Genomic DNA, 72,089 nt, shown 5'->3' on the forward strand with positions numbered 1-72,089 from the left:
TAAGGTTTCCCACCATGGTTTTTCCCCTTACAGGGTTTCCACGTACAAATATTGGTGTTATGTGTTGTGGATGACTTTATGTTTATGTTTCATGCATTAATCCTTACCGGTATAGCAATTTATTGTTAACGCTATCTACTGGCATACTTAATTGGTTTACCCATATTATGCATTAAGTTGGTTAATTAGTTTTTGGTTTGAATTTATTAGACAATTGATTCACCCCCCCTCTCAGTTGTCTCCAGGACTTAACAATTGGTATCAAAGCTTAGTCCTCTTTTGCAAAAGTTTAACAACTTGAGGAGATCCAATGTCTACTAATTATTTTAGGAAGGATAGTCCTAAACTTGATGGAACCATCTATGGGATATGGAAGATCAGAATGGAGACACATCTGAATTGCATTGGTAAAGACATCTGAGAAGTTACTAAGAATGGTTATACTACTGCTATAGCTAGTCAGACTGCTCCAACTACCTTAGCTAAAGATGAAGAGAATGATTGTAAAGCAAGAGAAACACTTTTGAGTGCATTATCAAATCAACAAATCATGGGATTATAAGATAGGTCTACTGCTAAAGCTATTTGGGATCACTTGGAAACACTGAATGAAGGAGATTCCACAGTCAAAATTGCAAAACTTGAAAGCTTCCGAGTCAGGTATGAACATCTTAAAATGGAAGAAGATGAAATGATTTCTGCTTTTATGGAAAGAGTAAATGAAATTGTTTTGGGTATTAAATGTTGCGGAGGAACTTTGAGTGAGGATGAAATTGTTTCAAATATCTTAAGAGGTTTGCCACCGGCATATAAAATGAAGGTTACTACTATAAATGAGTTGAGAACAATGCCTAATACATCAGTAACTAGGGATACATTGATTGGAAAACTTTCAGCCTTTGAAATTGAGGAATTTGGTCTTGTTGCTACTATAAAAACTGATTTGGCCTTTAAAGCATCAACATCATCTACTCCATCATTTGACAAATCAGACTGGAGAGCCTTTTATGCAAGAGAACTTGAAGAATCCAGAAAAGAGAATGAAGAGCTTGAAGAACTTGAAGCACTATTTGCAAGGAAAATGCCAAAAGGTCCAATTGGAAGTAAGTATGAAGGTAAAGCACCCTTTAAATGTTTTAACTGCAATAAGATTGGTCATATGGCTTCAAGATACCCTGATAGACATGCTAGAATAAGAGAAGAAGTTAGAAGAACATACAAGCCTAATCCTGCATATCAGAGATATAGATTTAAAAAGAACAAAGATAAATCTTGTTACATTGCTGATGAAGGTGTGACTGATGATTATGATGAGGATCCAGCAGACAACGGATGGGTTTTTGTTGGTATAATAGAAGATCAACCGGCACCTACTGCTCAATTGGTAGAACAAGCCCTAGTAGCTAAAGTTGAAGCAAAGGATGAATGGATCATTGACTCAGGATGCTCACATCATATGACTAGAGACAAAGGTAAATTCTTGAACGTTCAAGCATACAATGGAGGTTTAGTAAGATTTGGAGATGACAAAGCCTGTTCAATCAAAGGTAAGGGTTCAATATCTCTTGATGGTAAGCATAACACTGACAATGTCTACTATGTTGAAGGATTAAAGCATAATCTTTTAAGTGTTGGTCAATTAGTTGAGAAGGGATTTTAGTTACAATTTAAAAATGGAAAATGTAAAATCATGAATAGAACTGGTTTGGAAATTGCAACCTGTAATTAGACTAGAGGCAATATGTTTCATTTGAATAATAGTGAAAAGACATGCTTAATTGCACATATAGATGAAAGCTGGTTATGGAATAACAGATTATGTCATGTAAACTTTGATTCCATGGTAAAAATCAGTACTTCTAAGGCAGTTAGAGATCTACCTAAAATTGTGAAACCTCAGAATACAATTTGTAAGGAATGTCAATTTCGAAAATGTAATGTCCCAAAAATCTGCAATCTATAAAAACATAAAAAAATGCAATTCAACATTTGTTTGTGATATGAATGATTGATCTAGAGTATAGTTTAGCCAATTCTTTAGGGTTATTTGGTGATCAACCAGTCAATTTCATATTTAGTTCCTAATGAGATCAAGAGGGCTAGATGCAATAGGATGCCCGTAGTGCTTGTCAGGCCCAAGAGCGGTACAATCCCCCTTGGCCCAACTAACGGCAGACCTCAAGTCATCTGCAATGGGTGGCCTACCTGACAGAGGCCTAGTTCCTCCTATCCCTGTTGCTCTATTCCTCATCTATCTCACTAGGTTTGGATATGCAATTGCCTTATTCATCATCTTGGTAATGTCTCTACTAGTCCTTAATTTGAACAATGCCATTTATTCTGAATTTCTTGTAGTTGTAATTCATTGATTAGCTAATTGCGTATGTGGAGGTTCATTCATACACTTTGTATACCCTTATGTTTATATATATATGTATATATATATATATATATGTATATATATATATACATATATATATATATATGTATGTATATATATATATACATATATATTGGTATTAACGTAATCATATTAATTTCCATTGTATTGATCTCAATTTATATACAATTGTATTTTAACCACATCTATATATGCAAACGTATTAAATTAACATCTATATGTTCATGTACCCATGCATTGATTTAATGTCTAACTATATGTATCTCTACGCATAAGTTTCCCTTGATTTACGTAAACCCTACTATAGAATAAACAATAGTGGGTAAGTGTTCTTACTTGCATCCTTTGCTGCTTTTTCCTTGATGCTCCCTTCGTACCCTCCGTGTGTCTCTTCCCTCCTCACGGCTTGCACTTTAATACCGGCAAGGGGAGTGTTGGAGCGGATACATCTAGGGGATGTGGCCACTGCGGGAGAAGGTGAGCGGTGGTGACTGTTGGAGTCACCGCTCCTTGTTCCAGCCACACTACCTCTTGGCACCTTAGTTAATAGTCACCACATTTCATAGAATGTGTCTAGTGAAAGTAATATGCCCTTTAAGGTATGTGTTAATCATAATATTTGTTAGTATAAATACTTTATATTGTATGTGATAGATTTCATATTAGTTCTAATAATATCGTATGGTGATAGGGTATTATTCCATAGTAATAATTATAAAGTATTTTTTTGATGATTTATATATCAATATTATATTTTATGTTTATTGAATAATACATTATATGATAAATATAATATTATATTATGTATCAATATAATAATTTATATTGTATATCAATATTATATTTTATGTTTATTGAATAATGCATTATATCATAAATATAATATTATATTATATTATGTATCAATATATTATGATAAATCTCATTTAACAGTTAACATTAATAATTAAAATATGATAATTATATTAAAATAAAACAAGGAGTCATCTCCAATTAGGTTACAATAATAATGGAGAGTGGAAATGTTTTATTACAAAAACGTGGGATTATGACAGTCCTCCCCACTCAAAATTGCTTGTCCTCAAGCAATCTGGGATTAAGATGATTAATGGTCTCATCCCCCTCCCATGTGGCATCTTCCATAGGAAGGTTCTTCCACTTGACTAAGTACTCCGTTATAGTTCTCCTTCTTAATTCTCTTTCTCACTTCTCAAGGATAAGCTCATGTTCCAAAATCAACTTTCCTTCATTATCCATTGGAGGTAGCTTGGTATAAGGGGAAGTGTGCAAGCCCAAAACTTTTTTTAGCCGGGATACATGAAATACATTGTGTATTTTACTGTGATAGATCCAATTCATAGGCCACTTCACCTATCATTCTCAAAATTTTATAAGGACCATAGAATCGTGGTTTCAATTTCTCAGCCCCACTGATTTTAATGGATGATTGCTTATAAGGTTGAAGTCTTAAAAATACCAAGTCTCCTACTTCAAAAGATCTTTCAATTCTTTTTTTGTCTGCATATAGTTTCTGCTGATTCTGTGCTTGGTGAAGATTATCTTTAAGGGCATTCATGATATCCGTGTTTTGCTAGAGGAAATCTTTTGCACCGGGTACATGACTTTCTGAGCGGATGAGATCCCCAAAGGATGTTGCTTCATACCCATAGAGAGCTTTGAAGGGACTCATCCTAATTGACATATGATGGCTTGTGTTGTAACAATACTCTCCAAGATGAAGCCATTTTATCCAAGCATTCTGTTGTCCAGAAAGATAATTTCTTAGATAACCTTCTATCCATTTATTGACAATTTTAGTTTGCCCGTCGGTCTATGGATGATAACTGGTACTTGGTGTTAATTTTGTCCCTGCTAATTTGAATAGTTCTCGCCAAAATACGCTAAGAAATCATCTATCTCTATCACTCACAATATTCTTGGGTAAGCCATGTAGCTTGAAGACTTCCTTAAAGAAGATGTCAGCTACTTGCGAGGCTCCAAAACTTGAAGGAATGGCCATGAAATGCACATATTTCATTAATTTGTCCACTACTACAAAAATGCAGTCTTTATTCTATACCTTTGGAAGTCCTGTTATGAAGTCCATCGATATACTCTCCCATTTTTTATTTGGGATGGGTAGTGGTTGGAGTAATCCTGAAGGAAAAGTGTGTTCTTCTTTATTTCTCTGACACACCATGCACTCTTGAGTGTGTCTCAGTACATCTTCCTTCAACCCCTTCCATGAGAATCTTTCTGTGATCTTCTTGTAGGTCTTATAATTTCCTTGATGACATGCTAAAGGAAGGTCATGATAAGTCTTCATAATGTCTACTTTCATGTTTGATTCGGATGGGATATAGATTCTATTTTTGTAGAGGATGAGGTTATCAATTACTCGGTAATTTTCATCTATTTCTTTCCCATCTATAATGTTGCTAGAGAATTTGTCTTTGGCATATTTGGTACTTAGAGTTGCCTTCCAATCTATAGATAGGGCTGATAAAGACCCCAAGTAGGGCCTTCTTGAGAGGGCATCTGCTACAACATTATACTTTCCTTTCATATATTCTATGTCGAAGTTGTATGCATGAAGTTTACTCACCCATTTCTGTTGTCTATCATTCAAATCTTTTTGATTGAGAAAGAACTACAAGCTGTTATGATCAGTCTTAACAGTAAACTTCCCACAAATCAAGTATTGTCTGAATTTCTCTAATACATGCATAATCACTAGCATTTCCTTGTCGTAAAATAAATAGGTCCTTTCTATTTCTCTAAGTTTCCTGCTTTCAAAAGATATGGGATGCTTCCTTTGCATTAAGATAGCCCCAATGCCTTCTCCTGAGGCATCACAATAAAGCTCAAAAGGTGCTGAAAAGTCTAGTATTGCTAAGATGGGGCAAGAACTCATCACCTCTTTAAGTTTTTCAAATGCTGATTGGGCTTCATCTAACCATGAAAATGCTCCTTTCTTAGTTAAATTAGTTAAGGGAGAAGTTAACTTCAAAAATCCTTTAACAAATCTTCTATAATAACTGCATAGACCTAGGAAACCTCTAAGATGAGTGAGGGTTCAGGGTTTTGGCCAGTTTTTGATGGCTTCAATCTTCTCTTCATCTACCTTAACTCCATGGGTACTGATCTTATGACCGAGGTACAAAATTTCTTCCATCCCAAATTCACATTTTGATATTTTGGCAAAAAGAGAGTGTTGTTCAAGTAGGCCCAATATTTCATCTATATGATTCAAGTGTGCTTCCCAAGTCTTGCTGTAAATCAATATATCATCAAAAAATACCAACAGGAACTTCCTTAACTGTCCCCTGAAAATGTGGTTCATGCATCAATGGAAAGTGGCAGGGGCATTTGTAAGGCCAAATGGAAGGACCAAGAACTCAAAGTGGTCATAATGGCATCGGAAAGCTGTTTTGGGAACATCTTCCTTCCTCAATCTTATTTGATGGTACCCTGACCTTAAATCTATTTTCCAGAAGTATACTGCTCCATGTAATTCATCTATAAGTTCATCCACCCTAGGGATGGGCTTTCAGTTTTTTATAGTCTTCTTATTGAGTGCTCTATAATCAATGCACATCCTCATGGTTTCGTCTTTCTTTCTTACCAATACAACGGAGGAGGTGAAAGGGCTAGAGCTAGGTTGAATGTGCCCCATTTCTAGAAGCTCTTTGTTAGCTTTCTCAATTTCTTCCTTATAGCCCCTTGGATGGTGGTACGGGGTGGAAATTACTGGTTTTGCACCTTCTTCGAGTTCAATAGTGTGTTCAAAACCTCTTTTGGGTGGCAGTCCCTTTGGAATGTCTTCAAACACCTTTTTATGCTTTCTAATAATGGGCTTAATATCAATATGAATGGCTTTCCCTTGGGTTGAATTCTTGTCTTGTACCATGCATTGGGCAGCCCACTCTCCTTGACTACATCTGAAAATCCTTTCCATTCTTTTGGATGTTACCATTCTGGTTGTGCCATCATGCAACCCTTTGATTAGTACTTCCTACCCATTTTGAGTGAAACATAATTCCAATTTGGGATGATCAAGGTAGAATCTTCCCAAGGAATGTATCCAAGGGATTCCTAGGATTACATCTAAATCCCCTAAATCGACCACATAGAAATCTTCTTTGGTGGGATGTTTCCCTAATGTTATGTTTAATTGAAGTATTTTTTTGTTACACGAGGAAGTGGATCCATCGGCAAGGGCCACTTGGAACCCTTTAAACTCTTGTGTTGCCAATTTCAATCTCTTAACCAGGCTTTTTATCAATAAAGTTGTGGGTAGCTCCGCTATCTAGTAGTGCAATTACTCTCTGCCCTTTGATCACACTTTTGATTCTAAAGGGATGGTGTTTTGAGGCAACGGAAATTGTTGCTAATGATACTTGCACGTCTTCGGCAAGTTCTTTTTTTTTGCTTGGGGGCTCATTGGGTTCTTCTTCTTCATCGCTAGATAAGGCTTCCAAGTTGTGTGCTTGGCTCTTCCTCCCACATATGTGACCCGGTTGCCACTTTTCTTTGCATTTAAAACATAGATTTTTTTTTCTAAGCATATCTCTTTCATTACCCTCTTTGCAAATGTGGCCATGTTCCCACTTCTCATGACAATGGTAACATAAGTTCTTTCTCTTAAGTTCTTCTTTTTCTTTTGAGGTGTTTCCCTTTCTAGGCCATTCTTTTGTATGTGTATTTTTAGTGAATGTTTTGGATGGTTTCTCCCAAGTTGAAGTGTCTTCTAAGCCCAAAGCTTTATCTATAGCATCATCCAAGGTAGGGGGTTTCAATGCTCTCATCAATCATTTAATGGAGTCTTTGAGTCCCTTCACAAAAAGATAGGTGAGACTATCCTCATCCACTCCTGAGACTCTTACAGAATTTTTTTGAAATTCAGTAATGTAGTCTTCCACTGTCCCCCTTTGTCTTAAAAGAGTTAATTCTTTGAAATCTTTCTGTGGATGTTTCCTCTCAAATCTCTTAATGAACTTCTGAGTGAACTCATCATATGTTGTTATACCATCATGACCTTGTGTGAGGGTGCCATGATATCACCATTCATGGGCTAAACCTTATAGGTGTAAAATGGCAAATTGGACTGCATCGTCTTCTGTCATGGGGCTAAGATTTAAATATGTATTAAGTTTTTGGATCCATGCTTGAGCTGATATTTTCCCTGAGCCATCAAAGTTAGGTAGTGATAGTTTATTAACTTTATGTTTTAGATCCCTGCTAGTTGGTTTCCTCTTAGGGGTTTCATTTCTCTTTGCTTCACAAAATTACGTAAAAGATACAACCTCTCTTACTACTAGCTCTAATCTAGCGTAGGCTACGACCATTTCTTCTATGTTATTCATGGAAGTGATTGTTTCTTCCCTATCGTTTCCCTCTCTAGGTAGGAAATTGGGTTTTTGGATCCTCAAGCTAGAAGATGTATTATGAGTGTTTTCAGAATGATTTGAGTTTTCTTCTCTGCCATTGGAATGATTCCTAAGATTATTCATGGTGGTATTCATATCTTGTAAGGCTTGCAGCAAAGCCTGGCTTGTTTTTTCATTTTTCTCTATCAAAGCTTGAGTTTTTCTATCATTGTTTTCCATAAATGTTCTAAGTTCATTTTCCAATGGCTCACCCATGTGGTTACTATTTCCCCTAGTTCTCCTTTGATAAGTTTGCATTAACAACCCTTAACAGGATGGCAGAATCAGGCTCTGATACCAATTGTAATGTCCCAAAAATCAGTAATCTATAAAAACATAAAAAAATGCAATTCAACATTTGTTTGTGATATGAATGATTGATCTAGAGTATAGTTTAGCCAATTCTTTAGGGTTATTTGGTGATCAACCAGTCAATTTCATATTTAGTTCCTAATGAGATCAAGAGGGCTAGATGCAATAGGATGCCCGTAGTGCTTGTCAGGCCCAAGAGCGGTACAATCCCCCTTGGCCCAACTAACGGCAGACCTCAAGTCATCTGCAATGGGTGGCCTACCTGACAGAGGCCTAGTTCCTCCTATCCCTATTGCTCTATTCCTCATCTATCTCACTAGGTTTGGATATGCAATTGCCTTATTCATCATCTTGGTAATGTATCTACTAGTCCTTAATTTGAACAATGCCATTTATTCTAAATTTCTTGTAGTTGTAATTCACTGATTACCTAATTGCATATGTGGAGGTTCATTCATACACTTTGTATACCCTTATGTTATATATATATATATATATATATATATATATATATATATATATATATATATATATATATATATATATATATATATATATATATATATATATATATATATATATATATATATATATATATATATATATATATATATATATATATATATATATATATACATATATATTGGTATTAATGTAATCATATTAATTTCCATTGTATTGATCTTAATTTATATACAATTGTATTTTAACCACATCTATATATGCAAACGTATTGAATTAACATCTATATGTTTATGTACCCATGCATTGATTTAATGTCTAACTATATGTATCTCTACGCATAAGTTTCCCTTGATTTACATAAACCCTACTGTAGAATAAACAACAATGGGTAAGTGTTCTTACCTGCATCCTTTGCTGCTTTTTCCTTGATGCTCGCTTCGTACCCTCCGTGTGTCTCTTCCCTCCTCACGGCTTGCACTTTAATACCGGCAGGGGGAGTGTTGGAGCAGATACATCTAGGGGACGTGGCCGCTATGGGAGAAGGTGAGCGGTGGTGATTGTTAGAGTCACCGCTCCTTGTTCCATCCTCACTACCTCTTGGCGCCTTAGTTAATAGTCACCGCATTTCATACAATGCGTCTACTGAAAGTAATACGCCCTTTAAGGTATGTGTTAATCATAATATTTGTTAGTATAAATACTTTATATTGTATGTGATAGATTTCATATTAGTTCTAATAATATCGTGTGGTGATAGGGTATTATTCCATAGTAATAATTATAAAGTCTTTTTTTGGTGATTTATATATCAATATTATATTTTACGTTTATTGAATAATACATTATATGATAAATATAATATTATATTATGTATCAATATAATAATTTATATTGTATATCAATATTATATTTTATGTTTATTGAATAATGCATTATATCATAAATATAATATTATATTATATTATATTATATTATGTATCAATATATTATGATAAAGCTCATTTAATAGTTAACATTAATAATTAAAATATGATCATTATACTGAAATAAAACAAGGAGTCATCTCTGATTACGTTACAATAATAATGGAGGGTGGAAAAGTTTTATTACAAAAACGTGGGATTATGACAGAAAACAAGTTAGAGCTAGTTTCAAAAGTATTCCAGAAAAATCCAATAATGCTCTTGATTTAATTCACACTAATTTATGTGGTCTAGGTAGAACCAGAAGCTTACAAGGTGATAGATATTTCATGCTAATTATTGATGATTATTCTAGAATGTGTTGGTTTACTTTTCTCAGAGAAAAATCAGAAGCACTTGGAAAGTTCAAACTATTCAAAGCAATGGTTGAAAATGAAACCGGTAAGAAAATCAAATGTTTAAGATCAGATCAAGTAGGAGAATTCACATCTAAAGACTTTAATACATTCTGTGAAGTGAATGGAATCAGAAGACAGTTATCAACACCTCGGACACCACAGTAGAATGGAGTTGTTGAAAGGAAAAACAAAACTATCTTGGATGCAGCTAGAAGTATGTTATCAGAAGAAAATCTACCACACGTATATTGGAGAGAGGTAGTTAGCACTGCTATCTATACATTCAACAAAGTTCACATCAAAGGTGAAACCAGTAAGACCCCTCATGAACTATGGTTTGGTAATACTCCTACTCTTAAATATTTCAGAATTTTTGGAAGTAAATGCTATATTAGAAGAGATGAGTATATTGGCAAATTTGATCCTAGAAGTGATGAAAGAATATTTCTTGGTTATTCATCTAAGAGCAAGGCATATAGATGTTTTAATAAAAGATTGCAGAAAATTGTTGAGAGTACAAATGTAAAGATTGATGAACAATTTAGAGGAACTTCAAGATATATAGACTCTGAACCGGCAACAGAAATTGTGACAAATGAACCTATACTAAATCCACTAGTATAGAATGAAGATCCAGTTACCCCGGTATCATCAGAAGATTCCACAATAATAGAAGAACAACAACAAACTAAGACACCCCGGTATGTAAGATTGAATCATTCTGAAGATCAAATAATTGGAAACAAATTTAAAGCAGTTATGTCTTATTTCTCAAATTGAACCATCATCTATCAATGAGGCATGTGAGGATAAATTTTGGATTAAAGCTATGGAAGAAGAATTACGACAAATTGAGAAAAACAATACTTGGACATTAGTTCCCTGGCCTAAAGATAAAAATGTAATTGGAACTAAATAGGTATTTAGAAGCAAACTTAATGAAGATGGTAAGGTTGTTAGAAATAAAGCAAGACTAGTGTGTAAGGGATATTCTCAGAAAGAAGGAGTTGATTACAATGAAACCTTTGCACCGGTAGCCAGAATTGAGGCAGTTAGATTATTCTTGGCCTTTGCAGCTCACAAGGACTACAAAGTTTATCAAATGGATATTAAATGTGCATTTTTTAATGGAGATCTTGAAGAAGAAGTATATATTGAACAACCTAATGGATTTTCTTTGACAGATGACAATGATATGGTTTGCACGTTAAGAAAAGCTCTGTATGGATTGAAACAAGCCCCAAGAGCCTGGTATGCAAGATTGGATAAGTATCTTTTGAAGATTGGTTTTACTAAAGGAAATGCAGATAGCAATTTATATTACAAAATAACTAATGATGACATCTTGATTATTGAAGTATTTGTTGATGATATAATCTTTGGAGGAGAAGATGGATTATGTAAGAAATTTTCTCTTGAAATGCAGCAAGAATTTGAAATGTCTATGATTGGAGAAATAAAATTCTTTTTAGGTTTGCAGATTTCTTAGACTAATAAAGGTATATTTTTCAGTCAATCCAAGTACTTGAAAGAATTACTAAAGAAATTTGGGATGGAGAACTCTAAACGCGTAAGCACACCTATGACTATAAATGACAAATTATCTCAAAGGGATGAATCTACACCTGTTAATCCAACTAGATACAAATCTATGATAGGAGGTTTACTGTATTTGACACAAACCAAGCCTGATATTATGAATGCAGTATGTATTGTTTCTAGATTTCAGAGTAATCCTAGGGAAAATCATGAATCAACAGTAAAAAGGATTTTCTGGTATTTGCAAGGCACAACAAATCTTGGATTATGGTATCCTAAAGATGAAAATTTTGATCTATGTGCATACACAGATGCAAATTGGGCAGGAGATGTAGATGATAGAAAAAGCACCATTGGAGGAGCATTCTTTCTTGGAAAGAGATTAGTCTCTTGGTTGAGTAAGAAACAGAGTTGTACATCTTTATCAATAGCAGAATTAGAATATGTTGTAGAAGCAACCAACTGTACACAGGTATTATGGCTTAAGCAAATGTTGAAAGACATAAAGGTAAAATGCAAGGAACCCATTACTATATACTATGATAACACTGCAGCAATTGATATATCTAAGAATCTGGTATTACATTCTAAAACAAAACATGTTTCTATCAAACTAAATTTTCTAAGGGAAAAAGTTGAAGAAAAGGAGATAAAACTGGTTTATGTGAATACTAAAGAACTTGCAGATATTTTCACAAAACCTTTACCTAAGGAGACTTTTGAATATCTCAGAGATCAGCTTGGAGTCATACCACCACCGGTAGAGAATTAGACAGTTAATGATTGTCATCAACCAGCATAATTAAAAAGACAAATCTTTTATTCCGGTATTTGATGAGGAAGCTACTTCTCTGGGGGAGTAGTTGGTATTTTGTATGAACTTGACTTTTGTGACTTTAGCATTTGATGTCAAAGGGGGAGAGATATCTATGGAAAAACACATTATCTTTTTGAGGAGAGATTTTGAAAAACATATTTAAGGAGAAATTGGTATGAGAGATTGGTATTGAAAATAAATCTTTGGATAAACACATGTTACTCCCAGGGGGAGAAATGGAGATTGTTGGTTTTTGTATTTGGCATTTCTGTTTTGGCAATTTGATCGTTTTTCCATCTTGTGTTGCCATCAATACCAAAGGGGGAGATTGTTGGTATTTTGGTATGGTTTTGCCATTGATGTCAACACCTACTTTGAAGATCCAACAACATTCACCGGCAAGCAAGTAAGCTATGCAACAGTTACTGGTATATGGTTCACCGGCAGGATATATTATTCACCAGTACCTAGAATGATATGGAAGACACTTGGTAATGTCAAAGACATCATGTGGACACTTTGTTTTGAAGAATTATTCATTGGTATATTCATATTTGCATATTTGTTTTTACCAGCAAATAGGTCCAGGTTATCTAGGGTTACATCGGTAGGTTTATCTTTTCCAGATCAGCATGGCATGCTATGGAGATGATTTATTATTATTGTAAATGCATTAAGCTGACATGTTCAATTGGTTATTGCATCAGATATTATATTGTATAGAAAATGTTTTATTGTAATATGTTGTAGAGCTGACCTACTAAAATTGGTCTTAGGGTATGGTATAAATGTAAGATCTTATTTGTAAGATCGGGTGTGGAAGGCAAAAAAATAATTAGGTGAAGATATATGAGAGATCAAGAAGGGATATACACAAAGACATCATTTGAAGGTGGAGTTAGGTTTTTGTAGAAGCATATCAGCATTACACCGGTACTAAATCTAGCATATGAAGATGCTATTTTGTGCAGTACATTCTTATTGGATTTAACCATCCAACTGTAGTCAGTGTGACTCCCATTTTTGTGATTGAGCAGTGAACTCTAGGCTGTTGGCCTTTTTGCATGTGCAAACCCCATTTATGTACACTTACTATCTATAGTAGTATCATCTGATTGTGGGTAAGTTTTCCCATTGTGGTTTTTCCCCTTACAGGGTTTCCACATACAAATATTGGTGTTATGTGTTGTGGATGAATTTATGTTTATGTTTCATGCATTAATCCTTACCAGTATAGCAATTTACTATTAACACTGTCTATCGGCATACTTAACTGGTTTACCAGTATTAAGCATTAAGTTGGTTAATGAGTTTTTGGTTTGAATTTATTAGACAACTGATTCACCCCCCCCCTCTCAGTTGTCTCCAGGACTTAACATGGTTATGTTGAATCGACACATTGTTTTCACTAGCAAGTTCATTGACTTATGCACAGTCACTAGTATATTGTCCATCGGCAAGTTATATTGTTCATCGGCACTGAGAATGACTTGTTATCATCTGGAGATCACTTGATTATGTTGAAGAGATGGTTTGGATACTTGGTTTTGGTATTTTGGTTAATGGTCTAATCGAATTGACATATTTGTTGTTACCGGCAGATTGGTCTAGGTTATGGACCGGTATGCATTATCTATTCCAGATCAGCATGACACATTATGAAGATGATTTATTGATTGGATATTGTTATAAATGTATTGATCCAACATGATGCATCACATCTAGACTTGTTTGTAATTGATTTTATTGTAATATACTTAGTGAGCCAATCTACACATTTGGTCTTAGGTTTTGTATATATGTAAGGTCTCAACTAATGAGATACAAGATATGGCATATGGTATATAAGGTTATGGTATTGTAACATGGTATGTGCAAATATTCAAGATCATATGAGTAGACCATAGGGAAGGTTCAAGGAAGGTTTGAAGCTGATTATCAGAGCTTAACCGGTACTGAATCCAGCATTGGAGATGCTACTTTGAGAAGTACATTATTCTAGGATTTAACCATCCTACTATAGTCATTGTGACTCCCATTTGAGTAGTGTGCTCTAGGTAGTTGACCTTTCTGCATGTGAAGACCCCATTTGTATACATATATTATCTGCAGTAATATCATCTGATTGTGGGTAAGTTTCCTAATCGTGGTTTTTCCCCTTGTAGGGTTTCCATGTACAAATATCTATGTTATGTGTTATGGATGTTGTTTCTCCTTCTATTTCATGCATTAGGTTTCACCGGTATTGATATTAACTGTAAATCTATTTACCGATATTAAGTTTGGTTTATTGGTATTATGTATCAAGTTTGATTAAGTTATAATTAGGTTGAAATTCATTGACAATTGATTCCCCCCCTCTTAGTTGCCTTTTGGGTCCTAACATAGAGAATAAATACCATCCACATGACACCAAGATTTGTACGTGGAAAACCCAGTAAAGGGAAAAACCATGGTGGGAAGCCTACCCATAGTCAGATAATACTTCTGCAGTAAGTATGTGATTACAATTGAGGGGCCTACACTTGGACGAAGACCAATAGCCTAGAGCACTCTGCTCATCACGAAAGGAGTCTCACTGACTACATATAAATCCAGATTACAATCCAGAGGAAAGAATGAACTGCAATGATAGCATCTCCCATGCTTGAGTATAGTTTTGGTTAAGCTCAATACCAGAGGACTAAATCCTCTTAAATAAACCCAACTCATTCAACAATGATCGACCAAATCCTCTGCCTCAATGATTATTACATTATTCACTCCTATTACATTCCATATTACATTCCTATATCATTGCGACATTTGATCTACAATGAGATCTTACATCATATATATACAAACCCTTTATCATAAACAATAAGGTTGGCCACTAGACAATAAAACAATTACATAATTACAAAACATGTCAGCCTGAGACCAAACAAATAAATCCAACCCATAAGACATCCTGGAAACACATCAAGAGGTCCAATCCACATGTTACATTAAGTCGATCAACAACCTAGATAATACTGAGACCCAATATAAGTCCACACATGCTAAAGCAATGATCCCAATCAACCAAGTCTCGAACATGATCACCATCAGCATCCTAAATCTCTACTAGAAGCTGCACCAACACCACTTATGCATATCATCAAAGATCTTCATCAAAGCTCTGTCAGTGAAACCCTCACCAGAATAATAAACCAAGCTTGTTAGTACACAGGATAGTTTCTGATCACCAAATCAAAACCAACAGACTGAACATGAATTTGAGTAGCATGAATAAGACAATTCCATAACCCAAACATACCATAGCATACCGGATCATACCAGATCATAATGATCCAATCCAACTAGAAACCAAACATCCTAATGGGAGGTGAAAGATACCGGTAAAACATCCAATTTATAGCTAGTGTTGACATCAATGATAAAACATCAATGCAACACATAATAAATTCCTCCAAATGGCCAACAAGTTCTAAACCACCACTTATGCTTACACTTAAGGTGGTAAGCTCTTGCTGTCATGAACCCCATTTGCCCTAGACTTAAGTGTCTAGGGTGCATTCCCAATAACCTTGCCCACACATCTCTTTGATGGTATCAAAGGTTTCATAGTTCATCCCCAAAGGTTAGAGAAAGATCCTTCTCTCCTCTTGTACAAGATATTATTACATTTCAATAGAATACAACCATCAACCATTAGTTATTGTACAAGCATATCCTTCCAAAAGTTCTCACTTCCATAAAGAGTGATTTGAACACATTTCCCATTAACTTATGGGACTAGCTCATACCCATCACACACATGATGACTGGCCCTAACTTACATCACATATGCAAAGTGACTAACTCTAACATACATCTCATATTCATAGGGACTAGCTTCAATATACATTTCCCATATATAGTGACTAGTTTTGATAGGCATCACATACCTAGTGACTAGCATTTACATAATGTAGAACTGACATATCCATAACAACTAGCTACCACTTGCCCATAGAGTATCTCAGATAAAAGAAATGATAGTGCACTGCATAGTACACCATGGGACACATTATTTTATATAATCTTTTGTACCAACAAGCAAATGGGAACAAGGTTTGATGTATCTCATAATACACCTGGTTGTTAGGTCCCAGAGACAACTGAGAGGGGGGGGTGAATCAGTTGTCAAATAAATTCAAACCAAAAACAACTTAACCAATTTAATGCTTAATACTGGTAAACTAGTTCAATATGCCGATAGACAGTTTTAATAGTTAATTGCTATACCGGTAAGGATTAGTGCATGAAACATAAAGACAAAGTCATCCACAACACATAACACCAATATTTGTATGTGGAAACCCTGTAAGGGGAAAAACCATGGTGGGAAACCTTACCCACAATCAGATGATACTACTACAGATAGTAAGTGTACATAAATAGGGTCTGCACATGCAGAAAGGCCAAGCACCTAGAGCTCACTGCTCAATCAAAAAGTGGGAGTCACACTAACTACTGTTGGATGGTTAAATTCAATAAGAATGTACTACTAAAATTAGCATCTTCATATGCTGGATTCAGTACTAGTTTAGTTTTGATTGTCTTCACAAAAACCCTCCTTCAATCTTCAAATAATGTCTACGTGTATAGCTCTGCTTATTCTTGCGTATACCTTCACACAATCCTTTTTCACATTCCACATTTGATCTTACAGATAAGATCTTACATTTATACCATAACCTAAGACCAATTTTAGTAGGTCGGCTCTACATGATATTACAATAAAAACATTTTACAAACAATATAATATCCGATGCAATAACTGATTGAACATGTTAGCTTAATGCATTTACAACAATAATTAATCATCTCCATAGCATGTCGTGTTGATCTGGAAAAGATAAACCTATTGGTGTAACCCTCGACCTATTTGTCGGTAACAACAAATATGCAAATATGTATATACCAATAAACAAAACTCCAGGACAAGATGTCCAAATGATGTCTTCGACATTACCAAGTGTTTTCCATATCATTCCAAGTGCCGATGTTCATTATATCTTGCCGGTGTACCAGATGCTGGTGACTATGCATGAGTCACATTCTTGCCGGTGAATGTTGCTGATTCTTGATAAGTGTTTAGTTGGTGTTGACATCAATGACAAAACCATACCAAAATACCAACAATCTCCCCCTTTGGCATTGATGGCAACACAAGATGGAAAAACCATCAAAGTGCCAAAACAGAAATGCCAAATACCAAAAACCAACAATCTCCAAAAAGAGATCATAACCAGAAATCAAAATACATATAGAGAGTAAGAATCTCTCCCAAACAACAATCTCTCCGCCTGGGAGAAACATGTGTTTTCCTTGTGTTTTTCAAAGTTTTTCCATACCAATCTCTCCCCCTTTGACATCAAATGCCAAATTTACAACAAAACCAAGTTCATATACAAAATACCAATCAATTTAGTATGCCAACTACTCCCCCTAAGAAGTAGCTTCCCATCAAAGCCGGAATAAAAGATTTCTCTGTTAATTCTGTCGGTTGATGAAAATCATAAACTTCCTAAGTCTCTACTGGTGGGGGTATGACCCCAAGCTGATCTCTGAGATATTCAAAAGTCTCCTTAGGTAGAGGTTTAGTAAAGATATCTGCAATTTGCTCTTTAGTATTCACATAGACCAGTTTTATCTCCTTTGCTTCAACATTTTCCTTTAGAAAATTCAGTTTGATAGAAACATTTTTGGTTAGAATGTAATACTGGATTCTTAGATATATCAATTGCTGCAGTGTTATCACAATAGATAGTAATAGGTTCCTTGTATTTTACCTTTATGTCTTTCAACATTTTCTTAAGCCATAGTACCTATGTACTATTAGTTGCTGCTGCAACATATTCTGATTCTGCTGTTGATAAAGATGTACAACTTTGTTTCTTACTCAACCAAGAAACTAGTATGTTTCCAAGAAAGAATGCTCCGCTGGTGGTGCTTTTTCTATCATCCGCATCTCCTGCCCAATTTGCATCTATGTATGCACATAATTCAAAGTTTCCATCTCTAGGATACCATCATCCAAGATTTATAGTGCCTCGTAAGTACCAAAAAATCCTTTTTAGCTGATTCATGATTTTCTCTAGGATTACTTTGAAATCTTGAAACAATACATATTGCATTCATAATATCAGGTCTAGTTTGTGTCAAATACAGTAAACCTCCTATCATAGATTTGTATCTAGTTGGATTAACAGGTGTAGATTCATCCCTTTGTGATAATTTGTCATTTGTTGTCATAAGTGTGCTTACTGGTTTAGAGTTTTCCATCCCAAATTTCTTAAGTAACTCTTTTAAGTACTTGGATTGACTCAAGAATATACCTTTATCAGTCTGCGAAATTTGCAATCCTAAAAATAATTTTGTTTCTCCAATCATAGACATTTCAAATTCTTGCTGCATTTTAATAGAAAATTCTTTACATAATCCATCTTCTCCTCCAAAGATTATATCATCAACAAATAATTCTATAATCAAGATGTCATCATTAGTTATTTTATAATATAAATTGTTTTCTGCATTCCCTTTAGTAAAACCAATCTTTAAAAGATACTTATCCAATCTTGCATACCAAGCTCTTGGAGCTTGCTTCAATCCATACAAAGCTTTTCTTAACCTGCAAACCATATCTTTGTTATCCGTTAAAGAAAATCCATCAAGTTGTTCGATATAAACTTCCTCTTCAAGATATCCATTCAAAAATGCATATTTAAAATCCATTTGATAAAATTTGTAGTTCTTGTATGCTGCAAAAGCCAAAAATAATCTGACTGCCTCAATTCTAGCTACCGGTGCAAAGGTTTCATTGTAATCAACTCCTTATTTCTGACAACCTTACCATCTTCATTAAGGTTGTTTCTGAATACCCATTTGGTTCCAATTACATTTTTATCTTTAGGCCAGGGAACTAATGTCCAAGTGTTATTTTTCTAAATTTGTTCTAATTATTCTTCCATAGCTTTAACCCAGAATTTATCTTCACATGCCTCATTAATAGATGATGGTTCAATTTGAGAAATAAGACATGCCTCTTCATTTTCCAATCTTCCTCTTGTCATAACTCCTTTAAACTTGTTTCCAATTATTTGATCTTCAAAATGATTCAGTCTTACATAATGGGGTGTCCTTGTTTGATGTTGTTCCTCAGTTACTGTGGAATCCTCAGATGATACCGAGGTAACTGGATCTTCATTCTGTACTAGTGGATTCAGTGTAGGTTCATTGCTCAAAATTTTTGTTGCCAGTTCAGAGTCTATATACCTTGAAGTTCCTCTAAATTGTTCATCAATCTTTACATTTGTACTTTCAACAATTTTCTGCAATCTTTTGTTAAAACATCTATATGCTTTGCTTTTAGATGAATAACCAAGAAATATTCCTTCATCACTTCTAGGATCAAATTTGCCAATATACTCATCTCTTCTGATATAACATTTACTTCCAAAAATTCTAAAATATTTAAGAGTAGGAGTAATACCAAACCATAGTTCATGAGGGGTCTTATCGGTTTCACCTTTGATGTAAACTTTGTTGAATGTATAGACCGCTATACTGACTGCCTCTCTCCAATATACATGTGGTAGGTTTTCTTCTGATAACATACTTCTTGCTGCATCCAAGATAGTTCTACTTTTCCTTTCAACAACTCCATTCTGTTGCGGTGTCTGAGATGCTGATAACTGTCTTTTGATTCCATTTACTTCATAGAATGTATTAAATTCCTTAGATGTAAATTCTCCTCCTTAATCTGATCTTAGACATTTGATTTTCTTACTGGTTTTATTTTCTACCATTGCTTTGAACAGTTTGAACTTTCCCAGTGCTTCTGATTTTTCTCTTAGAAAAGTAACCCAACACATTCTAGAATAGTCATCAATGATTAGCATGAAATAACTATCACCTTGTAAGCTTTTAGTTCTAGCTGGACCACATAAATAAGTGTGAATTAAATCAAGAGAATTATTGGATTTTCTAGAATACTTTTGAAACTACCTCTAACTTGTTTTCCAAATTGACATTCCTTACATACTGTATTGTGAGGTTTGAGAATTTTAGGTAAATCTCTAACTGCCTTAATAGTACTGATTTTAACCATGCAATCAAAGTTTACATGACAAAGTCTCTTGTGCCATAACCAACTTTCATCAACATGTGCAATCAAGCATGTCTTTTCAGTATTATTTAAATGAAAGATATTACCTCTAGTCTGATTACTGGTTGCAATTTCCAAACCAGTTCTATTCATGATTTTGCATTTTCCATTTTTGAATTGTAATTGAAATCCTTTCTCAACTAATTGACCAACACTCAAAAGATTATGCTTTAATCCTTCAACATAGTAAACATTTTCAGTTTTATGCTTACCATCAAGAGATATTGTACCCTTACCTTTGATCGAATAAGCTTTGTCATCTCCAAATCTCACTAAGCCTCCATTGTATTCTTGAAAGTTCAAGAATTTACCTTTGTCTCCTATCATATGATGTGAGCATCCCGAATCAATGATCCATTCATCCTTTACTTCAACTTTAGCTGCTAAGGCATGTTCTATTGGTTAAGTAGTAGATGCTGGTTGATCTTCTATTATAGCAAAAAAAACCCATCCATTGTCTGTCAGATCCTCATCAGAATCATCAGTCACACCTTCATCAGCAATGTAACAAGATTTGTCTTTATTCTTCTTAAATATGTATCTGTGATATTCAGGGTTAGGCTTGTATGTTCTTCTAGCTTCTTGTCTTAGTCTAGCATGTCTATCAAGGCATCTTGAAGCCATATGACCAATCTTATTACAGTTAAAACATTTAAAGGGTGCTTTACCTTCATACTTACTTCCAACTAGACCTTTAGGCATTTTCCTTGCAAATAGTGCTTCAAGTTCTTCAAGTTCTTCATTCTCTTTCCTACTTTCTTCAAGTTCTCTTACATAAAAGGCTTTCCAATCTGATTTGTCAAATGATGGAGCAGATGATGTTGATGCTTTAAAGGACAAATCTATCTTTATAGTAGCAACAAGACCAAATTCTTCAATTTCAAAAGCTGAAAGTTTCCCAATCAATGTATCCCTAGTAACTGATGTATTAGGCATTGTTCTTAACTCATTTATAGCAGTGACTTTCATTCTATATGCTGGTGGCAATCATCTTAAAACTTTTGAAACAATTTCATCCTCAGTTAAGGTTCCTCCACAACATTTAATACCTAAAATAATCTAATTTACTCTTTCCATAAATGAAGAAATCCTTTCATCTTCTTCCATTTTCAAATGTTCATACCTGACCCGGAAGCTTTCAAGTTTTGCATTTTTGACTATGGAATCTCCTTCATTTAGTGTTTCCAAATGATCCCAAATAGCTTTAGTAGTAGACCTATCTAATAGTCCCATGATATGTTGATCTGATAATGTGCTCAAAAGTGCTTCTCTTGCTTTGCAATCATTTTCCTCATCTTTAGTAAAGTTGGGTGGATTGGGCTGACTCTGAGTAGGAGTAGTATAACCATTCTTTGTAACATCCCAGATGTCCTTTCCAATGCAATTTAGATGTGTCTCCATTATGATCTTCCATATGCCATAGTTGGTTCCATCAAATTTAGGACTGTCCTTCCTGAAATAGTTAGTAGACATTGGATCTCCTCAAGCTGTTAAACTTCTGCAAAAAGAGGACTAAGCTCTGATACCAATTGTTAGGTCCCGGAGACAACTAAGAGAGGGGGAGGTGAATCAGTTGTCAAATAAATTCAAACCAAAAACAAGTTAACCAATTTAATGCTTAATACTGGTAAACCAGTTCAATATGCCAGTAGATGGTTTTAATAGTTAATTGCTAGACCGGTAAGGATTAGTGCATGAAACATAAAGACAAAGTCATCCATAACACATAACACCAATATTTGTACATGGAAACCCTGTAAGGTGAAAAACCACAGTGGGAAACCTTATCCACAATCAGATGATACTACTACAGATAGTAAGTGTACATAAATGGGGTCTGCACATGCAGAAAGGCCAAGCGCCTAGAGCTCACTGCTCAATCAAAAAATGGGAGTCACACTGACTACAGTTGGATGGTTAAATCCAATAAGAATGTACTACTAAAATTAGCATCTTCATATGCTGGATTCAGTACCGGTGTAGTTCTGATTATCTTCACAAAAACACTCCTTCAATGTGTGTATAGCTCTACTTATTCTTGCATATACCTTCACACAATCCTTTTTCGCATTCCACATTTGATCTTACAAATAAGATCTTACATTTATACCATAACCTAAGACCAATTTTAGTAGGTCGGCTCTACATGATATTACAATAAAAACAGTTTACAAACAATATAATATCCGATGCAATAACCGATTGAACATGTCAGCTTAATGCATTTACAATAATAATTAATCATCTCCATAACGTGTCGTGCTGATCTAGAAAAGATAAACCTGCCGATGTAACCCTAGACCTATTTGCCAGTAACAACAAATATGCAAATATGTATATACCAATAAACAAAACTCTAGGACAAGATGTCCAAATGATGTCTTCGACATTACCAAGTGTTTTTCATATCATTCCAAGTGTTAGTGATCATTATATATTGCCGGTGTACTAGATATCGGTGACTGTGCATGAGTCACTTGCTTGCCGGTGAATGTTGTTGATTCTTGATAAGTGTTTAGTAGGTGTTGACATCAATGACAAAACCATACCAAAATACCAACACTGGTGTCTATCCTCATCCTATCAAGTCAAGTATATCACTTCCACATAAATGTATGCCCAAACTATACAAGGTTTGGCCAAATTATTTCCTACCTATTCTTCATTAGAAATTATCTTCCTTGCAGTCCATCAAATGACTAAGAAACCATGGAAATTTGATGCAGGAGCATCCCTGGTTGAAGAACAATCTTGCATCGGCCAAAAATATTTATTTTTATTTTGTTTCTGTTCATTTATGTGTTGCAGCTTCTGTGTTTCTTCTGACATTCTCCAGTAGTTGTTTATTTTTCATTGCAGATTATATTTGTCCCTTCTAGACTTGTTCTCATTCCTTGTTCTATATTTTTCAGTTCATTTGGATCCTTTTCTGGCAAGTTGTTGCTTTCAGATTGTCTATTCTTGGTTTTTGGAGTAGTTTTGAGCTTAACAACTAGTTGGAGATTTCCTCTCTTGTGGAGCATTTTCTTGGCTTGTGGATATAATTGGAACCACACATGATTTTCCTAGGCCCTTGTCTGACCTTTCTTTTTGGTCCGCACTTCCTTTGTGTCATTGGTGAAGGAGATATTCACACTTTGGGTTTGACCTATTTTACACGTTTCATTTTCCTATCTTGGAAAATGTAATCATTTTTGGCTGACCTGGATGTGTTCCACATGCTATATATTTTATTGTAATTGATCCTTTGGGGGAGAGAAAAGAGATATGATGATATCAACTCATGATTTGTAATTGGGATGCCTCTTGGAGGTCTAGATGGATTATATTCTGGAATGTATTTTGTAACTATGCTTGTAAGCCTGCATATTTGCTCACATGTTGCCAGCTAATTTTCGATGAAACTATGATATTGCAGATGTATAGTTTTACATTTTCTCTATTCTCTCTTGGTGCTTCTATTGTGTTACTATTTCAGCATGATCCAAGTTGTTCTCTTTGAGGACCCTCCAGACCATGGCTGTGTCAGATGTTATCAGAGTTGGTTGTGAACCTTGAGGCATTCCTTTGGGTGAACAAATTGCCCATTTGAGGTAGACTACAAATATGTTCAATAGATCATTGACTATGAGGATATTGGAACTTTGTAGTCAGATAATTGAGCTGAGATAGTTGCACTGGATCAAAGAATGAGATGCCATAGAGAAGGATGAACCCTAGAAGGGTAGAGCAGATGATGGAGGATTTCAGAAATAAGATGAGGAATGAGATCCAAAACACAGTGGTTGGTTTGCGGAGGAATATAAAATCTAAGGATGAATATGAAGAGGCAAGGGAAAAGCTCGAGGTTGAAGATGTTGAAGGAAAAGAAGATGAAGGAGAAGATAGATTTCTTAGAGTAGTGGTGCAAGTGAGTAAAATTTATAAAGTTGAGGTTCCTAACTTTTTAAGAACATTAAATCTGGAAGACTTGATAGATTGGATTTGAGAGTTGGAGGACTACTTTGAGTTTGAAGATATTAAAGATCCATAGAGAGTTAGGTTAGCACAAACTAAGTTGAAAGGAACTAGATCAAAAGGAAAAAATAAAAAGAAATGGCAGTGGCAACAAGGAATTCTCGGGTAAATGTTTCAAGTGTGGAGAAACAAGACATAGATCTTATGAGTGTTCTTAGGGAACTGGTAACAAAGGAATTGGTAGGAATTTCTTGACATGTGAGGACCAAGAGACTAGAGCTATAGATGTAAATATGATAAAATAGGAGAAAGGAGAATCCCTTATGTTTAGAAGAGTCTTTCAGAGAAGATAGGAGACCAAACCTACATAAAGGAAGAATCTTTTCTGGAATCTATGCAAATCAAGAGGTAAGTGTTGTAAAGTTATTGTGGATAGTGAAATTATTGATTATCTAGTATTTGAGGAAATGATAGAGAAGTTTGGTTTGGAGAGGATTGAGCATCCTTTTCCTTATAAGGTGATGCAAGAGCATCCCCGGTCTATGATCAATCCTACATCAACCAAAATGATTCCCTTAGTTTTGTTCTTGTTCAGTTCCAGTAGTAGTTTTCTATCAGTGTGTTCTGATAGATGGTTCTTTTTCTTTGTGGATCAGATTTTTGGTTTCCAGGCTTTCTTTTGTTCTTCATTCTAGACTGTTAGTTCATTTGGATTCTTTTCTGGGGATTTATCGCTTTCATATTGGTTGTTCCTAGTTCCCGGAGTAGTTTTGACCTTAACGGCTAGTTATTGATTTCTTCTCACATGGAGAAATTTATTGGCTTGCAGATTTATTTGTTGCCTTGCTCTATGTTCTTGAGTGTTTGGTCAACCTTCCTTTCGATCTCTACCTCTTGGTTGTTCTTTTCTGGAGGATTTTCCTTTCATTCTTGGGGCCGACCTATTTGCACATTTAATTTTCCTTTCTTGGTAAATTTAATATTTAGTGGCCAACCTGAATGTGTTTTGGAGGGTATATATATATAATTTAATGTGATCCTTAGGAGGGTATTTTAGAAGTTATGAGGATGTTGATCTCTAGAATTGTAATTTGGATGCCTCTTGGAGGTTAGGATGAATTGTAATCTGGCATGTTAGCTTGCATGTACCTAGTTACTTACCAGATGTTCCATGATAATAATATGATGATGCAGATATCGGATTTTGTATTTTATCTATGTTTTATTGTCACTTCCATTGTGTTACTCTTTCTCCATGATTTGGTCAATTCTCTTTGAGGACCCACTGGACCATGGCTACACCAAGAGGTATCAGAGTTGGTTGCAAACCTTAAGGCATTCCTTTGGACGAACAAATCGTCAAGTTTAGGTAGACTACAAGTGTGCTCGATCGATTTCTGACTGTGAGGCAATTGAAATAGATAGTTAGATCACTAAGTTGAGGTATTTGCACTAAAGCATAGGAGTAGATGACTGAAGAAGGATGAACCCCCAGAGGGTAGAGCAGATGACAAAGGATTTCAAGAATGAGATGAGGAACAAGATCTAAAATGCATTGGCTAGTTTGTGAAGGAATCCAGAATCTAAGGATGAGTATGAAGAGACTGGAGAGGAGCTTGAGGCCAAAGACACTGAAGGACTAGAAGATGAAAGAGAGGAAATATTTCTAAGAGTGGTGGTACAATTGAGTAAAGTTCATAAAGTGGATATTTTGAACTTTTTCAGGAAACTGAATCCGGAAGATCTGATCGATTGGATCACAGAGTTGGAGGACTACTTTGAGTTTGAGGATATTGAGGACCCGCAGAGAGTCTGGTTGGCATAGAGTACGTTGAAAGGGCATGTTTCTTTATGGTGGAAGTAGTTGCAGAGAGATAGAGTTCAAAATGGTGTTGAACATAAGATTCCACTAAGAGGGGGGTTGAATTAGTGGTTTCCAAACTTTAAACTTTTAATCCTAAGTGTGTGTGCACCAATTAGCAGATCTAACACAAGGGGATATACCAGTGAAATAAGGGAAGACATAAAGATGCAAGCACACAAAAAATATACATCACATAACACCAGATGTACAAGGAAAACCCAACATGGGAAAAACCTCAGTGAGAAATGTTGTTGGAGTCTACTAATCCAATCCAACCTCATAACAAACACAGTTATAATGTTTAGGGCACCAACCCAAGAAGCACCACCCCTTCTTTAGGGCACCAACCCAGGAGCACTAACCCCTGATTTAGGGCACCAACCCATGATTTATGGCACCAACCCCTCCACTGAGCTCCAACTCAATGATTACAATAACATATATCAGTACAAAGGTAATATCCCAGTTACAAATGAATTATGTAACCTCTCACAATCAACTTGCTCTCCCAGTTCTACTCTTCTCAATTGGTCTTCCTCTACTCTATTCTCTACCAATTCTCAACTCACTCAGATCCTCCTTTCCTTCACTCTCTATTATAACCAAACTGGTTTAGCCCTTGTCAATTTGCTGCTTCTATTCTCTATCGGTTCTCTGATCACTCTCACTTCTATTGGTTCTAAGCTTATAGGTTACTCCACTTTCTGATTTAACCCTACACTATTCTTTGTCTTGCCGGATCTCCACTGATACTCCCACTGCACTACAACATCTTCTCTACCTTTGTGCAGGTTTTAGCACCACTTGTATACACAACTCCAACTCACTTTATAGTTTATCAGTCACTTTGACCTTGCCGGTTAACCCTCTGCTAAACCCTCTCACTCGTTGCACCTCCAACACTCAGTCTCTATGATATTTGTTGAAGTCTCTGACTAGTTGTCTCTTTGCTATATTTTCACTTTATTCTCTTCAATATCTAACCCTTAATCATCTGGTAGCATCAATCAATCTTGGTCTTTATTCGACATATTTATATTTGAGTTTTCCCACCATGACTGACACTCAAAATTTTGGCATGCTAGGGTCCCTTCATCAACCATGAGGCATATCAAATCCAATCACATCTCCTTCCAAATATCAACCACCTGCAACAAATCAATCAACTCCACCAATCTAATTGCATCCAAAACACATTTGCAATGTTTAGAAAACATGACAACCTGCATCCTGATATGTCGACCTTGTGATTTGTCGATTATCATGCATGATGCAGTTTCGTTCACCTACTTTGATCTATTCAATCAGTGCATCCCTGATCTCTTATGTTGATTAGAGATATCAAGCCACAAACCCCTGCTATACACCCATGATTTTCGGGGTTGACCATAAATGGAGACTCAATTAGTAGCTACCTCATCAAACCACACTTCAGTGACCACAACATGCATGACACCTGTCTGTTGGCATTGTGTTTTCATTGATGTCAACTGGTATAGCATGTTACCAGTATAGAAGGAAAATTGGTATGGGAAGATAGTTGATGTGCAGTCATTGATGTCAACTAGTCTAGCTAGTTACCAATATAGTCTATCACTAGTAAGGAGAGGATGTCAACTGGTAAGTGATGTGTTGACAGTGTGTGGTTACCAATGGGCAAGAATATGACCAGTGTATAGGAAGGTTGAGCAAGATGCTTGGATGTTGATTATGATGAAGAGGTGGAATGTTATCAAGAATCACATCAACACCGGAGGAGAAGTATATACAGGCCACTGGTATTCTATTTGATGTCAATCTGTAGGACTCCCATTAGATGAATAGAAGACTAATAGTGAGTGTACCCAAATTAGATCACATGTCCCTGTTTGAAGATATGCTTCTCAAACAGGGAACCCATATTGATGCAATGTCAGAAGAAGATGGCAAGGATCCACTCTCATCGATAAGTGGAGCTTATCTCCTTTTATGCATAGAGTGCATCATAGTTCTCTGAGATAAGACAGAAGCATTAAAGGCAAGTGATTGAAGGCTCACACTAGATCCATCGATTAATCACAAAGATGCCTCAGGTGCATGTAATCAAAGATGTGCACCAGATCAGAATGAATAGGCATATTGAGCTACCGGGACAGTTGTTTGCCCTCTCGAGTAAACGGTTAAATGCAGAAAGTAAATGCATAGAACATAATGGAAATATATTAAATAACCAGCCTCTGTATTAATTCCATAGTCCATGTACAATAAGTGCTTATAACATTACATCTGACATGACTAACATGATCATACTTCGAAGAAAAGGTACACAATATATAATACCCGAAGGGGTGCGACACAACCGTCGCGAATCCAACTACCTACCCATCGGCTAACTAACTAACCGCCGTAACTCATTATTACCGATGACAACATAAACATAATATAACAACATAACATAATGATTATTCCTGACAACATCATCCCCCCCAAGAAAAGAAGTCGACTTCGATGACTTAATACAAAATAGAGATGGACGGCAGGAACTACTGACGCTAGTTGGGCCCGGATCTTATACACTTGTTGCGTCCTCACCTGAAAACCCTTTTCTACTACCATCCGATGCTCAAGTGCAGATTTCACCAATATTGCTTCCTTTTCCATCACAATCCTCCTGTGCCTAACCCAAACTTGTCTGCAAAACACGTTTTTTAGTCTCAGCTTCCACCAACTACTACTCAAATGATATTGTCTCCCTAGCCAATTTGTCCTCGATAGCCACTCGTGCTGCTCTCTCGACATCCAACTCCTGAGTACGCTGAATTAAGTCTCACATGACTATTGCCTCCAACCTGGTGGTCAGCTCCTCCCGAGCCCTCTATGCATCCACCAAGGCAGCCTCACGTCCAGCTGAGACATACTCTGAGTTCCTCAAAGCGTACCAGTCATGCCTAGAGGTGGCCACAATCTGCTGGCACAAATGCTAGGAGACACCACAAATCCTCCATCACACTCCCCAAAGGCTAAAAACTAAACTGAATAACTCCCTCGTGTCATACAACTATACGGACTTGCAATGCCTTCCCTCAAACTCTATTTGTTCCCAGCCTCCAAATCCGTCTCCCTCTACGGCTTATGGCTTCCCCGCCAATACTTAGCTGCAGGCTTCTTTCTCACAGTACAAAAAACCACAACACTTCTTGTGGTATTCTGTAGCTCAAAAATAAACTGGGGGTCTGGGGGCAGCGCCCCTAGTGGGGTCGAGGGGCAGCGCCCCTCGTGGGGTCCTGGGGCAGCACCCTAGGTGCGAATCATATGAAAGTCCATGGCGCACATCATTTCTGTGATATTTTAAGATGCCAAAAACCCTTCTTTTCCACTCTGAATTTCTAGTGTCCTGGCTTCAAACTCTAGCGAATCATTTTAAATCTGGTCATCGTTGTTTTTTTTTTTTTGGCACTATAATGTCCCTGATGGCACCCTGGCCATACAACCTCCCTGTACGGTCAATAATAGCATTGGCACCTCTGATCATGTGGCCACCTTCCCAATCATGCGGCCACCTTCCCGTGCGGCCTACACCCCTCCACCATACGACAGACCATGACGATGGTGCGGCTGTGCGAGGGTTTATGCTAGGTGTGCGGTTGACCACCGCACGATGGCATCCACCTTCGGTGGCATCCATCGTCGGTGTCCACCGTACGGTGTTACCACCGTCGGTGGTCACCATTGGTGTTACCACCGTCGGTGGTCACCATCGATGTTACCACCGTTGGTGGCCCACCGCACGGTGGTCACCATCAGTGTTACCACCGCACGGTGGTCACCGTCAGTGTTGCCACCGCCGGGGTGGCCCACCACACGGTGGTCACCATCGGTGTTACCACCGCACGGTGGTCACCATCGGTGTTACCACTGCACGGTGGTCACCGCTGTACGGTGGTCCATTCCTTTTTTATAATTTAAAAAAAAAAAATTTATATATAATTTTTTGACTGTATGGTTGTTGTCGTACCACCATACGATTTTTTCATTTTTATAAATTTTTGACTGTACGGTTGCCTATCATACGACCGTACATTTTTTTTTTCTCTCATCTCCTAATTTAGTTATCTTAGAGAGTTGTCTACTTGGGTCCCCTATCTCTGGGATTGCCCTTCATCCTTCTTGGTTTCCCTCGCCCAAGAGTCACCTATTGTGGTCCTGTGCCTCTTGAGTCACTTGCCTGGCCTCTCAAGTCCCCTTCCATCCTCTCAGGTGTCCATCTAGGCTCTCAGGTGTTCGTCCTGCCTCTCAGGTTCCCTGCATGCTTCACGTGGTAGGGTTTCAATTTGGGCCCGTTGGTGGCCAATCTATTTTCAATAGCCATCCGAAGACCTGGAACCACAATTTCTATAGGGACCACAGTCTCCTTCCCGTACATAAGAAGAAGAAGGATAATAAAGATTTTGAAGGTTGCGGCCTTCCACACAGGATTCCAATCATTTCCAACACTCTTTGGATTATTTACGTCACCAGGGTTTGTGGCGTCTCCCTTCCAATATTCTCTTTATTTTGGCAGGTACACCTCTGTTGGTTGCTTTGGTTCCTCTACTTCAAGCGTGTAGCTTTGGAACATTTCGTAATCCTCCATTTGCCACTGGAAGATCCCGTTAAGTGAGCATACCTCCAATTAGAGCACCCCTTCAATGTTTGTCTCCATCGCATTCTTTCCCTTGCTTTCATCAGGACCCCCTTCCCCTTTATTAGAGTCCTCTAAGTCTGAGTTGGAAGAGGTGAGCTCTTCGCCAACATCTTGGGGGTGTAGGTCAATGGTATATTTCTGCCCTCCCTTCTCCATGGAAAGTGTATTTTTCTTCTAGTTGTGGTTTACCCTCGTGTTGATCAACCACGCTCTCCCCAGGATGGCGTCATAGCCTTTCTTCTTCAAGGGAATAACCACAAAATCTAACAAGAATGGTTATGTACCAATTATCACTTGTTGGGCCATCAACAGGCCAGGTGGCTTAATGTCGTGTTGGTCCGCTCCCACTAGGTTGAATGTGGGTGGCCATAGGGTGGGCTTCCCTAGCCGCTTCCATGTTTCTTCTGGTAGTACATTCACCCCAGATCCCCTGTCCACAATGGTGTCCTTCAGAATGGTCCCACGGATACCCATTTCTACCATAGCTGGGTGTCTACCATTGCTCAAGGCTAGTAACATCGGGTCAGTCGAAGGGTTGACGGAAACCTCCACTTGTGGTGTACTCTTCGAAGCGGTGGTGGGAACCCCTACCTGTGGTGCACTCGACGATGTGGTGGTGGGAACCCCTACCTGTGGTGCACTTGATGATGCAGTGGTGGGAATCCCTACCTATGGTGGACTCGATGATGCGGTGGTGGGAACTCCTACCTATGGTGTACTCGATAATGCGGTGCTTTGCACATTGGTGAGGATGGCAGTCCTCAATTGTGGCATAGAGTCTAGAAGGTCTTTTACCTTTATCGGCACCTCTATCTGCAAGATTTTCCCAATGATGTACTCGCCACCTCGTTGTCCCATCGTTCAGTCGTCATCTCATGTTCAATATTGGCCTTTGCCTCCCATAATCTCTCCTTCTCCGTATGGGGGTCGGGATAAGTGGCTTTTTTCGTCTAGGTGTAGGTGATCACCAGTACTTCTTTCTCACCAGTCTTCTCAGCCTTCTCAATGTTGAGGAGATTAACCCCTTCCTGTGGGAAATTTGCATCCTCATGGTCGCCTGGCCCACACCAACGGGAGAGGTGATGAGGGGTGGCTTCCTTCATGCAATCACAGGCGAAGTGCCCCCACTGATGATAGGCCCTACATTGGATAATTGGCCAGCCCTTGGTGTTATACTGGATATGGCTTCCGTTATTGGTATTGTTGCTATTCCTTCTGCCGCTGTGTTTGTTGTCCCGGTATCCTCCAGATGATGCCATTGTGTTAGTATGTTGGCCAGTATCCGCTGGTGTGGATGTTGTGGCCTACTCCGTGAACAACACCTGGTTCATTTGCATACTTCAGGTTTTCATGTTGTATGGGCACTCCTTGGTGGAGTGTCCTATCACTTGGCAAATCTCGCAGAATGCCTTCTTTTGGCAAGTACCCTTTGTGTGCCCTTCCTCTTTGCACTCAGTGCACCATATGTCCCATTCGTTCTGACCAGTGCTTCTCATTATTTTGAATTCCTTTCTCATTCGCTCCATGTCTTTCTGGAGCGCTTGCACCCGTTTGCTAGCCTCGTCATCATTGCTACTTTCCTGTGAAGAGTCATCGTCCTCGGATGAGGATTTATTACTTTTCTTCTTCTTTGATGTTTTGTGTTCGCTCTCCAGGTCCGTCGCCCTATTATAAGCATCGTCATATGATGTCGGGGGTACAATTTTCATCTTCCTCCATAGGGAGGATTTCAACCCTTCAACGAACCATCATTTCTTCAATCCATCTGTAGGTTGGCTTTCCATTTTACCCAAGAGTTCTTTCTGCCTCTGACTATATGCCCGTACTATCTCCCTAGTACCTTGTTTGGTATTGTATATCTCTGTTACAATTTCATTGTCATCACAGAGCAACCAAAACTCCCTTGTGAATTCCTTCTGTAGATTGGCCCACATGGCCACTTTTTGCTTGTCCACATCAGAGTACCAATCTATGGCAACTCCTCGTAATGTGGCTGGGAACTGCTGTACCTAGTCATCCTAGTCTGTTACCCCATTGGCAGACCAAATGGTTTCACATGTACGACAGTGCTGTAAGGGGTCTTCCTTGCCCTCCCCTATGAACTTTGGCAATTTTTGTTTACTTGCCATCCCACTGCTGGGTCTCGCTCCTCTAATTCCTTGTGTGCTTGTACCTGGCAATCCTCTGCCTCCTACAACTGAACCTCCACTTGTGGGTCCTTCAGAAAAAGTTGCTGACACCGAACCAAACAATTTGCCTCCTGTACGGTACCCTTGTGCTCCCTCGGCACCTTCGGTCATACCGTCACCTTCCGGTGTCTCCCTTTGGTTGGTTGTCTCCCTCCGGTTGTCCTCTGAAATGGAAAAATTCTTTAGCAAGTCTTTGGTAGCATCGATCAGGTTTAGACTTCGCCTTGTTTGTTCCACCAACTCTTTGTGGCTTCTTACCCTATGGTGGTATTCTGGTGAACTGTAGAGTTCTCCTTCAACACCCTCCATGACTCCTTCTCGCAGCCCTACAACAGTGTAGACAGTGTAGTTCTCTTTGTCTATCTCTACCTCTGCAACCTCCATGACACCTCCTGGGTTCCCTTTGGGCAACCCCTCAGCCAGTCGTCCCTCGGCAAGCTGCCTTAGCCTACGCCTTCATTCTATCTGTTGTCTAAGATTCAACGCAGTTTGTGCCACTTCCCATTCGTCACTCTGTATCTTTTTATTTTTGTCCTTATTTAGTCTATTGGGCATAAGTCACTTCCATACACAGCAAACACACGCCATGTACACAAAAAAAACTTTTATTATTTTTATTTTTTATTTTGCCTTTCAGCCACAATTTATATCAATAGTGTGTCAGGATTATTACAAGGTTCAATTTCCCCTTCGCCTCTTGCCATCACGCTCTGCATCCCACGATGATTGTTCCCTTTACGTGTCATCAGCCTCTGGGTAAATCTCACCGACAAGTAGGCCCGTTGTGTCCGTGCGCCATCCGTGTCTTCTGTTCCCGAGTTCATCTAGGCAATGGCACCAAATGTTTGCCCTCTCGGGTAAATGGTTAAATGCAAAAAGTAAATGCACAGAACATAATGGAAATATATTAAATAACTAGCCTCTATATTAATTCCACAGTCCATGTACAATAAGTGCTTATAACATTACATCTGACATGACTAACATGATCATACTTCGAAGAAAAGGTACACAATATATAATACCCGAAGGGGTGCGACACAACCGTCACGAATCCAACTACCTACCCATCGGCTAACTAACTGACTACCGTAACTCATTATTACTGATGACAACATAAACATAATATAACAACATAACATAATGATTATTCCCAGCAACAACAGTCGAAGAGTGATGGGTTTGTCACTTAGACAAATGAGTCTGCCACCTTGACAAACTTGTTGAGAGGATAACCACTCAGACAAAGAAGAACACAAGTGAGTTTTCAATCACAAACAAGGAGTTGCTAGGATGTAGATGAAGGGTAGTGTCACCACAGGTGCATAACAATTGAATAATGATGGCATGAATTCATACAGGGTATCACCGATGTGTAAGCAAGAGAGTTATCTATTGATAAACATATCTACCAGTATTTGCAGTAGAGAAAGTTGATATACTATGTCAACCAGTGAGAAACCAAATAGGCAAAGGTGAAAGGCTCTCACCTAATGAAGAGAAGTGTATACATGATGGTTAACCGACAAAGTGAGAGATACCGATAGGGTTAGAGAACCGGCAAAAAAGAAGGACCAGTTGTGTGATGTTGGTCGGTGACCAAGTCTAGCCGACACAAAGGTCTTTGCTGAGATGCATATTGACAAAGAAACCACATGGACTTGGAGTGGCATGCATGCATAGGTCAGTGAAGTGTGTCAATGAGGTAGTTGGCAGTAGGTCAACATTAATGTCAACTACATATTTCATGGATCAGTTGTAGAGGGTTTGCGGCTCGAAGAATATTGAAGGAGAAGATTGGTGAGTTGATCAAGGTAGGATGATTCGATCTTTGTGCTCACTTGTCAAAGGAAACAACTGAGACATTTATGGTGTTTGACAAAAGAAGGTCAACATACAGAGCCATGGTTGCTAAAAATAGAAGGCATGTACTAGAAGGCACAAAAAAGGTTGTGTTATGCAGGCAACCATATCTGAGACCTGATCTGATAAGATTTCATTGGATCTGATACACCAAATTGGTCGATGAGAAAAGCATAAGGCGCCAAGTTCAAACTCATGTTTTGGTGAGAAAGATTGGCTATAAGTATGTAGACTGAAGGCCAGATTAGAAGATGATGCATGTAAAATTAATGCCGATGAAGTGAGGGGATACTGGATAGAATGTGTGTGTGCCTCTGTGAGTGAAGAAATTAGTATGATTCATAGTGGCAAAATTTGAAGTGGCTGTGTGTTGAAGGAGAAACTAGTAAGGTGGGTGTGTGAATCGGCATAGAACAAACCAACAGAGTGTGGAAGAACATAAAGGAGTTCATAACAGTACAAGTGTGTAGAGTGAGTATCAAAAGAGAGCCAACCAAATAGAATTAGAGAAGAAGAAGGAGAAGAGACAAAGAGAACAGGGAACTAGTAACTAGTTGAAGAGGCAGGCAACTGGTAGAGTCTAAACCAATAAGGCAACATCAATAAAAGAATAGGAGAAGAGAGAGGGTAACAAAGGAGATCTAACACGATAGAGTTTGAGTAGTAGAAGATAAAATTAGATAGAGCAGAGAACCGGTAAGGCAGAGGAGAAGCAATACCGATAAGACTCATTTGTAATAGGACTACTACTTTTGTAATTGATTATGTTCATTGAAGATCACTAAGTTGGAGCTCGGTGTAGGGGTTGGTGTCCTAAACATTGTAATCAGATCTTTATTTTGAGTTTCGATTGGAGCAGTAAACTCCACCTGCATTTCTCATTGAGGTTTTTCCCATCTTGGGTTTTTCTCGTATATACTAGTGTTATGTGATGAGCCCTTGTGTGTGATTGTATTATGTAATCTCTCTTTATCCTACCAGTAGGTTAACTTAGCTTTAGAATGTTAACTGGTAATCATTCTTAGTGTTAGCAAGGGTAGAAATTAGAAACCACTAATTCAGCCCCCCCTCTCAGTGGAATATTGTGTACAACACTATCTCCTATGTGTCATGATTGTCGGTGTCCACCTCTGCTTAGGCCACTATGTTGGTTTAGACTCACTCACTGACCAACATACATTCGAGTTCATCTATCAGTTCATTAACGCTATCGGTTATACCCTAACCGGTCAACCTTCAAGCCTACACTATGTTGTTCTGCCAGTGGAACACGTTCACCAGTCACCAACCTTGCCAAAGCACAACATGCTCATCTTCATCAGATAAGAGATCTTCACTTGTCACATTGTCATCTTTACCAATTGACATGCTTACTGATAACCACCTCGATGACACCATGTCATCAATCTTCCACTATCTCCATCTATATTCCGGTTGCACTCTCTATCTGTAGCTACTCAACCTTGCCTTCTTCTTCATCAGCCCAGACATCATCTCAACCAGTTTGTCAACATGAGAAACCCATCACTTCTTTACTCTTCCTTCTCTGTCCCGGTGGCACAACATGCCAACTCTTGATGATCTGATGCACATCTCTTATTTCATGCACCTAAGGCATTCTTGTGTTTCACTGGTTGATCCGGAGTGAGCCTTCAATTATCTACCTTTAATATCTCTCACTTATCCCAGAGCATTATCACTTATTGGTGGGAATGAATCCATGTCATCTACTTTCGGCATTGCAGCAATATGCCTTACCTAAAATTGAGCAGATACATCTTCAATCAGGCACACATGATCTAGTTGGGCACACTCATCGTCAGTCATATCATCAACCTGTGACATCATCTTCATCTGGTGGGAGTCCTGTTGATTGACATCCAACTGCATGTTAGTTCTGCACTTCTTCATTAGCTCACCCTACTTGCTCACTGGTCATATGCATACTGGTTTGCAACAAGACACTGCCAACATATCACTTACTAGTCATTATACCATATCGGTCTCCAATACTTATGTATTCAACACAAGCCAACACTAACTTGTGTACCGATGATTCAAATTACCACAATGTAGGTTGACATCCTCTTCCTAATCGATGACAAGCTATACTGGTAACCTACTATAAAAGTTGACATCAATGACAGCTATACCAACAATCTCTCATACTAGTTGCCATGCTATACTGGTTGACATCAATGGCAACACAATGCCAACAATCTCCCCTTTTGGAATTGATGTCAACACATGTAGTATCTGACATACTAAAAACTTTCTCTCCCCCTTTGACAACAATGGCAAAGGGCACTGACAGAGTTTCTCTCCCTTTTCTCTACCATTTGCTTCTCCTCCTTTGACCATCATACCCTACATCATCTTAATCAATAGCACTGGAGATGGAGGGATCAGACACCAACTGACACCAATTGCTTAGCAACCAAATGTATATAAAAACTAGATACCAATAGTATATACAAGTCTGATACCAATTGTAGGAAAAATGTGTCAATGAATTTTACTTACCAGCTGGTCAAACTGCATCATCCCCCTTTTTATATGCAAAAATTTATTCAAACCCCAATTTACCATACCAAGTGTTGATGCAGACATTGATACCAATTTGATATCACCTGTATCCTCTCCGATACCAAATGTGTGTTCTCCCCCTTGCAGGTGACTCTCTCGGTGGTCCAATTGTGATTTCAATAAAGTACAAATTGAATAGACATTGAAGTACCTAACAAACACAGACTGATGAGTACATCCCAAGGTCTCAATCATTCTAGTATAGCCATAGACATTTTCTCTCCCCTTGTATCCAACCTATATGATACCAATCAAAAAATATCACTGTGAACTCCCCTTGAGTCATAGATCGTAGGTCATCTTTGCCTGTCAAGTCCAAAACCGGTTCTCCAATATACACCTTATACTCGTTAAGTTGTGCATATGTGATCAACTGATGATATTCCAACTCCATTTACATTCACCACAGCTTATGACATGATCTCATATGAACACAATGCCATACCACATCACTATCATGCCAAATATCAAGCCGGTTAGCACATAATAATGCAAGCATATATGATTTACTACCAGGACAACACATGTCATTTAGGTCTTTTCCAATATCACCTGAGACATAACTTCTTGAAACCACACTACTGGAGCTATTGCAATAATCCTAGAACTCATTGACTTACATAACCTACAATATCGGTTAGTATCCATATCGGTTTCCTATACTGGACCAACATCTCCATTGGAGCACCTTCCTCTAACTCTTGTTTCCTTGTAAAGTGCCCCTGATTCCCATGGCAAATTGAACTATCTACTGACACACATGATAGTAATCCATCTCTCGGAGGTAGATGTGTAGCCAAGGCAACAACTACACATACTGTCATCTAATCTTTTCCCTTATATACCGACAAACACTTGTCCTTCCATTCATCCATTTCCACTAAGGGGGTGAATAATATGGTCAATGTGTTACTCGCCCTGAGTCTTGCATCTCCTTAAGGCCTTAGGAGATATCACTTGTGTATTGAATGCACAATTCCAGTCCATGGTTCTATTCTCTTCTTCCTCCAAACCTCCTTGGTCTCACTCATCTTACCATTTTCAGTCCTTGGAGCAGGTCTTACCTTCTTCTTCTGATTGGTCCTTGATTCAAAAACATTGCTATAGTAGCAGACCATGTTCATACCAAGCAAATGTCTTGGGGACCTTCTATCAAACTGGTTTTCCCCTCTTCTTTTGGTCAAGCTATTGTAGCCAGCAACTAGAACCGGTGGACCTCTTGGTCCTGCAAGGATATTTCTCCTTTGGTTCCATGCAGGTCTTTGATGCTCATATGCTTTATACCCACTTTCAAGCTAAGCATAATTGTTATACTGGCTAAAATGTGACTGAAATATCTTCTTGCTGCATTCATGACTTCTATGGCCAAAACCACTACATCTCTTACATACAACATTATTATATCTAGGATAAAACTTGGTCTATTCCTAGACCTCTTTTTGTATTCATCTGCCTTATGGTCATAATATTTGCATACAAATCAGTAACCGAAGAAAGGGGGCTCATAACTTACAAATTTATTATGCCATGCATGAGGAGATCTTACCGGTTTTGCATCTCCACTTCTGCTTCTTTGGGGATGGATATTGGATTGTCCACTCTCTACAATTCTTCCATCTGATCCCATCTTCTTCCACACTTGTCTTCTACTGCTAGGATTTCTTCTATGTTATCTTCTCAAGTTCTTACCTTCGGTGAAGCTACCTTCTATCAACTTTCCTTTTCCTTTAGGATCAACATGGTTTCTCCTTGCTACATTGGTCTTCATCTTTAGGCTCATGTCCTCATTGGTTGTAGTTAGATCAACCTTCTTCCTGGGAACATTCCTAACTATGAAGGTTTGATACTTGTTGTTTCCATTTGAGGAAACAAACTGAATGTCTTTGTGAGAGAAATTCTTGTTGGTAGAGCAATCATCAGCATCACATCCTAAACCTCTAGTATCCTTGGAGTGTTATTGTTTCTTCAACATTTTGTCTAGGGCATAACTACTGCCATCAATTTGAATCCTCACCTTAAGCTCAAACTGACATTTCTCAAGGTCATTTTAGAGATTCTCCATTCCCTTATTAGAGTCTGACATTCTTTGTCCCTGGCCTCTATCTCAGACACTCGATCTTTTCACCTGCACTTCTAGGTGTCTTCAAGTTGAGTCTTCAAATCTGAGAAACATTCCCTTGATTCTGCAAGACATTTGGCCAACTGGTTTTCTTCCACAACAACAACATTCTTGAACATCTTATATTAATTTCTTACTCTATTGAGCTCCTCAAGTGCACATACGAGCTCTCCTTCAAATCTATCTCTACTTCATCTACTTCTTCATCTTCATCATCACTGCTAAACACATCTTACTGGTAGGATTGATCTTCATGATCACTCTCAGATGTGTGCCTCTCATCTTCTATCTCTTGATCCATGAAGAGATGGGATTCCTCTTCATAATTTTTGTTGCTTCTAACAAATCTACCTTCATCTGTAGACACATTTCTCTTCTTGTCTTCACAAACTAGTTTTGGAGTGGTAGTCTCATTTCCATAGAGCTTCTTCAGTCTGTCCCATAATCTCTTTGTTCATTTGCATCTATCCACCTGTGATGAAACATCACTAGATAGCACAATGAGTATAGCATTCATGGCTTCAGCATTACATTCATTTCTTCTTTCTTCTCCAAGACCGGTGGGAGGACTGACTAGTCTAAAGAGACCATTGACAACTGACATCCAGACATCATACCCTAGAGAGGACATGTAGACTTCCATCCTCCAACTCCAAATAGAAAAGTTTGATCCATCAAACACCAGAATGGGGGTTGACATAAAATAGACCCTTGTGTTCTTAGAAAATAGAATCTACCCAAGATGGAGAAAGCTTATCAACCAGGAACCTAGGCTCTGATACCAATTATTGAACACAAGATGCCATTGAGAGGGGGGGTGAATCAGTGGTTTCCAAACTTTAACCTTTTAATCCTAAGTGTTTGTGTATCGGTTAGCAGATCTAACACAAGGGAATATACCAGTGAGATAAGGAAAGACATTAGGATGCAAGCACACAAAAAATATACATCACATAACACCGGATGTACAAGGAAAACCCAACATGGGAAAAACCTTGGTAAGAAATGCTGGTGGAGTCTACTGCTCCAATCCATCCTCACAATAAAGATGGTTATGATGTTTATGGAACCAACCCAAGAAACACCACCCCTACTTTAGGGCACCAACACAAGGAGAACCAACCCCTGCACTGAGCTCTAGCTCAGTGATTATAATAACATATATCAATACAAAGGTAATATCCTGGTTACAAATGAATTCTCTAACCTCTCACAATCAACTTGCTCTATCAGTTCTACTCTTTTCAACTAGTCTTCCTCTACTTTTTTCTCTACTGGTTTCTCAGCTTACTCAGATCCTCCTTTCCTTCACTCTCTGATGTAACCTTACCGGTTCAACCCTTCTCAATCTGTTGCTTCTATTCTCTGACGATTCTCTGATCACTCTAACTTCTACTAGTTCTCAGCTTACCGGTTACTCTAGTTGTCAACTTAACCCTGCACTTCTCTTTGGCTTTCTGGATCTCCACCGACACTCCCACTACACTCCAACACCTTCTCTTCCTTTCTACAAGTTCTAGCACCACTGATATAAACCACTCCAACTCACTTTGTACTTTACTAGTCACTCTGACCTTGCTGGTTAAGCCTCTGCTAAACCCTCTCACCGGTTGCACCTCCAACACTCAGTCTCTATGATCTTTGATGAAGTCTCTAACTGGTTGGTTCATGCTACACTTTCACTCTATGATCTTCAATATCCAGCCCTTAATCATCTAGCGGTATCAATCAATCTTGGTCTTTAGTCAACATATTTATATTTGAGCTTTCCCACCATGACCGACATTCAAACTTTTGGCTCACTAGGGTCCCTTCATCAACGACGAGGCATATCAAATCCAAATAGATATCCTTCTAGATATCAACCACCTACAACAGATCAATCAACTCCAACAATCTTGTTGTGTCCAAAACATGTTTGCCATGTTTAACAAACACATCAACTTGCATCCTGATATGTTAGCCTTGTGATTTTTTGATTATCATACATGATGCGATTTCCTTCACCTACTCTGATCTTCTCGATCAGTGCATTTGGGATCTCTTTTGTTCATTTTATCTTGAGCCACAAACCCCTGTAATACACCCATGAATTTTGGGGTCAACCATAAATGCAGACTCAGTCCGCAACTACCTCACCGAACTACACTTCACCGACCACAACATGTATGACACCTATCTCCTATGTGTCATCATTGTCGAAATAAACCTCTTCTCAAGCCACTGTGTTGGTTTAAACTCTATCACCAACCAACATACAACTGGGTTCATCTACTGGTTTACTAACCCTACCAATTATACCCTAACCGGTCAACCTTCAACTCTACATTTTCTTGTTCTGCCGGTAGAACACCTTCACTGGTCACCAACTTTTCCAAACCATAGCAAGCTCATCTTCATCAAACAAGATCTCTTCACTTGTCACATTGTCATCTTTACCAATTGATATACTTACTAGTAACCACCTAGATGACACCATGTCATCAATCTTCCACTATCTCCATCTGCATTCCAGTTGCACTCTCTGTTTGCAGCTATTCAACCTTGCCTTCTTCTTCATCAACCCAAACATCATATCAAATGGTTTGTCAACATGACAAACCCATTACTTCTTTACTCTTCCTTCTCTATCCTAGTGGCAAAACAAGCCAACTCTTGCTGATTTGATGCACAACTCTGATTTCATGCACCTGAGGCATCCTTGTGCTTCACTAGTTGATCCAGTCTGAGACTTCAATCATCTGCCTTTAATATCTTTGAATTATCCTAGAGCATTATCACTTACTGGATGGAGTGGATCCATGTCATCTACTTTCGCCATTATACCAATATGCCTTAGCTGACATTGAGTAGATACATCTTCAATTAGGCACACAAGATCTAGTTGGGCACACTCACTATTAGTCATATCATCAACCTATGATATAATCTTCATTTGGTGGAAGTTCTACTGATTGACATCCAACTATTGTTGGCATTTTGATGATGTTGTGATTGTCATTGATGGACACACACTTGTTTTGAGATCACTTTTTGTATGTATGAGTTATGCTCAACCGGTATTTGTTCCAACCGGTATTATGTATTATAGTCTTTAGAATGTCGGTGTTTTGTAGAAAGTGTTTACTGATCTCAAGCGGTATGAAGACCTCAAGGGGTTCAAGGATCCCAAGCGAAACGAAGGAATAAAGTGGCAGTTATCATTTTTTCCTAGTCTTCATTTTGACAAACCAGTAATTGGTAAAATGTATGAACCGATAATCAGTTAAATGTATGAACCGGTATTACTCTGTGATGAGTTACCAACAGGTATTTTTGTGATGAGTTACCAACAGGTATTTTTGTGATGAGTTATCAACCACTGACACTTTGGTGGTGATTTTGTGTCCTGTTACCAAATGTGTCTAGATGCACTAAACCTAGGAACTTTCAATGTAATCCTATTGGACCGACATGAAATCAGATTCCTTTATAAGGACATCATGTCTAGGGTTTTAGTAGTTGTTAAGGTTTAAAGTGGTTGATGAGGGTTTTGTATGTGCAATCATAGAAGAAGATTAGGTCTATGTGAAGAAACAAAGTATGGAGATATTGAAGACTGAAGTAATGCTGAAGTGCATTAACAATGAGCTATCAAGGATCTAACCAAGCATACTATTCTAGTATCTAGATCACTCACTTGTTGATTACTCACATCTTCGACAAGTCTGAAAACCTTAACCAGGTAGGCCTGCCTAAGCCTTTGTAAATCCTCTAACAAGTTGGTTCACAACTGTGGATCTGAAATCATCTCACAAGGTAGTCTTTAACAGGACTTATCTCCTAATAGAGATCTAGATTCCTAACAGGATCTGTTCTGGTGAAGAACATTGTATGACCTTAACCAGTCTGACCTTAACCGGTCTGGTTACTATTCTATAGATAGTTACTTGTGAGTTTCATCTCACCGTGGTTTTTCCCATTTGGGTTTCCACATCAAAATCTTTTGTGTTATGGTGATTGTGCTCTTGTGGGTGAATGCTTTATTTACTATTTGGTTTGCATTTGTCTTAACTGATTTGTTAGTAAATCTATTATATCGGTTAACTGCTAAACTGTTTAAGTGTTTGAGTTCAGTATTTTTTGGTATACTAATTCCCCCCCCTCTTAGTATTCATCAATTGGTATCAGAGCCAACCTTTCTATAAGTTTAATCGCTTGAAAGGAGATATGGGGGAATACACTATGAGGGAGCTTACTCATCATCTCACTCAGACTGAGAAAGCCTTTGATGAACTTAAAGTCAAATATAAAGCCTCTCTAGCAAAGAGAAGAGAGCATGCTGAGAAACCGATGGAGCTTATTGAAAATAGTTCTTTTGATGAAGCAGACATGGAAGCCCTAGTTGAAGAAGTTGAAAAATTGAATGAATCTAATGCTAACATAAGAAGGGAACTGGAAGGACTGACTATCAGAATGTGCCAAGAGCTTGAGAACCAGAGGAAAGCTGAAGATCTGGTAAAAGACAAAAATCATGAGATCTCCAAGCTGAAGCAAGAAATCAGTGCCCTTACCACTCATCTCCAAGAAAGTAAAGTGGAAAAACAAGAAATGCAAGGTGAACTAAACATGGCTATTTCTGAGAATGCAACCTTGAAGGAATCCAATGCTACTATTTCCAAGGAACTCACTGAGTCAAAGGAAATACTTGCCAAATTCAATAAGAGTACTATTAAGCTAGAGCAAAAGATTGAATCAACAAAACAGGTAAAGAATACCACTGGACTTGGTTTTTCTGGTTATGAGAAAGGCGAGACCTCTGGAACAAAAGATGGAGCATCAAAGAAGCAACCGACACCAAATGATAAAGGTAAGAAAAAGTTTAAACCTGTTTTCTTTAATGGTCTCAAGAAAGGACATATTGCTAATGTGTGTAGAAATAAGGCTTACAATAATTTTCCTTATTTTATAAACAATAAGCCTAGATCCAATAAATTCAATGGTAACTATTATGCATGCAACAAGCTTAGGCATAGAGCATTTGAATGCAGGTCTGTTATACACAACACCAGGAGATATCCTCAAAGGACTCAAGGAGTTTTTCCTAAATCCTCTGTGAACTAGAATCCAAATCGGTATAATGCTTATGACCATTAGTCAGGTGGTGGTGGCTACCAAGAAGCAACTGTTGGAGAGCAACCTATTTGATTTGCAATGGTAGCGGTCATAGTGCTACATGCAGGAGGAAGAATGGTAGAATGAACAATGGACCATGGAGAACACCTGGAATGGTATGCTATCATTGCAACAAACCGAGACACCCTGCCAGAACTTGCAGAATGAGAAAGAACCTCTTAGATGACATATCAGTCACTCTGGAAGGGAAGATTGATGTTGAAACTATTCAAGCAGATATAAAGACAATATGGAAGAAGAAACCTGAAGAAGTATCACAAGAAGAACCAGTTTCTGCACCCAGTGTGGAAGTCACTGAATTGGCAAACTAAGCTTTAGAAAAGCTTAGGGGGAACAAATTGGTGAAATGTTTCGAACCCCTGGTTTACACTAGTAAAAGACCTTAACCAGTATGTGTTACCTGTCAATCGATAGAAGACCGGAAATGATAAAAGGCAAAATTAGTGTTTATACCCTAATGGTGCAACATTTATTATGGTAGGTGAAGAAATTGTTTAAAAGATATTTTCAAGTCATTTTCACTTATCAATTTGCAAGCGAAGAAATTTTCAAGTGCAGAGCGACCAAAGGCCATTCGACTTGCGATTCAAAGTGAGTTGAAATCTAGCAGAAGAATTCTGAGGTACTTCCAACCTATTAGTGAAGAACACTAAGCGGTATTCAAACAATCGAAGTGGTGAAGTGTACATTGTATTGACAAACCCTAAATTTCAAAATTTAGAAGGTATTTATCAAAATTCTTGTTTATTAGTTAATCATGGCTTCTACATCATACTCCAGTCCTAGTGCACCTATTGATTCAGCAGATTTTATCCAACGAAAGATGAAATACAATGCCCTATCCCAGATATCCGCTGGAGTCATAGTGGAAGATGATATTTTAGGGTACATTGAATGTAAATTGGAAGACCTAGGATCTCTAGTGATCCATTCCCAGCTAGGTCTATTCTGTATGATGACAAAAAGATCAAACCAGAATACAACATCCTGGAGAGGAAGAAACTTCACAATGCAGTGTACTTTCTTAAAGAATTTATGGAAGATCACATCTGCATCATTCTAAGTAGAGTGCATGGCGACAAGATGTATCTCAAGAGGACACATGATATTACTCCTGAAGCCATTCATGTCATCACCGGTTTGTACAATACTGGTGAGGTGCCAGCCCTAAGAAAAGTCATCAAGACTGAAATGACTAAGCTCACCACTTCTATGAGTGACCAATGGGGAATGACCATCAACACCATCAAGGATGATTTGGTCAAGTATGCTTGCATGGTGATCGAATACCAAATGTTCTATGCTAGTAGAATAAACTGTCTCTGCTACTGCAGTAAATGTCGCCTACAGAATGATCATGGAAGATGCATCATTTGATCTATGCACCTATATGCAGAAGCAATTGTTAATAAACCTGAAGTCTATCAAATAGGACAGTGCCTTGAGATTCAAATTTGGACAACTTTTAGTAGGTCTATTTTTCTACTTTCAAGGCTATTTTCTGGGAGTCTATGATATTCAATGGTCTGCTCACCAGCTGGTTACCAAAAAAATCAGAGAAAGTCTTCAAGCAGTGAGAACCAAGTATCCTGAAGTCTTGAATAAATATTTTGATGAATTCAAGCAGAAGATGAGCCAGTGGATGAGAATGTCTGGCAATATTGTTAAGAAGTATGAAGAGGACATCTTCTTTATCATCAGAGTAGATGAGTGCATAATGGAGGCAGTGGAGCCCAGAAAAGAAAAAGTTGAACCCATGGGATATGAGGTGATGTATGACATGCTAGATGGGTATGCCTCTATCCTACTTGCCTCGTCTCTTGATCTGAAGAAGAAGAGAACCAACACCTACTTGGAAAAGATAAAACTAGTTGAAGAACCTTCAGTGAAAGGGAAAGGTAGTGCCATCATTATCAAGACCAGTTACCTCAGCAAGTCCTAAAGTGACCAAGCGGTTACCTACCAAGAAGAAACCAGAAGTTGCACCTGGTAAGGTTTTTGAAAGAAAGTGAAAGACTAAGAGAAACTCACCAGATTCTGAGGATACAGAAACTAAAGTGCAGCCTAAAAAGACTAGGCAAACAAGGAAGAAGGCAAAAACAACCAGCAATGTACCGGTATCGTCAGCACCAGTAAATATAGACATTTCCTCTTCCAAACCCTTGACACATTGTCAAAGGACTATCAAGAATGTTAGGAGAAAAGTGCTAAGTGATTTAATAGATCATTTTGATGATTTTAATGATAATGAAAAAGAGGAAGTTGAATAGGAAGTCATCCAATATCTATGTATTAATGATCGGTCGCCATAAAAAATTAGAATAGTGACACCAGATTCTTTATACAATTTTTTAGATAACAAATGGCACATTGCCATTGAAAAGGAATAGAAAATAAGAGAGGAAATCTTGGCACAATATTTTCCTAATGTGTCAAATTCTAAGCTCTATGAAATCATGGGTAAGTACAAAGGCCTCTTCTTCATGAGAAGAAGAAGACTCTTGTTACTGGAAGGTAAAGTCTCTGAAGTGGTGAAAGATACACACTCCCATGCCAAAGCTGCTATGAGGTTGCACCAAGTGTCTGAAGCCAATAAGAAGGTTGAACAAGAACCAGAAACTGGAAAATTGGATGAGTTATATGATAGTGAAGGAGAACTAGTTACTGAATAGATGGACTATTGATGTTGATGCTTTGGATGGTGAAGATGTCACTCTAGATGCAATAGAGGAAAAGGCTGATAAAAAAAAGGCAGACAAGGAAGAGTAGGATAAAGAAAAAGAAGAAAAGCATAAGCTAGACAAAGAGAAAATGGAAAAAGAAGAAAAGAGAAAAGAAGATGAGAAAAGGAAAGAGGAAGAAAAGAGGAAACAAGATGAAGAGAAGAGGAAACAAGAAGAGGAGGAGAAAAGGAAACAAGAGGAGAAAAGGAAAGAAGAGGAGAAGAGGAAACTAAACGAAGAAAAGAAGAAGGAAGAAGAAAAGAAGAAGGAAGAAGAGAAGAAAAAGAAAGAAGAAGAGGAGCAAAAGAAGGCAAAAGAGGAAAAGCGAAGAGCCGAAGAGAAGAAGGAAGTAGCAAAGAGCACCCAAGTGGAGACCCTAAAGGCAACCGGTGGTCAAGCCAAACCGGCTGACATCACCAGTCCTATTGACCTCCAATCTGCAAACGAATTGGAGCTGCTACAAAGCATTAAGCTTGCACAAGAGCGACTGGAAGAATTAAGGAGGAAAAAGGAGCAAGATGTTATTCAAACTGTGGTGAACACTCTTACCAATTTGATTCCCGGTACTAACCTCCCTAGTACCGATTCCTCTTTCGCCTAACTAAAAATTCTATGTATAGTTGTGAAGGACCAGGTACAATGCCTAGAAGAGGTTGCTGAAGCTAATGCACAAAATAAGCATCAAAAGGCACTTAACACTGCCTTAGTGAAGAAACTGAATGAGCTTCGGTCTGAACTTCTGAAACAACAAAAGAACATAAGAGATGCTATGGATGAAGGCAAGCTACAATTAAGAAAAATCAGCCAACCCCATCTATTTTGTGATGATGTGCTTGCACAAAAGGAAAAATCGCAATCTGATTTGCAGGCATACATAAGCACCTTTAAGATTCCCTATGATTCCTTTACTACATATGGGTAAACTATTCACCAGTTTCAGCTCTAGTCAACCAGGATAGATTTGGAGATTAGCAACCAGACCAGAGATTTGCAGGAACTTCAACTGGTTTTATTACCTAAACTGCAAATTCTTCAGAAGTGTTTTCTTAATTTGGAAGAATTAACAGCCACTCAAGAGATGAGCATAATTGATGCCATGGAAGAACAGGTATCTAAAATGCAGACGAAAAGTGAGGTTGCTACCTCATTAATTGAGTCATGGTCTTTAGCCATGAAGACTTTTATGCTGGATTTTAAATCGATTTTTGATAAGTTTCACTCATTATTGTCACGAACATTTATTATTTTAATGATAATGAGAAACAGGGGTTATTCTACTCAGTATTTTGTCATTGTTGGCAAACGGGGAGTATTATTTAAAATTTTGACGAATGTTATGTATACTTTTATGGTTATCTCTTTAAGGGTGTAGTATACATTGTTATTTTTGTAAAAGGGATAGTGTATATGCTTGGGGGGAGTAATTTTGATTATGGCATATTTTTGTTGTAAAACACTTAGAGGTCAAAATTTTCCTAAGTGTTGCCATCAATGCCAAAGGGGGAGATTGTTGGCATTTTGATGATGTTGTGATTATCATTAATGGACACACACTTGTTTTGAGATCACTTTTTGTATGTATGAGTTATGCTCAACCGGTTTTTGTTCCAACCGATATTATGTATTATAGTCTTTAGACTATCGGTGTTTTGCAGAAACTGTTTACCAATCTCAAGCAGTATGAAGACCTCAAGGGGTTCGAGGATCTCAAGTGGAACAAAGGAATAAAGTGACAGTTATCATTTTTTCCTAGTCTTCATTTTGACAAACCGGTAATTGGCAAAATGTATGAACTGGTAATCGGTTAAATGTATGAACCGGTATTACTTTGTGATGAGTTACCAATAGGTATTTTTGTGATGAGTTATCATCCCCCGACACTTTGGCAGTTATTTTGTGTTGTGTTACCAAATGTGTCCATATGCACTGAACCTAGGAACTTGCAATGTAATCCTATTGGACCGACATGAAATCAAATTCCTTTATAAGGACATCATGTCTAGGGTTTTAGTAGTTGTTAAGGATTAAGGTGGTTGATGAGGTTTTTGCATGTGCGATCATAGAAGAAGATTAGGTCTGTGTGAAGAAACTGAGTGTGGAGATATTGAAGACTGAAGTAATGCTGAAACATATTAACAATGAGCTATCAAGGATCTAACCAAGCATACTGTGCTAGTATCTAGATCACTCACTTGTTGATTACTCACATCTTTGACAAGTCTGAAACCCTTAATCGGGTAGGCCTGGAAAAGCCTTTGTAAATCCTCTAACAAGGTGGTTCACAACTGTGGATCTGAAATCCTCTCACAAGGTAGTCTTGTTAGTGAACGGATTTTGCCTTTCTTTAAATTAATGAATTTTTCACTCTGTCGCCTTCTTTTGAAGACAAAAGTTCACCATAGAGTTGGGTAAGTGTAACATATACTACTTCCCTCTGAATTTTTTGATAGGTACAACTCCCTTAGTTAGTTATTCAAAGAATAATCTATTTTATTTTCAATTGGTATGCTTTTAACCTGAAAGCACATAAGGCTACCTACCTCATTCTTAGATGAGATGCTAATTATCTACACATATTTCAAGGAAAAATAAGTTTTTCATAATGCTTCAATACAAGAAATAAAAGTGGCTGAAATAAAGTTTAGAACACCGGTTTTACAATTCATAAAAATAGATAAGAGAGAGGAAATCTCCTTTCGAAACATGAATCTTTTAAACATTTACAGGAAGGAATCTCAGAAAAATAATAATATTCTACACTAGAAAGACGATCACTGTCATTTGATTTAGATCAACATATGCAAAGATATATCACTACGTAGATTCAAAACTCAAAGGTTTCTCTTTCTCACAAAATAGTATGATCCTTATATATATATCTTATGTAACAAAGACACAATCAATACATCTATAAAATCCTTTTCAATTCCAGATCTTTAAAGTCTGATCACTTCCTTCAGCAAAACATAACTTTTCAAACCAAAAAGAAACTAAGTATAAACTAACAAAATTCTAACCAAAATCTTACCCTTATCTAGTCCATCTTAGTCTAATTTATAGTTCTTAGAATAGAGGAGGTCTCCCAGAAAACCCAACCTCCTCTAAATTAGTTATGAAACTAACAGAGTATAATTGGGACATATGTCCCGAAGTCTTTTGCATAAACATGAAAGATACATAAAAATAGGGCCTTGATCAACCCGTTTTGTTGCTTTCCCATCATCATCTTCTTCTCCGCTTTCCTGGGCATCATGGACAGTTGCGAGTTCCTGGATTATTGATTTGTTTGGAACCTTCATAGCGTTGAGTTTTGCCTTGGTCACTTCTTTGTTCCATCTGTGCTTCACCATCTTTTCAGCATGCTTCGATAACTGATCGTTACCGATAAATGTCATAGACTTGATCCGAGCAACCCGCGTTATATCCTCAGGAGTGAAACTGCCCTTGGCTTTGATTTTCTCCATGTATATCCTAAAATTTTTTATCACATCCTGCGTGTTCAACTCGCAAATCCCCAACTGCCAATCGTGGTCAGGATTAACCACCTTGTTGTCATTAACTAAATTGCATTAGAGGTCTTGGAGTTCATACATAGAAACCTTAGTATCAGAGATCACGGATTTGAAGGTGAGCACCCGCCACATTATGGTCTTCTTCAGCTTGAAGAGTTGACATTCATCTGTTACCAGCTTGATTGAATGTTCTATCAAAAACCTGGTAGCTCCTTATTCTTATATTTTAGTGAACATAGGAAAGACATTCTCCCATTTGTGTTCCTCTTTCTCCCATCGCGAAACCTAGTTTTGAATCTCCGTAATGAGGTTTTGTATCTCATCACATAATTTTTGGGAGTTCATGATATACTTTTCTTCATCTTTAATTACTCCATCAATCCATCTTTCAACAACCTCTGCAATGCTTTTAGCTCTTTGAACCTCACTCATTAGCTTTTTATTTTCTGGTGAAGTAGGATCAAAGCTCTTTGTAGCATCAGATATAGGAAGTGCTCTGAAGCAACCGATGCTATCAATGAATTGAGAAAGGATGTGTATATGTCGCTTTAGCTCTCTCTTTTCTCGCCTATCTTTCTCTGACCTGGTGAGCATTTTCTTTGCGGATACCTAGAAGAAATGGTTATCTGAAACTCTACTCATGTTTCCCAGCTCCACCTTAGTGACCTCAAAATCATCTACGCTGACTTCCTTGTCCTCTTCCTTGGGCTTGTATGAAGCAATCTCGGCAATGCACTTTCTGGTCCCTTCATCACTATCCAGTCAAGCAGCTCTTTTGAACCTTTTTGTCTTAGGGCCCTTCTCTATGTACTTAACAACCATATCTTGAATTGGAATAGTCATGGGAGTGGAAATCTATTTTCTATTCACTGAAGTGGTCAGCCACTTAGGGGTTGTGCTAGAACTAGTTGCTCCTTCGATCATTTTCAAGGGTGGTGTCATAGCTACGGTAATTGTATGGGAATCCAGGGCATTAGCAATGTCACTATCCAGATCTTCAACGTCAAATATCTGAGCTTTTAGGATCTTATCCTTCACCTCCATATCCTTAACTTGATCCATCCTTCTCTGAGCAGCACTTCGTGACTGGGTATGTCGATGAGTGGAGAAATTCAAAGCTGGATTAGACTTGTCCCTAGCCTAAGGCGGCTTTTTATCCTTACCTGCATGAATAGGCATATAAGCATTATTAGAAAAATTCTTTGGTGAATGCAGAGTAACCTCACTTTTTCTCGTAGAGTTAGACATGGCACCTAATTTCACTTTATTCTTCCTTTCAATCCATTTTGCAGTTCTCTCCAAAACCCTTTTTTTTTTCAGTTGTATATCGTGCTCTTTTTCCTTGCTCCGATTGATATAGGACACTTCAGTTTCAACTTGAGCTAAGTATCTAGGTTCAAACAGTTCTAGATAATCTTCTTCAAGCCCGACTATGTGAAGCTTTACCTGTAATGAAATGACTTGCTCCAACACCATCCTCATGTTTCCCCTTTTGAACAACTTGAGTTCATCACTGCAATCCTCCTAGAAGTCCTCTAATTGTGGAATTGGGAGATATGACATTAGACCAAGACTTTGGGAGAAAACCTTGTTATCAAAACCTTTCCTTTCATGGTATAGGGGAAAATTGAAATTCTTCAGGTCCACTCCAATACTCAAAGCATCCGACATTGAACTGCAGGATAGCATACCTAACTGAATGGGAAAATGACCCTCCCATTTGTCTCTGGGTTGAGCCTTTTTAATCACAATAGTCAGTTGCCTACATACCTATGCTAAAACAAAACAATCTAAACAAAAATGAGGATGCTTGAAGGGCTCTTCCTCAAAACCGCCTATCCTTATATAGCAGAAGTGAGTAAACTGGATAAAGAAACTGCCAAACCTCTTCACCAGTGCCTGTGCATCCTCAGAATTTATTTTGGTTTTCATATTATTCAATTCATAGCAGAAATCTCCCAGAAAGGCATTGTGTACCCTCCTAAAGTCTTGTAAGGCATTATCCTTTTGTAACATAGGGTAAAAATCATATACGGGGACCTCCTTCTCAGTGGGATGTCTAGGTATTCCAACAATCTCCCTAACACATGCCAAACAGTATATAAGATACAAAGACATGAAGAAATTCTACTTAAACTGTTTGGCCATACTCAAATGCTCATGACATCATGAATGTGAGGCAGCATATGATTCTTATTAGGATTCTTGGGCAATCTGGAACCACCCCTTTGAGGAACCTTCAACCAATATTTTGCTACGTTATTTCGATGCCTGATTCTGTCTTTGTTGAACTTGGTGATTGACTAGGCAAGAGAAAAGTTTGAGAACTGGTAGTCGGGTAGCTTGAAAATAGAGGAAATTACTTCATGGTTAATGGAAAGGAGGGTTTCACCATTGTCTCTCCTGATGGTTTCAGAGGCTGGATCATACCTAGCAATACATTCCCTACCCAATTCTGGGCAAGGGATAGTTGGGGGAAAGGTTGTCGCCTCTATGAGACCACTACTCAAAACTTCCACACCAAACAAACCATCAATTCCCTTGAACACCCTTTCTTTTAAAACTTCAAGATTTTCCCCTTTAAGGTCGGTATCATTGACTATGAGCTCTGTATATGCAAGACTAAAAACATTCCCGAATAGGTGCAACGTGCACTTCATAATTCATGAATGACAAGCCTTATTTTCCTTTAGCAAACCTTACTACAAGAGAAGAAATGCAGCCAAAAATCACTGGAGAGGACAAGAAATGGATTCACCTTCACAATTGAGAGCAACTAGACGACTACCAGCAAACAAACCTTCTATCTAAGAAAAATAACACCATAGCAATGAGGAACAAATTTTCAGAGAATAAATCCTCTCATACCTTATAGCAGGAGCAATAATATGGACTTATTAAGTGCAATAATGTCAATCCTCGATTTAAGTGTATTGAGCTTGTGGATTGGACATCAAATGCATGCATTGAATGCATGGCAGCATTTTTGAAATAATCACCAGTTCTCGAAATGATTACTTGCTTCAAAACTCCAACAATTGATGTCAACCAAGATATGGTTTGCCTTCCTCATACTTGGCAATTAATACACCATCAAATATTTTAACTCACGTGACCCACCAAATTTGAACACATATGAACATTTTGAATAGACTTCATTGAGGTTCAAGTAGTTCAAGGCGTACACCGCACCCAAGAGAAAACTTTTCTGAAAAGATTAACTATGTCATGTGCTGCTGACCATTTGAACTGTGTTGAACATATTGAACACGTCTGAACCTTTTGAATTAGGTTCAAAGAGTTCAACGCCTAGAGAGATGATATAACACATCACCAAACGAGATCAATAAGGAACCACTGCAAAACACTTTAAAATATTGTTAGTATGAAAAACCCGCAAGACACCTAAGAACTCGCGGAACCTAAATGAACCTAATGAACCTAGTTCAAAATGGTTCAATGTGTTCATAGAGTTAGACCAATTACTAAAACTAGACATTTTTTATTTAAAGACAATTTACAAACAGACTAAGGCTTGAATCGAGGCATTGCAAGAAAGAAAAGGACTCGGAATGAAATTTTATAGGGTGATTTACTCCTGTTATGAAGGATAAATGACCCAGTAACATTGGCTATGACTGGGGATTGTTTTTTATGAAGGAAAATGCAAAGAACTCTAAATCTTTGGTTTCGCATGGCTAAAAATAGATAAGGGAACAAAGGAAGACCTACACCTAAATAGACACAAAACACAACACCTAAAGTACTACATACAAGAAATCCCAACCATAGGTTTCACAGTTTGTAGAGCTTGAGATCTTGCCCATTGTAAGTATAGGGCATAACTATTCCATCGGAATAGTTGAGTCTAAAAGCATTTTGTCCAACCACTTCGCAGATCTTGAATGGGCCTTTCCATAATGAGTCAAATTTGCCATGAGCACCCTTTGGTTCTTTCCTTTTATCCTATAACAGTACTTCATCTCCTTTAAGGAAACCTCTTGGTTGAGCTCTCATGTCAAAAATCCTCTTCACTGTGTTCTGATGCTCCATAATTCTATCCACCAACATCTCTCTTTCCTCCTCCAACTTCATTAGATACATAACCCTCTTCTCTAGAGCATTTTGAAAAAAAGAATCCTCCACTACTGTCTGAAGCTTGGCTGCTGACAATTCTAGGGGTAAAGAAAGTTTTGTGCTAATCCCATACACAAGATCAAAAGGTGCCATTCTGATGGCTCTTTTAGGCATAAGTTTGTCTGCCCATAAAGCTCCATATACCTTCTTATGCCAATTTCGAGTATTTTTGTCAACCAACTTCTTCATAATCGCTATCAGGTTCTTGTTGTTTGATTCTACCAGTCCATTACCCTGTGGAAAGTAATTAGAGGAATGTGAGAGGGTAATCTGATGTTCATAGAAAAACATAGTTAGTTCTTCAGAGGAAAAATAAGATGCGTTATCTGCAACAATCTTTTGAGGAACTCCAAAATGGACCATGATGCAATCTTTGAGAAAGTTACACACGACCTCTAAGTTTGCCTTTTTAGTGGGAATAGCCCCCACCCACTTGGTAAAATAATCAGTTGCTATCAAAATGTACATATGCCCAGTACTAGAATGAGGATTTATCGGCCCAATGAAATCAATACCCCACTATTTGAAGGGTTCATCTATTACCACAGGCCTTAGAGGCAAAGCCGCTAAATGTGGTTTCTCGGAAAAGAGTTGGCATTTTTCACATTCCTTAACATAAATATACGCATCTCGAAACATGCCAGGCCAATAAAAGCAATTCCTTAAAATCTTGAAGGCAGTTATAGAAGATGAGAAATGCTCGCCACATGCTTCATCATGATAAACCTCCAGAAGTTTTTGTTGTTTAGGCTTATCCACACACCTTAAGTATGTTCCATCCAAACCTTTTTTGTATAGGACATCCTACCAAATAACATACTTAGTAGCCTTTAACTTAAGATTCCTTTGCTCCTTTGTTGACAAATGACTTGGGCAGCTGCCATAAGTCAAATAGTAAGCCACATCCAAAAACCAGGTATCTTGTAATCCAATAAATAGGGTCAATGGTAACTCTTTTCCTATTTCTACCTCATTTTCTACTATCAATTTACATAAGCCTTGTCCTTTGATTGTCTTTGTAGGGCTAATGTCTAGATCATATTCCTAGATTTTTGTTACCCATGTTGCTTTTTATTGAGTCCAACCTCTTGCTGAGTTAAAATGCTTTTCACTATGGAATCTGGAACAAAAACCACAGAGTGAGAGTGCAGAATGTAATACCAAAATTGTTTTACTGCTTTGACCACATCAAAGGCTTGTTTCTCTGAAAGTGAATACTTAAGCTCATGCTTCTTGAGTGGAATGCTCATGAACACTATAGGTGCTTCTATCCTAGATTCATCCATTTGTAACAGTATTCCAAAGATTGTATGTTCTGAGGCATAGCAGTATAAAATGAAATCCTTTTTGAAATCTGGATTGATGAGAGTAGGTGCATTTACAACTAAACCCTTGATTTTTTCAAAAGCTTCTTTGGCTTCTTCAGTCCATTTGAAAGGATGCCTTTCACTTAACAGGCTAATGATATGTTTGATAGTTTCTACAAATTCGGGCATGAACCGTCTTAAGAAATTCACCTGGCCAAAGAAAGACCTTACTCCAGTTCGATTTGAAGGCAAGCTGAGATATTGAATTACATTGACTCTCTCCGGATCAATCTTGACACCTTATTTTGAAATGATATGCCCCAATAATTTACCCTCAGTTACACAAAAAACTGACTTCTTCAGGTTCAAGGAGATTCCATGCTCACGACAGCGTTGTAGAACTGCCCTCAGATCCTTGAGATGATTCTTCCTTTCTTTAGAAAACACTGTCAAGACATCTAGGTAAATAACAATAATTCTGTCATGAAAATCCTTAAAAGAAGTATCCATAGCTCTTTGAAAGGTTGCTCCAACATTTATTAAACCAAAAGGCATATGATTATATGTGAATGTTCCCCACGGAGTGATGAAGGTTGTCTTGTGTTGTTCATTCTTTGTGACAGTAATCTGATTGTAACCAGAAAAACCGTCTAACATCGACATCATTTCTGACCTAGATATTGTCTGCAGAATATGATCCATATTGGGTAAGGTGTAGTTGTCCTTAAGACTTGCCTGATTCAAGTTGCAAAAATCTACACAAATCCGTATCTCCCCATTCTTCTTCCTCATGGACACAATGTTGGCTACCCAAGTAGAGTGATGAATTGGATATATGATTCTGGCTTTAAGCATTTTATCTACCTCCTTAAAATTGGGTCTGCCATCATGGGATTAAAATTTCTCAATTTCTATCTGAAAGGAGAAACCCCAGGCTTCAACAGGATTTGATGTTGAAAATGCCCATCTCTAAACTCCTTCAAATCATCATAGGACCAAGCAAAAACATCAATGTATTCCTTCAATAGCCCACTAAGAATTCATTTTTCCTCACAAGAGCAATATTTGCCAATTGTTACCACCTTAGGATTACATTCATCGCCCAAATTAATATTTTCACAACTTCCTTTCCCATCATCCTCAAGAGCTTTCTTGCCTATGAACACATCATTTCAAGTGAAAAATCTCTCCAAAGTCACTAGCCCTTTCAGAATTTTGTTCCCTTTAAGCTGAATGAAATTGTTTTTAGAATTAGCACCCGAATCCAAACTAAATTCCTTGCAATTATTTTCAGAACCTTCAAAATATGATTGGGAGAATGAATGAGCACATTCTAGAAAGTTTTTGATCTAAGCATCTGTATCGAATACTTGCCAATGGCTTACATTATCAGGGACACTAGGCCTATAAATCATTTCAATCCTTTATGAATCATCCTTAAAGTTTGGGTGTGGTAATAAAAGAGAGGCTGAAACAGCCAACAAATCTACCCTAGTGTTTTGATCCCTTGGTATAGCTTCAATCAAGAAGGCATCATAAAATTCTAACTCATCCCAAACTCTATTTCTATAATGTCTCAATCTATCATTTTTAACTGAATAGACATTTCTCACCTGTCTGACAATCAGCTCTGCATCCTCCCTAACTTTGAGCAATTTAATACCTTTACACTTGGCTTTATTTAATCCTAACAATAATGCCTTATACTCCACAATATTATTAGTATTCTTAAAATCCAACTTAAAAGAAAAAGGAAAAATGTTACCATTTGGGGAGAGCAAAACTACCCTAGCTTCAGAGCCAGAATTGGCGCAACTTCCATCAAATTCCATATGCCATAATCCGCCATCTTCATCACATGCTTCTTTAAACTCTTTTTCATCAGGTGCAAGGATGAGATAGTTTCCAAATTCACATTCTTGAAACAGAATTTGAGCCTTAGGATTATCAAAGGGAAAGACTGTATAATTAGTTTTCGGTTCAGGTTCAAGTTTGATTTTTTGTTTCCTGAGTGGAATGATAGCTTCTGACCAGTCCATCTTAATTTCACCTGCAATTTCCTTACAAAAAGTTCTACTCAAAAGCATCCCATAACTTGCTGGAATGTCAGCAACCAGAATAGTCAATTTTACCCTTTTATCAGGACATGTTGCTAGTACTGCCTAGACATCCTTTACCTATCCAATAAGAGGGACCTACTTTCCATCCATTGAATAATATCTCCCAAATGTCTTAGTAATAATTAAACCTAAGGACCTAGCAATAGATGAAGGCATTATGTTATCTGATGCTCATGAATCTATTATACAATTGCTAAGCTTTTGACAATTTAGGAGAAGGGATATGTAGAAAGGTTCAGGTTTCAGAACCTCAATTTCAAGCATATCTTCAGCATTATGAAAAGCACAGGGATTAAACACGTCAGTGGAAGGGCATGGGATAGACACAGGTTTTTCAGCAGTAAATAAATCACTAAGCCCCACACATTCATGCATCGAGGAGTCTGAAGAAGAATCTCCTTTTACATACTTGACCAATTTGTCTAGTTCCTTCGGGTTCAGTTTCAAATATTCTGTAGTGGAAATTTGAATAGTTGAAGCTTTACAAAACTCAATTATGTCAAAGGAGGGGGGAGGAGAAGAACTATTTTTATTTTCAAGATTCCTTTGTAAAATCTTAACCTTAGGGATCTTTGCATGGGAAGGAAAACCATTACTTGTGGGGTCTTTACCTTTGTAATTAGCTCCAAAAGGGCTTGCGAAAGGAGTAGGTTGGGAGCTCTATTGATTTCTTGTAAGGATTGCACACATAGGATCCTCAAGAGTTGCTAAAATATTACCACCTCTTTCTGAATCTGGCCCATATTCAAGGTAGAATGATCCAGAGTCACCAGGTACCTCTGGAATTTTCTCTGCTTCAAAGAACTCACCTAGTTCATCCTTTATGTTTTTCATTTGAACATGTCTTATCATATCCAGACAAGAACCTCCATCATGATCTATAGTGAGGTGAAAAGAGCACATAGCACCCTTCGCAGGAGGAGCCTCTATTTGCAATCTTTGCAGGGCAACAGGTAACTACAAAGATCATCCATAATTATACTAGTTTGGGGTCTTTCTGCTTATATCTTGATAGGGTTGTGGGTAGGAAACTCTAGGTTTTGGTATTTGCCTCTTCAAAGAAATCATATCATTGACTAGCCTTTGAACAACTGGATCGGTTGAATAGGTGGAAGCTTGGGGTTGCCCTTGATGAATTTGCACATCCTTTCTCCATTTCCCAACTATTATTAAGTCATCTTCGAGTTCTATAGCTTCATTTTGTGCAGTCTCGAGATCAGCTGGTCTATTTCTTCTGAGGTGGAAACCAACATCGGGAGGCATGGAGTTTATAAAGAAACATCGTTGATTGTCAGTAGTTGGTCTTTTAGCTTGGGGAATTTTATGGATAATCTTATTATACCTGGCTACATAGTCTCTCATTGGCTCATGAATTTCTTTTTTCATTTGTGTGAGCTGAGCCAGTAGTGAGTGTTCATCATCAATTCTCTTGAACCTTTTCTCAAAAGAGGTTTTCATTGTTTTCTAATTAGTTATAGATCCCGCTCGCAGATGACTAAACCAATCTGCTGCCCCTTCAGTAAGAGTTTGAGCAAAAAGCCTAACAACCACATCCTCAAATTGTACTGCCAGTATCCCAATAGCTACATTAAAAGAATTCAAGTGTTCCTCAACTGAGACTTTTCCATCGCCATTAAACCTAGGTAGAACATCCCTTGCTCCTTTTGGAAGTGGATTATGAGCTTCGAGGGCAAGGGGTCCGACTGCGGCACTGCATGGTTGGGCCATAATGAAAACAGGGTAAATAGTTACAAGAGGAGGAGATTGAACTCTAGTAAATGTTAGTGCCTACCAATGGCTTGAAGAAGAAGGTATAGGAGTGATCCTAGTAGGAGAGGAAGGCCTACTTTTAGCGTTTATTTTGGGAGTGAAATTTATGGCAAATGGTAACCCTTGCAATTCCTCAAAATAATTATCAATTACTCCCTCTCTCCTTTGTGATCTGGTATAAGGACGAGAATCCAGTGTTGTCACCCCTAGGGTTCCTAAGATCTCTAAGCAAAAATTTCAACCTTAGCGATGTTCCTGAGTTATAGAAATTTGTCTCAAACAAAGTAAAACTGTGGATATTGTTGATTATGAGTTCAATTCTATCATGCTCGTGGCATGCTGGTCTATTGAATGTTTGACTTATTTTTCCCTAGCAAAGTCACCAAAAATCTATTAGTGAACGGATTTTGCCTTTCTTTAAATTAATGAATTTTTCACTCTGTCGCCTTCTTTTAAAGACAAAAGTTCACCATACAGTTGGGTAAGTGTAACATATACTACTTCCCTCTGAATTTTTTGATAGGTACAACTCCCTTCATTAGTTATTCAAAGAATAATCTATTTTATTTTCAATTGGTATGCTTTTAACCTGAAAGCACATAAGGCTACCCACCTCATTCTTAGATGAGAGGCTAATGATCTACACATATTTCAAGGAAAAATAAGTTTATCTTAATGCTTCAATATGAGAAATAAAAGTGGTTGAAACAAAGTTCAGAACATCGGTTTTACAATTCATAAAAATAGATAAGAGAGAGGAAATATCCTTTTGAAACATGAATCTTTTAAACATTCATAGGAAGGAATCTCAGAAAAATAATAATATTCTGCACTGGAAAGGCGATCACTATCATTTGATTTAGATCAACATATGCAAAGATATATCACTACGCAGATTCAAAACTCAAAGGTTTCTCTTTCTCGCAAAATAGTATGATCCTTATATATATATATATCTTATGTAACAAAGACACAATCAATACATCTATAAAACTATTTTCAATTCCAGATCTTTAAAGTCTGATCACTTCCTTCAGCAAAACATAACTTTTCAAACCAAAAAGAAACTAAGTAAAAAATAACAAAATTCTAACCAAAATCTAACCCTTATCCTGTCCATCTTAGTCTAATTTATAGTTCTTAGAATAGAGGAGGTCTCCCTGAAAACCTGACCTCCTCTAAATCAGTTATGAAACTAACAAAGTATAATTGGGACAGATGTCCCAAAGTCTTTTGCATAAACATGAAAGATACATAAAAACAAGGCCTTGATCAATGTGTTATGCTGCTTTCCCATCATCATCTTCTTCTCTTCTTTCCTAGGCATTGTGGGCAGTTGCGAGTTCTTAGATTATTGATTGGTTTGAAACCTTCATAGCATTGAGTTTTGCCTTGGTCGCTTCTTTTTTCCATCTGTGCTTCACCATCTTTTCGGCATGCTTCAGTAACTGATCGTTATCAATAAACATCATAGACTCGATCTGAGCAACCCACGTTATATCCTCAAGAGTGAAACTGCCCTTGGCTTTGATTTTCTCCATGTATATCCTAAAATTTTTTATCCCATCCTGCGTGTTTAGCCCACAAATCCCCAACTGCCAATCGTGGTCAGGATTAACCATCTTGTTGTCATTAACTAAACTGCATTGCAGGTCTTGGAGTTCATACAAAAAAACCTTAGCATCAGAGATTTCACATTTGAAGTTGAGCACTCACCATGTTATAGTCTTCTTCAGCATGAAGAGTTGACATTCATCTGTTACCAACTAGATTGAATGTTCTGTCCAAAACTTGGTAGCTCCGTATTCTTCTATTTTAGTGAACATAGGCAAGACATTCTCCCATTTGTGTTCCTCTTTCTCCCATGGTGAAACCTAGTTTTGAATCTTCGTAATGAGGTTATGTATCTCATCACATAATTTCTAGGAGTTCATGATATACTTTTCTCCATCTTTAATTACTCCTTCAATCCATCTTTCAACAACCTCTGCAATGCTTTTAGCTCATTGAACCTGACTCATTAGCTTTTTATTTTTTGGTGAAGTAGGATCAAATCTCTCTGTAGCATGGGATATAGGAAGTGCTCCAAAGCAACTGATGTTTTCAATGAATTGAGCAAGGATGCTTATATGCCGCTTTAGCTCTCTCTTTTCCCACCCTTCTTTCTCCGACCTGGTGAGCATTTTCTTTGTAGATACCTAGAAGAAATGGTTATTTGAATCTCTACTCATGTTTGCCAGCTCCACCTTATTGACCTCAAAACCTTGTGCGCTGACTTCCTTGTCCTCTTCCTTGGGCTTGTATGAAGCAATCACAACAACCCACTTTCCGATCCCTTCATCACTATCTAGTCGAGCAGTTGTTTTGAACCTTTTTAGCTTGGGGCCCTTCTCTGTGTACTTAATGACCGTATCTTGAATTGGAATAGTCACGGGAATGGAAATCTATTTTTTGTTCACCGAAGTGGTCAACCACTTAGGGGTTGCACTAGAACTAGTTGCTCCTTCGATCATTTTGGAGGGTGGTGTCATAGCTACAGTAACCGTATGGGAATCTAGGGCATTAGCAATGTCACTATCTAGATCTTCAACATCAAATATCTGAGCTTCCAGGATCTTATCCTTCACCTTTGTATCCTTAACTTGATCCATCCTTCACTGAGCAGCACTTCGTGACCGGGTATGTCGAGGAGTGGAGAAATCCAAAGCTGGATTAGACTTGTGCCTAACCTAAGGTGGCTTTTTATTCTTACCTGCATGAACAGGCATAGAAGCATTATTAGAAAAATGCTTTGGTGAACGCAGATAAACCTCACTTTTTCTCACAGAGTTAGACTTGGCACCTAGTTTCACTGCATTCTTCCTTTCAATCCATTCTAAAGTTCTCTCAAAAATCCTTTTTGTTTTCAGTTGTATATCGTCGTCTTCTTCCTCACTCCAATTGATACAGGACACTTCAGTTTCGGCTTGAGCTAAGTATCCAGGTTCAAATAGTTCCAGATAATCTTCTTCAAGCCCATCTATTTCAAGCTTTACCTGTAATGAAATGACTTGCTCCAACACCATCCTCATGTTTCCCCTTTTGAACAACTCGAGTTCATCACTGTAATCCTCTCAAAAGTCCTCTAATTGTGGAATTGGGAGATACGGCACTAGACCAAGACTTCAGGAGAAACCCTTGTTATCAAAACCTTTCCTCTCATGGTATAGGGGAAAATTGAAATTCTTTAGGTCTGCTCCAATACTCAAAGCATCCGACATTGAACTGCAGGATAGCATACCTAACTGAATGGGAAAATGACCCTCCCATTTGTCTCTAGGTTGAGCCTTTTTAATCACAGTAGTCAACTACCTACATACCTATGCTAAAACAAAACAATCAGAACAAAAATGAGGAAGCTTGAAGGGCTCTTTCTCAAAACCACCTATCCTTATATAGCAGAAGTGAGTAAACTGGATAAAGAAACTGCCAAACCTCTTCACCAGTGCCTGTGCAACCTCAGAATTTCTTTTGGTTTTCATATTCTTCAATTCATAGCAGAAATCTCCCAGAAAGGCATTGTGTACCCTCTTAAAGTCTTTCAAGGCATTATCCTTTTGCAACATAGGGTAAAAATCATATACGAGGACCTCCTCCTCAGTGGGTTGTCTAGGTATTCCAACTATCTCCTTAACACACACCAAACAATATATAAGATACGAAGACATGAAGAAATTCTACTTAAACTATTTGGCCATACTTAACTGCTCCCTCATTGAATCAACAATCAGCTCTGCCCAATCAAGGTATTGCTTCCCTTCTACTACTAGCTGCACATAGCAATAAATATGTTCCTTGAAATTGTGGGCTTCCGCAGAGCCTCTAACTTGGTGCAACAGTAACATGACATCATGAATGTGAGGTAGCATATGACTCTTATTGGGATTCTTGGGCAATCTGGAACCACCCCTTTGAGGAACCTTCAATTAATATTTTTCTACGTTATTTCGATGCCCAGTTCTATCTTTGTTGAACTCAGTGATTGACTAGGTAGGAGAAAATTTTGAGAATTGGTAGTCAGGTAGCTTGAAAATAGAGGAAATTACTTCATGGTTAATGGTAAGGAGGGATTCACCATTGTCTCTCCTGATGGTTTCGAAGGCTAGATCATACCTTTCAATACATTCCCTAACCAATTCTTGGCAAGGGATAGCTGGGGGAAAGGCTGCCGCCTCTATGAGACCACTACTTAAAACTTCCACACCAAAAGAACCATCAATTCCCTTGAACGCCCTTTCTTTTAAAACTTCAAGATTTTCCCCTTTAAGGTCAGCATCGCTGATTATGGGCTCTATACATGCAAGACTAAAAACATTCCCAAATAGGTGCAACATGGACTTCATAATTCATGAATGACAAGTCTTATTTTCCTTCAGCAAACTTTACTACAAGAGAAGAAATGCAGGGAAAAATCACTGGAGAGGACAAGAAATGGACTCACCTTCATAGTTGAGAGCAACCAAACGACTACCAGCAAACAAACCTTCTATCCAAGAAAAATAACACCGCAGCAACGAGGAACAAATTTTCAAAGAATAAATCCTCTCATACCTTATAGGTTCAATAATTTCAATCGTCAGTTTAAGTGTATTGAGCTTGTGGATTGGACATCGCATGCATGCATTGAATGCATGGTGACATTTTTGAAATAACCACCAGCTCCCCAAATGATTACTTGCTTTGAAACTCCAACAATTGACGTCACCCAAGATATGGTTCTCCTTCCTCATACTTGGCAATTAATGCACCACCAAATCTTTTAACTCACGGGACCCACCAAATTTGAACACACATGAACATTCTAAACAGACTTCATTAAGGTTCAAGTAGTTCAAGGCGTACACCGCGCCCAAGAGAAATTTTTTTTGAAAGGATTAACTATGTCATGTGCTATTGACCATTTGAATTGTGTTAAACATATTGAACACTTCTAAACCTTTTGAATTAGGTTCAAAGAGTTCAACGCCTAAAGAGATGATATAACACATCACCAAACGAGACCAATAAGGAACCACTGCAAAACACTTTAAAAGATTTATATTATGAAAAACCCACAAGACACCTAAGAACCCGCAGAACCTAAATGAACCTAATAAACCTGGTTCAAAATGGTTCAATGTGTTCATGGAGTTTGACCAATTACTAAAACTTGACATTTTTTATTTAAAGATAATTTACAAATGGACTAAGGCTTGAATCGAGGCATTGCAAGAAAGACAAGGACTCCGAATGAAAATTTATAGGGTGATTTTCTCCTGTTATGAAGGATAAATGACGCAGTAACAAGTCTTTAACATGACTTATCTCCTAACAGGATCTGTTCTGGTGAAAAAAATTGTATGACCTTAACCGGTCTGACCTTAACTAGTCTGGTTAATATTCTGCAGATAGTTACTTGTGAGTTTCATCTCACCGTGGTTTTTCCCATTTGGGTTTCCACATCAAAATCTCTTGTGTTATGGTGATTGTGCTCTTGTGGGTGAATGCTTTATTTGTTGTTTGGTTTGCATTTGTCTTATCTGCTTTGTTAGTAAATCTGTTATACTGGTTAACTGCTAAATTGTTTAAGTGTTTGAGTTCAGTATTTTTGGTATACTAATTCACCCCCCCCCTCTTAGTATTCATCAATTACATACCGGTTCGACACTTCTTCATTAAATCACCCTACTTGTTCACTGGTCATATGCATACTAGTTGGCAACAACACACTGCCAATATATCACTTACCAGTTGTCATACCATAGGTCAGTCTCCAATACTTTTGTCTTCAACACAAGCCAACACTAAATTGTGTACTAGTGACTCCAATGACCACAATGTAGGTTGACATCCTCTTCCTTACTGGTGACAAGCTATACCGGTAACCTACCATACTAGTTAACATCAATGACACCATTATTGGCTAACATCAATGATAGCTATACCAACAATCTCTCATACTGGTTTCCATCCTATATTGGTTGATATCAATGAAAACACAATGCCAACAAATGGTGAGATGAAGATCACTCGATGGAGGTAGATGGTACCCATATTTAAGGCTAGGTTCATTCCAGGAGACTATGAGTTGGAGCTATTCAAGATGTTGCAGATCTTGGAGCAAAGAAACATGAGTGTGAAATAATACATCAAGGAATTCTACAAGGTAATGATCAATTCTGGGCATATAGAGATGGATAGGGAGAAGGTAGCTAGATATATAAATGGACTTGCATTTAACATTTAGGATGAGATGTGTATGCTGAAGCTATCTGCAGTAGAAGAGGCTTACCAATATGCTTTGAAAGCTAAGGAGAATGTAAAAAGAAGATAACAAAAACCCCCTAGAGGAAAGGAGAGATATTAAGGACATATGAGTGGTAGTATAGAGAAGTAAAATGTTGAAGAAGAATCAATACCTAAGTGGAATAAATAATTGGATCAGAAGGCACAAAGAAAAGGCAGTGATAGAGAATTCTTAGGCAGATGTTTTAAGTGTGGAGAAACAGGGCATAGGTATTTTGAGTGGAAGCAAGGGATGGCAAGAAATTGTGTGGCAAGTGAGGATTAGGAAGCTAAAGTTACCAATGAGAATGTGTTGGAACTGGAGTAGGGAGAATCCTTTATGTTCAAAAGATTCTCGATGGAGCAGAACAATGAAGATACGAAACCTATTCAAAGGAAGAATATTTTTTGGACTATGTGTAAATCAGGTGGTAAGTGTTGTAAGGTTATTGTGGATAGTGGAAATACTAATAAAATGGTATATGATGAGATGGTAGAGAATCTGGGATTGAAGAGGCTTAAGAACCCTTTTCCTTACAAGGTAAGTTTGTTGCAGGATGATCCGCAGTTAAAAGTAAAAGAGCAATGTTTGGTGAATTTTAATATTGGACCTTTTAGGGATGAGGCCTTGTTTGATGTTTTGTCTATGAGTGCTTGTCATGTTTTGTTGGACAGACCTTGGAAAATTGATAAAGAAGCTATCTATGACTATAGAAGAAACCGAATAACTATTGAGAAGAATGGGCAGAAGTTCACTTTGGCTTCTTTGAAGGAGAAAGAGAAGGAAGTGAGGAATTTAAGCCTTGAGAGAAGTAGCAGTGTTGAGAAATCGATTTCAATGGTTGTGTCAAATGATGTCACGGATTTGTAGAAGGGTCTGATAGCTAAGTCTGATAGTAAGAAGGAACCAAATTGTAGTAAGGTTATGGTTGCAATCCAGATGAAGTCTTGTGGCAGAAATAAATTAGAGTTGCAAAAGAAAGAGATTGTTAGTTAGGGATAGTGTGTAGATCTAAAGCAAGGGAAGCAAAATAAAGAGAATCAAAAGTTAGAGAATCTAGTTGAGGTACCATAGGGGGTAAGGAAGAGGTTTGCAGACAAAGAAGATGTTTGGATTAGAAATGAGCATGTGATCTATATCTTGAATATTTTTCTATGTCCATGAGTTGCCTCTCATGGAACATCTCTTTATACCTAGGGTGTCTGATGCAGGAGCATCCTCAATCTATGCGTAATCCTACATCAACCAAAAATATTACCTTAGTTTTGTTCTTGTTCAGTTTCAGTAGATGATTCTGTTTCTTTGTGGATCAGGTTTTTAGTTTTGAGACTTTCTTTTTTTCTACTTTCCAGATTGTCAGTTCATTTGGATTATTTTCCATTGAGTTATCACTTCTGGATTTCTTGTTCTTGGTTCCCAAAGTAGTTTTGAGCTTAATGAATAATTATTGATTTCTTCTCGTGTGGAGTTATTTCTTGGCTTGCGGATCTATTTGGTGCCTTGCTTGAAGTTATTGAGTGTTTGATCGACCTTCCTTTCGATTCGGCCCTCTTGGTTGTTCTTTTCTGGAGGATTTTCCTTTCATTTTTGGGGCCAACCTATTTGCATATTTCATTTTCCTTTCTTGGTAAATGTAATCTTTTGTGGCTAACTCGGATGTGTTTAGAAGGGTATATATATTGTTTTATGTGATCCTTAGGAGGGCAGTTAAGAAGTTGTGAGGATCTTGATCTCTATAATTGTAATTCAGATGCCTCTTGGAAGTCCAAATGAATTGTAATCTGGCATGTTAGTCTACATGTAACTGGTTGCTTACCGGATGTTCTATAATGATAATATAATGATGTGGATATCGTATTTTGCATTTTATCTATGTTTTGTTGTTGCTTCCATTGTGTTACTCTTGCTGCATGATCTAGTCAATTCTCTTTGAGAACCCACCAGACCATGGCTGCACCATAAGTGAGTTGGTTGAAAGATGACCATGCGAAGGAGGTGAGAGAGTGATGAGTGAATTTTAATATTGAACCTTACAAATATAAAATGTTGTGTGATGTTGTGTCTATGAGTTCTTGTCATGTATTATTGGGTAGGCCTTAGCAGATTGATAGAGGAGCTATCTATTATTGTAGAAGAAACTTGACCACTATTAATGAAGGATGGGCATAAGTTTACTTTGGCTTCTTTCAAGGAGAAGAAGAAGGAAGTGAAGAACTTGAGTCTTATGGAGAGTTGTTGTCCTAAGAAGAAAGATGTAGAGGATGGCTTGGGTTTGAAGAAGGACCTTGTGGATGGGTTTGATAGCAAGGTGGAACCGAAAGGCAAAAAAGTTGGAGATATAATGGCAGATAAGATGAATTCATGTGGGAGAAATAGATCATATTTCCAGAAGAGGGGTGGTGGTAAGAGACAATATGCAGGTATGAAGAAAGGAAAGAGAGGAGAAGAGAAGAAGAAGTTGGAGAATCTAACAGAGGTAGAAAAAAAGGTAAGGAGGAAGAAATTTGTAGAAAAATAAGACATTTGGATCAAATATGAGCTTGGGGTCTATATCCTAAATCCTTTTCAATGTTCATGAGATTACTCTAATGGAACATCTTTTTCTACCTAGGGTGTCTAATGCAGGAGCATCCCCGATCAAAGAGCAATCTTGCATAAATGAAAAATATTTGTTTTTAGTTTTGTTTATGTTCATTTTTGTGTTGCAACTTTTTTGTTTCTTTCAACATTCTTGGGTAGTTGTTCATTTTTCATTGTGGATCATATTTGTGGCTTCCAAAATTTTTCTTATTCCTTATTCTAGATTTTTCAGTTCATTTGGATCCACTTTCGGTAAGTTGTTGCTTCTGAATTGTTTGTTCTTGGTTTCTAGAGCACTTTTGAGCTTAATGGCTAGTTAGAGATTTCTTCTCTTGTGGAGCATTTTCTTGGCTTGCAAATCTAATTGGAACCACACACAATGTTTTAGGGCCCTTGGTCTACCTTCCTTTGTGGTCCACACTTCATTTGTGTCCTTGGTGGAGGAGCTCTTCACACTTTGGGTCTGACCTATTTTACACATTTCATTTTCCTATCTTGGAGAATGTAATCTTTTGTGGCCGACCTCGATGTGTTCCGGATGCTATATATATATTTTTTAATTTAACCTTTGGGGGATTTTGTTGTAATTTATCTGTAATTGGGATACCACTTGGAGGCCTGGATGGATTGTATTCTGGAATGTATTCTGTAACTAGGCCTATAAGCCTACATATTTGTCTGCATGTTGTCAGCTTATTTGTAATGAATCTATGATATTGCGGATGTCTAATCTTTCATTTTCTTTATTTTGTGTTGGTGCTTCCATTGTGTTACTCTTTCTACATGATCGAAGTTGTTCTTTTTATGGACCCTCTGGACCATGCGTGCGTCAACATCCATTGCAAGTATGTTGCTGGCTCCAAGATCCACATGCTTCTGGCAAAATCTATCCAATACCCTAGATCTAAGAAGCATATTCCTCACTTGCATGCAAATGGTGATAAACATCTACTAACTAGGGGATATGGCTAATAGTCTATCAACATAGTACACTCCTTAACTACTTTCAATCTCAAGTGAATCAAATTATTTTATGCGAGCCATAGGTTTTCCATCGGTGATCACCTCAAATGGAAAAGGGTAGCCTATGGAATGATGTAGACAACCTCTACCTATACCCTTATAGGGCCCTTACTCCATTTGTAGCCATAAAATTCAGCACTTGTACATGGATTAGAACTATAACTAGAAGAGAGGTTCCTAATTCAGAATAGATAGATCATAATTGGCTAATCTAGGAGTATAAAAATAGTCCTATAGGTCTAGAATTAAATTACACATCCTCCTAAGATCACTGGGATCAAACATAAGATTGCCTCTACTTGAAATAGATAAACAAATTGACCATAAGATGGTCTACCTTTTCTCTTTGTCAACTAATCATTCAAAAACATGATATATATTAAGTACAAGTTATAAGACATTTTTAACTCTTTCATAATCTCCTAATGTCTATTCAGCCTCCTTTGAAGCCTAATAAAGAGGATAGGTCAACAGATGTGGAACAACCTAGAACCTTGGAGTTATCCCCCCCCAGACCCTACCCTTACATACTTGAGGTCCCAAGAGCATCCTTCACCCAAGGACTGCCTATGTTCCTGGCTCCAAACAGGTCAAAGTCACACATAGTTCTCCTTACAAGGCTTCTCTCAAAGGATTCCTATGCTCAAATCAATCACCATAATAATATAGGACGTCATCCAATTAAAGTCACACAAATTTCTTGTGGATTACTAAATACATGTCTAATGTTTACAAAATTGCATCAAGAATGATCAATGTTTATGTCACACTAGAGGTAGTTAGAGAACTTTGATTCATGTATTTTCATATTAGATATTCAATCCCTAATATTAGTGGTAACAATATTCTTAACCATATAGTTCATTTTCCTAATTGAGTAGCCCATTGTCATAGTATTTGAGACTATTGTCATCAAGATAAGTATGTCATGTATATTGTAGTATGTGTGTTAGCCAACTACATAGAAGTACATGTGAAGAATGATAAACTTCCTTTAAGTGTAATTATTATGAGCTTTATGCTCAAGATAGATTAAAAAATTATATTTGATAAATCTTCATATAAAGAAATACCCATGACAATAATAGTAATAATATTTTATACTTAGATTTTAACTAATAATAGTATAGATTAATAATTACCATATCCAATTGTTAAGTTCTGGTAGATAAGGTTTAACAAACATGTTGGAATCCAAGAACACTGAGAAGGGGGGGGGGGGGGGTGAATCAGTGTTCTACCAGAATGATCAATTTTAACCTTATTAAAACATGCATTTGCCAACCAGTATACCGGTACATATAGAATTGAAAGAAGTAAAACAACCAATAAAAAAATCACACAAATTAATACCATAACACATAGAATTATAGGTGGAAAACCTCAAAGAGGAAAAACCATGGTGGGATTTGTGACCCACAATATCAATCCACTAGCCATATGAAGAGATATTACAAAATATAGGGGCCTGCACTTGCAGGAAGGCTTACAGCCTAGAGAACACTGCTTAATCACAAAAGGAGTTTCACTGACTACATACAAATCTAGACTACAATCCAGAGAAATGATTGAACTATAATGATAACATCTTCTATGTCTGAATACAGTTCTGGTGAAGCTCAATCTATTCCATTCTGAAACCCTAAACCCTTACCAGAATACTCTCTTACATAAATGTCCTCACATACATGATCTCTCTCATATATCTCGCATATCCTT

Source organism: Cryptomeria japonica, chromosome 5 (genome assembly GCF_030272615.1).
Source record: "Cryptomeria japonica chromosome 5, Sugi_1.0, whole genome shotgun sequence".
Taxonomy (NCBI): Eukaryota; Viridiplantae; Streptophyta; class Pinopsida; order Cupressales; family Cupressaceae; genus Cryptomeria; species Cryptomeria japonica.